The sequence below is a fragment of the Silene latifolia genome, unplaced genomic scaffold (assembly GCF_048544455.1).
Source record: "Silene latifolia isolate original U9 population unplaced genomic scaffold, ASM4854445v1 scaffold_73, whole genome shotgun sequence".
NCBI lineage: Eukaryota > Viridiplantae > Streptophyta > Magnoliopsida > Caryophyllales > Caryophyllaceae > Silene > Silene latifolia.
The window spans coordinates 3,563,907-3,635,995 of NW_027413640.1; the positions used below are offsets into that span (position 1 = coordinate 3,563,907).

Consider the following 72,089-nt stretch of genomic DNA (forward strand, 5'->3'; position numbering starts at 1 on the left):
GAAGTTGTTCAACCCACTAGTGAGTTTGTCAATCCTTTCGCAATAGAAGGAGAAGAGAACCCATTAAACAATACCACACAAAATCCACCTACAATGCATAAATTCTCGTCACACTCTATACCCACCGAGGAGGATTTACCAAATGGTACTCCTACACCACAACATCTTACCGGAAACTTTATTGCCAAGTCCGCCTTCATCCAACTAGTTGAGAGGAGCCAATTCGGGGGAATGCCTAGTGAGGACCCTCATTCTCATATGGAAACCTTTTGCGATTATTGTGAAGCTATCTCTCAAACAGGCGTGACTCAAGACCAAATAAGATGGGTCTTATTTCCTTTTTCGTTAATCGGCACCGCAAAGCAATGGTTGAAGGGCCTTGATAAGGCCACCCTTGGAATAGATTCTTGGAAGAAGCTAGCTCTAGCTTTCTACAAAACATTCTACCCACCGGAAAAGACTAACATGCTAAGAGCTCAAATTACGGGTTTTAAGCAAAGGGATGAAGAATCTTTGTATGAAGCTTGGGAGCGGTTCAAAGGTATTTGTCGCTCATGTCCTCACCATGGACTTAGCGAATGGTTTTTAGTGCAACAATTTTGGAATGGTTTATATGAAGATTCAAGGAACATTCTCAATATGGGATCAAATGGAATGTTCACCGAAGTTGATGACAATCAAACATGGAACAAGATTGAGGAAATGGCGGTCCATAATTCACAATATAGTAGACCTCGCAAGGATACTAGAGGAGGAAAGTATGAAGTGGACTCCGTTACTCAATTGGGTGCTCAACTTAGTGCTCACATTGACACAATCAACTTGAAGTTTGAACAAGCTATGGCTAGACTTGAGGAAAACTCAAAATCATCAAAGCATCATGTCAATGCCATGACGGCATCCTCATCAATCCCAAGCGGGATATGTGAGAATTGTGGAACCTTGGGTCATGACTCAAGTGAATGTAGGGGAACAACCGAACAAGTTAATGCTTTCCAAGCTTACAAAAGTGGTACCCCTTATTCAAATTTTTACAATGAAAACACCAAGTTCCATCCAAATCTCTCATACAAAAGCCAAAATGTTCAAAACCCTCAAACAACATACACTCCACCACCATGAGAAATCAAAATCAAAGACCCTTTTACAATCAAAACCAAGGTTACCAAAATCAAAATCCATACAATCACCAAAATGACCAAGGTTTTGATGTCCAAAAGCGGTCCTCCAAATGCAAAAGAATCAACAAGAATTTTTCACCCAAATGCAAAAAGATAGCCAAGCAAAAGACACCACCATCAACAACATTCTAGCTCACACCAAGATGTTGGAAACACAATTGACTCAACTAGCATCTTCAAGCTCACAAAGACAAAAGGGGCAATTACCACCTCAAAGTAATCCCCCTAGACATGAAACGGTTAGTGCCATTCACTTGAGAAGTGGTACAAGATATGAGGCACCGAAGAAGCAAGTTGAGGATGAAGTTGTGAAAGCTAGTGAAAAGGAAGAAATTGTGCAAAGCCCCAAAGAAGGGGAATCATCAAAAGAAGAAAGTTCAAAGAAAAATGAAGACAAGGCCAAAGAAAAGGAGCCCATTGTGATTAGACTTCCTTTTCCAAGTCGTCAAGCCAAGCCCAGATTTGATGATCAACTTGGAAAGTTCATGGAAATTGTGAAGAATTTAGAAGTCTCAATTCCTTTCACGGAATTAATCAATCACGTTCCGGCCTATGCAAAGTACATGAAAGATATCCTCACAAAGAAGAAGTCGATCCGGAAACTTGAGACTATCGCCTTCACTAAGGTGAGTAGTGCAATACTTCAAGGGAGTTCACCTCCAAAGTTAAAGGATCCGGGAAGCTTCTCAATACCGTGTACCATTGGCGACACAACGATCAACAAAGCCTTATGTGATCTAGGGGCTAGTGTGAGTGTCATGCCGTACTCGGTGAGTAAAAGGTTGGGAATGGGAGAGCTTAAATGCACCAATATCACTCTTCAAATGGCCGATAGATCGACGAAGAAACCATTAGGGATATGGGAAGATGTCCCCGTGCGAATTGGGAAGTTTTTCATCCCGGTAGACTTTGTCATTGTTGATATGGAGGAAGATTCCAACATTCCAATCATCTTAGGAAGACCTTTCCTACACACCGCGGGTGCGGTGATTGATGTGAAACATGGAGAGCTCACTCTAGAAGCGGGAGATGAAAGCATAACTTTTAATCTTGACAAAACCATGAGAGCTCCTCGTTTGCATGAGCCATGTTTCATGATCGATCATTATAGCCGGAAGGATGAGAGGAAGAAATCGGAACTCCAATGGAGGAAGAAAATTGAAGATGCTCCATTCAAAGAACAAGTGAATTGTGACAAGGAGAGCTTGCAAAGCTCATAAAAATCAACCAAGGAAGAAGAAGATGGCCTCATTGGCCAAGAGAAGAAATTGGGAGAGTTGTCTCCATCTAAGCAAGAGATTTTCAATGATCAACTCAATGAAGTTTGTGGTCTTTGGGACGACGAATTTGAAGGGATCTTTAATCCCTACATTGGGCATGCCATTGATCATGATCAACAACAAGGAGCACGGTCTATTGAGGACCTCTACCATAACAATGAACAAGCTTTTGATTACTTCTTCAAGGTGTTGAGCAACATCAACAACACCTTGAACATGCCCCCTTGACATCTCATCAAGAATGAGAGTTTGGTGGAGTCCTCCCTAAACCACCACTTGTAAATATTTCTAACTCCCTAACTTACATTTAATTTTTGTATTGCATTTTTGTCATTTTTGGATTTTTATTTACTTTGATCAAAATAATTGTCATGAAAAGAGAGAAGTGAGGGAGGGATTAACGATTTCAATTGATGTGTAGTGCTTTACCTTAGTGTGGGGATGGCAATTGCCTAGGCTATTCATGCCTTAGTAGTGCCCCCACAATGAAGAACACAAGATTTGAAAGAAAGAAAGAAAGAATGATAAGGGAATGCGTTTGTGCACGGATGGAATCAATCCGTGTACACAAGGACCAATCCGAGCGGATTCCCGAGAATCCGCCCGTCTGAAGAAGATCCGAGCGTCCTGCCGAGAAGACGCCCGTCTGAGTGTGCTTTGAAATTGCAAATTTCTTGATCACAAAGAATCCGAGCGGATTTACGGAAAGACGCCCGTCTCACACGAAATCCGTCCGTCTTGTGAACAAGACGCCCGTCTTGCACGGTGAAGAAAAACAAAGAAAAATCTCGGACTAGAATCCGTCCGTCACCCGCACAAAATCCGCCCATCCCATCACAGAAGAATCCGAGCGGATTCCCCAGAATCCGCCCGTCTCTAGGCGGGATTTTGAAAATTTTGAAGCTGTAGAATCCGCACGGATTGCGCCCAATCCGCACGGATTGTCCCTGCGTCTTGAAAAATCTCGACTTCTTTATAACCCACCCCACCTTCATTCATTCATTCATTCATTCATAAACACTACCCACAACATCAAAACCCTCATCCTCTCCATCTCAAAAACAAAAACCCTCAACAAAATCCACCAAAATCAAATCAAACCATCTTTCAAACAACAAATCAATCCCTCCATCTTCAATAACAATCAAAACCAAGAACAAAATCTTCACCTTTGAGTCGATTTTTGTTCTCATAAAGGCAAAGCCTTTCACCTTCAAATCGATTTGGGCATTCTACAAATTGAAGATTTTTGACTCTTTTCTTGGTTAGTTCATCAAATGGCAAGAACAAAGGGAGCAACAAAGGCAACAAAGGTACCAAAAGCAAAGGCTCTCTCTCAAAGGCAAAAAGCTCTACAAACAAAGAAAGCTTTGGCAATGGTGGTAGCAACACCAAGCTTGGAAGTACAACAACAACAACAAACTTCTATGGGAGCATCACCTTCTACTCCGTGTCGATCAACTCTTGCATTATCCGGAGGTAACTTTCATTTCCGATACCCATAGAAATACATTTGTCAAGTTTGCTATGAAACAAATTCAATCCACCAAATTCATATGTAAAGATGCTTTGGAGAAATTGGGTGTTCTTGAACAAACAAAAGCCTTTTTCAATGCCATGGGTTTGAAGAAATTGTTTGAAATGAAGGAAGTAACATACCCCTCCCTTGTTTTGGAATTCTTAAGTTCTTTAAAAGTGACAAAAGTTGAGAATAGGGAAAATATTGAGTTTCGTCTAGCTAACACTAGTAGACGCATTACCTTTCCGGAATTGGGTGAAATTTTGGGTCTTAGCGATGAAGAGAAATATTATAAGCAATATGGGAAGTATGACCCCGAGCCTCTTTGGGAGGCAATCTCCGGGAAGAAATTTGAAGATTTTCATGCTTGTCGTGCTCTTTTGGTCCATCAACCGGGCATAAGAGTATGGCACAAAGTTGTGGGAAATACCATAATTGCTAGGAAAGACACCAATCATTTCACAGGACTCGATTTTATTCTCCTTGAATCAACTTTGAATATTGGAAGAATCCATACCAAGCCTTACAATTCTTTGAGGCTATTGGTTGATAGATGGCTCCATGTAGATAGTGGGAAGAAGGGTACAACCGTTATTGTTAATGGCGGCCTTGTCACGGTCCTAGCCAAGCACTTTGATCCTAATTTCAATAAGGATAGCAAGTACAAGGCTAAGGAAGGTGGCCATCTTATTGATATGTCTATCATGATTAACAAGTTCAAGTGGGTTGCTCACAATCCCCTTGATACCAAGTATGGGTGGCTTACTAGTGAGGCTCGATCATTCACTTTACCCGCAAAGATTTGTCGTCTTAGTGTCCACCGGACCAACTATTTACTTCCCCTATCCAAGGAAGCCGAGTACATCATTCAACAACAAAAGGGTGATCATGAAACCCCCTCCTCTTCCATTGTTATACCGCCTTACCCCTTTGTGTATGAAGAGTTCAAACCGCAAGGAGTTGAAATTGGAAAAGACTATATAACTCTTCTTATGCAAGCCATGCACAAGCAAGCTTATGAAGATCGGAAGAATGCTTATTTGGCTCAATATCCTCCCCTCTTACATCTAGCTAGGCAAGGACTCCTTGATCCATCTTGTCCTTTGCCTAGTTGGGCGGATAAAGAAGCCTTGTTTCCGGGTGCATCAAGGGACGTGGTGGAAGACAATGAGGTTGTTGGAAATGATGAAGAAATTGATGATAATATTGAGGAAGAAGAAAGTGGAGATGAAGAAAGAGATGGTGAAGATGGTGAAGATAATGATGAGCAAGATAATGAAGAAAGTGATAAAGAAAGTGCCAAGGAAAGTGGCAATGTGACCACTTCTCATGAGGGAAGTGATGATGATAATAGCATGATGGAAGACTAGCCTTGGAGACTCCTACACTCCCATGGTTTGTCTATATCTCTTTGTATTTTATTTCATTTTGATCATTGTTGGTTTAGTCCTAGCAACATCAAAGGACTCATACCTCGGTACCATTGAGGTGTTCTTTATTGTTCCCATTTTTGAAAATCCAAAATGACAATCTAGTTTCATGCATAGCATAGTGTGTGCATGAACTATACCCATCCTTGACATTAGCAATAGTGTCTTATTTGGTTTGGGGAAGTTAATGCATACACAACGGGAGGTAATCTAAATTATCCTCTCCGTCATAACAAAAACCATGCATCATGTAGTATAGCTTAGTGTAGAATTGCATTTAGTATAGAAATCATGCATCATTTTTGCATAATTTCCATCATTTTGGCCATTGAGGACAATGCCCATATTAGTGTGGGGATGGGAATTCTAACACTTAACTTTTATTCAAAAACCATAAAAATTGAAAAATTTCAAAAATCATAAAAATTGAAAAATTTGAAAAACCAAAAACAAGTTCATTTCCTTTGTATATATTGTCTTGTATATATTGTGTTTGTTTATCCTTGTTCACTTTGATTGACTATGCCACATCCGAGACATGAGGATATTGAAGACCGCATGGTATGATCTTTCCAATCTCCTTTTTCCTCTTTATGTTAATGACTATGTGGCTTTATTTTGATTGATGCGGTAAAAACAATGTGAACTTAGGATTGCATTTAGTTTATTTGGCATATTAGTTGGTAGAATCATATGCATTAGGATGTTTATATGTTAGTTGCATCATGGCATGTAGTTGCATGTTAGAAAAATTTTGCGAAACCGTCTACTTGGGAAGCTTGACAAGTGTATATAGGCCCTAGTAGATGCTTTTTATTCTTAAGACTTTGCTTGTTAGAATACTTGTAAAACACCCTAGGATGTGTCATGCTAGTATCCTTTGACCCATGGTTTAAGGCCTAGTCAAGAGTACCTTGTGGTGTGATAACTCCTTGGCTACCGTTTATTCCAAGGTGACCCTTGAAACCATGCATACTTCCATCATTCATCCATGTTCTACCACACATTTTGTCATCAAAGGGAATGGGCACAAAAAGAAATCAATTTGAGTTCAATGAAATGAAAAATGAAAGAAAGTTTGCAAAAATGCATCAAATGAAAAGAGGAGCAAAAATAGAACTCCTAAAGCTTCAAATACAAGGCACCCTCGTTACTAATTGGGGTGACTTTGAAAATGTTCAAAAAGAAATGCAAAAAGTTGTCAAGTATTGAAATGCCAAAAATCAAAAAGAAATGGCAAGAAAGTGTTCTCAAATGTCAAATGCCAAATGAAATTGGGGGGAAAAACAAAAATGAAAGCAAACTCCCAAAATGAAACTCAAATATCTATTGATCCCTTTATCCATCGTATCCATTTTTGTGCATGGTAGAGAGGGGACGACCCTTCTTCTTGTCTAGGCAAGAAGGGGAATTCCGCGATCCTCCAGTGTTTCTAACACCATAGGGAGTCTACTCTTGACAAAAGCATTTAACGATTGAGGACAAAGGTACCCTAGCTTGACACCTTTTGGAGGTGATTTATTGGTATCCTTCTAGGCTTAGTAGTTTGAACAAATTGCATCTATGAAGGATTGTGTACCCTTGAATTGCTTCCCTTGTAGATAATTTCCGCCACTTAGATGAGGAAAGTGGCTATTCTTTTGTAGATGCATCCATTACTTGATTTTTTGTGCTTTAATGTTTGGATGTGTCGCCATTTTGGCAAGACCCACCTTGCCTTGCAAGAAGGCATCCTACCTCATGGTTGTCTTGTTGTGAGTTGAAGGGGCGGAGTGAGACCCGCTAATTGTCTCATATCGGCTATTATTATTAGGTTAGGTTAGTATTGGTCCTAGTCTTTGTCACCTCTTTACTCGGGACGAGCAAAGGTTCGGTTTGGGGATATTTGATGTGACCATAATTGGCGCATATTTAGCCCCCCGAATTACCATTGTTTCCATGCTTTTTAGTGCCTATTTGGGTCATTTCTTATCTTTAGTTCTTTGTTTTGCATATTCTTTGAGATTTTGATCCCTTGGTAGGAAAGGAGTAAGAATCTTGCATTTTCGTGGCAAAACGAGGCTAAATTGATTGTATTCAATGACCAAGCATCAAGGAGGGACAAGACTAGAAGGCCTTTGTACATAGCATAGTAGAAGAGCATTGTTGAGAAAGGATCCTTGAGTCCCCAAGGAAATCCCCAAGGAATTCATGAAGAAAAGGGAAGAAAAGAAGAAGAATTGACGCTGCGGACAATCCGAACGGATTGTATACAATCCGCCCGTCCGTCCAGCCCAATCCGAGCGTCCCTCAAAGGAATCCGCTCGGATTCCCCTCGCCAATCCGAGCATCTTGCCCAAGGATCCGCTCGGATTTCTCAGCCCAGATCCGGCCGTCCCGACTCCCATCCGCACGGATTTCAAAGATGCAAAGACGTTTTCATTCTTCAAAGCTACGATTAGAGAAGCCCTTCTCTCGAAAAATACCGAGTCTCCTTGCTCAACTTAAAAAGTGTAATTACTAGTTTAGCCCTTAGTTAACCCTAATGCATCCTCCCTAATTTTCACTATAAATACCCCATTAGTCTAATTAGAGGAGCATGTTCTTCTTATCAATAATTAGTGTAGTTAATATCAATCAAATCTCTCTTCAATATTGTAATCAAGTATTAATCAAGTTTTAATCCAAGTTTTAGTTCTTTAATCTCTCTCTTGTTCTTCCTTTATTTTGGGTAATTGAAGATTATTTGGGTTATTATTGGGAGATTGACAACCTCTCAATCTAGGATTCAAGTACTTCTATTATTCTTGCTTTATTATTGGAATCATTAGTAGGTATAATCTCTTAATCCCTTTTTAATTATTGCTAATTACTTTCATTTATTCATCATGTTTCATTATGTTAGTATGATTGACAACCTTTCTAGCATGTTAAATATGATAATGAGTGAGTAGTCTCTTAGCTAGGGTTTAATGGGTGATTAGGGGAAACCAACATGGGAATGATTCATGCTTAAATTAATATGCTTTCATATCTTATTTGCTTGCTTGTTTTGATCTTAATACATGCACATGTTATATTTGATGAAATGCTAAGCCTATGAATCCTTGCATTTACTATCATCTTCTATCCTTTCAACTTGACTTGTAAGACATAACCCAACTCGAGTCTTGTTAGACCATGCATGTGTTGAGTAGGAAAGATTAAGTCGACTTGTAGGTGTTGTACAATCTAATCGATTCGGCTCCGGGACCCAAACTTTCCTAGGATTGTAAGATATAACCCAACTCAATCCATCACAACAATAATTGCTTGCTTATAATTTGAGAACATGTTTGTATGATCATATCCCATGAATCCCCTATGAACCCATGACACCCTAGTGCTTTTAATCAATTGTTTACACCCCTTATTTTATTCATCTTGCTAGTTTATTTTCATTGCTATTTTAGTTTAGTAACCTTCTACATCAACCCAATTTGTGACACCCCCTAGACACTACTAGTTACAATAGAATTCTCATTTCAATACCCGTCCCTTGGGATCCGACCTTTACTTGCCTCTTTACTAATTGTAGAGTTGTTTGTGAAGTATAAATTGTGTTTTGTATCGACCATTGACCAACGACCACATATGGTTAATTGTGAACACGAAATGGCCTCGATCAATGGCCTTTGACTACACCAAGAAACCTAACACTTCACAAAACCCTTGTCGATCTCAACGTAGTAAACCTACTTACAAGGGAAATAGTCGTGAAAGACCTAGAGAAATTCCTAGACCTAGAGAAAACCCTAACCCTAGAACTCCTTCCAAGCAAAATAAACGAAGGGTTAGAAAAACGGTTATTAGACAAATCTGGATTCGAAAAGATCTAGTATATAGAGTAACTAATCATAAGGGACCCAACTTAGCTTGGGTACATAAAACCTGTATCTAATCCTTTATGCAGGAAGTAGTGAAAGAAAACAATCAATGGTATCTTGATAGTGGATGTTCAAGACACATGACCGGAGATAAGAATCTATTTCTTTCACTCAAGCCCTTCAATGGAGGAAAAGTGACGTTCGGGGACAACAAAAAGGGAAAAGTAATTGGTGTTGGCAAAATCGGAATCTCTAAGTCCCACGCGATCAGTGACGTTTATCTTGTGGATGGACTAAAACACAACTTGCTAAGCATATCTCAACTATGCGACAAAGGTAACAAAGTAATTTTTCATACTGATAGTTGTCGCATTATTATTGAAGGAACTAGCAATGTTATTCTAGAAGGCCCCAGGAAAAGAAATGTTTATATGGTAGATTTAATTGCTGTGCCTACTAACTCCTTTTCATGTATGAAAGTCACTCTTGATGATCCTTGTTTATGGCATAAACGCTTTGATCACATTAGTTCACTAACCTTGAACAAACTCAAGAAGTGGGATTTGGTTGAGGGGTTACCTAAGATCAAGTTCGACCAAGAAAAGATGTGTGTGTAACACCCCCATTTATTTAAGAGTCTTAACTAGCCTTCCCAAATAAATAAGGTTGTTACCATCTCGGTTACCCGAGGTAGTACATATCGTAAGACGACAACTGAAGTACTTTATTAAAAGAAATAACTATTTTAGTCTTATTACAAATAAAAACGTCTTTCACATGAAATAATAAATGTAAGGTACAACTGATAACTACGGGTTATTCGCAACTAAAATAAATAAAGAATCATGAGAATGACGCCTAGCCCTCCAAATGATCCGTCCGACCCCATCACGCATCCCAAGGCAATATCAACCAACCTGTAAATTAATCTGCTCCCCAATATGACAAGAAAACATCATATGGATCATCACAGGTGGTTTTAAGAGAGACAAAAGAAATAAACCACGTCAACTAATGTTGAGCAGGAAATCTTAAACAACGGTAAGACAAAATCACTTAAATAAATACAGCGGAAGCTCTCATAATATTAAATAAATTTTCATATCACGATATTAATAAATCACAGTATACGGCGCAACGGCCAGCTGACTCAGCGGTCAACTTCTATAACTCAATAGACACGGCACAACGGCCAGCTGACTCAGCGGTCAACTTCTATAACTCAATGAACACGGCACAATGTCCAATGACTCGGTGTCACCGTCGCGTTAACTCAATTTCCAATACTAACAACTCGTAAATAACTTTACATACACAGAATGCTCATTCACCACTTACGAGAATTGAATATATCCAGCCAGTATAAATATGCGTACAAGAACAACACTTAAGTAATAGTCGGTCAGGATTCCCTACCTTTTCAGCAAATATTCCGTCTCAGCACACAATGATTAAAATGACTCTTCTACGAACCTTTCACCTAATACCAAGTAATAACATATAATCAAATGATAATTCCTCCAAAAATTAATCTAGTCTAATTCAAAAATCTCATAAACTAAATGTAACCAAGATGGTTGAACGGCCATTACTAGCACTTTGAGCAAATAATTTACATTCCCTCAACAGCAGCTTAAAATTCAAAGGCAACCAATATGATTTAACAAAGTTACACGCATCACAAAATTTGTGATTATACCCTCTGACCAAGCCACCCTGACCAAGACAATTACTAGTAATTAATCTATAGTTCCTACACACAATAAGCTAACCCAATACTAAATCAGTCCGTCAACTCTCAAGGTATGGCAAGAGTGCAAAGACCCATGAATCCACCCGGTCCGAGTCATAGCCACCCTGTCAAAGTACCACACAGCCGAGTACAACACAGCAGAGTCACCCACGGTTAGAATAAGTCGGATTTTCCTTCATCACAAACATAAATAAATCTCTAATAGTAGTAAGCTAATCCTGCAACTTCCTTTTCCCAATTCGTCCTAAACAGCTATAAACGGTATAAAAGGAATTGACATGGTTTTACCCCCAACCACTACCCCAATAACAACAATTAAACTAATTATAAGGATTAGATTAAACTTACGATGAAGCGGAATGAATAAAAGTCGGTACTTGTCTCACAAAACTCGTACTTATCGTCCTTCGTCGCTCCTCTTCGCACTCGCCAAACCCTCTGTCTCTTATTTTATGTTCTTTTGAGTTTGGAAGGTATATGCGTGAAAACAAAAGTGCTTAGATTGGGGTTTAGCTTGTCATTTATATAGTACAACTTGGGCTCATCCACCCGAGTTGCCATTCGGTGGCCCAAAGTCAATTTTCCTTTTTTTTCCTTTTATATATTATATATTATTATTATTATTATTATTATTATTATTATTATTATTATTATTATTATTATTATTATTATTATTATTATTATTATTATTATTATTATTATTATTATTATTATTATTATTATTATTATTATTATTATTATTATTATTATTATTATTATTATTATTATTATTATTATTATTATTATTATTATTATTATTATTATTATTATTATTATTATTATTATTATTATTATTATTATTATTATTATTATTATTATTATTTTCTTTACCAATTAATGGTAATTCTCACTCATTTCCGACCTAGTCCTGACCTTTGACTACGTTGACTTGACCATAAATACGAAGTATTACAATCTTCCCCCCTTAAAAAGAACTTCGTCCCCGAAGTTCATGCCACTCCAAGAACAACTACTAGTTTAAGAACTCAGTATACATATATTCAACGAAGTACTCAAATAGTTCAAAAAGCTAGCATAGTGTAATGAAAAGGTCATGCTGTGACATCATACCCCCTAAAAACATGGTGACGTCCTCGTAACCAAGTTCATACCTGTTAAAATAGTTGAGGGTATCGTTCTCTTATAACTGCCTCAACCTCCCAAGTTGCTTCCTCTACATTGTGGTGAGACCAGAGTACCTTTACCAGTCTTGTTTCCCCATTCCTCGTGCTTCTTACCTTGTGATCCAAAATCTCTTTAGGAACTTCTTCATATGTCAGAGAATCATCTAATTGCACACTTTCTGGCTCAATCACGTGAGATGGGTCACTCACATACTTTCTCAGCGGAGAAACATGGAACATGTTATGGACCCTATCAAGTACCGGAGGTAGTGCTAAACGATGAGCTACTTCTCCCACCCGACTCAAAATCTCATACGGTCCAATGAATTTTGGGCTCAGCTTCCCACGCTTCCCAAATCTCATAACACCACGCATTGGAGATACTTTTAAAAGAACTTTATCTCCCACCTCAAACCCAATATCACTTCTGCGCAAATCTGCATAGCTCTTTTGTCTATCCTGCGCTGCTTTCATCTTCTTCCTGATCACTTGTATCTGCTCTATCATATCCTGAATCATCTGAGGTCCCAACACTACTGCCTCAGTCGAATCATCCCAACAAACTGGGCTTCTACACTTCCTCCCATGTAATGCTTCAAAAGGTGCCATTCCTATACTAGCATGGTAACTATTATTATAGGAAAATTCTATCAAATCTAGTCGGTCTTCCCAAGATCCCCCAAACTCCATTACACATGCTCGCAACATATCTTCTAGTGTTTAGATAGTGCGCTCTGTCTGACCATCTGTTGCCGGATGAAATGCGGTACTCATTTTTAGCTCTGTTCCTAAGGATTCTTGCAACTCTTGCCAAAACTTAGATATAAATCTTGAATCTCTGTCGGACACTATATCCTTGGGTACACCATGTAGCTTAAGAACGTGCTTTGTATAAGCCTTTGCCAAGTCAGCCTTACTCCAAGTATCTTTCCTTGGAATAAAATGTGCTGTCTTTGTCAGACGATCTACAATTACCCATATCATGTTGTTCCCCTTCTGAGTCCTTGTTAGTCCTACAATGAAGTCCATTGATATAGACTCCCACTTCCATCCAGGTACACTTAAGGATTGTACCTTCCCTTGAGGCCTCTTATGCTCACCTTTCACCTTCTGACATACCAAGCATTTGGATACAAACTCTGCCACCTCCCTCTTCATTCCTGGCCACCAAAATGTCTTCTTCAGATCCTTATACAATTTATCTCCTCCTGGGTGCATAGAATATGGAGTTGCATGTGCTTCAGTCATTATCTTTCTCTTCAAATCCTCATTTGCTGGCACACACCATCTCCCTTCAAACCTCAAACTACCATCAGAAAACACTGAAAATCTCGTTGCTTCTCCTACTTCCACGGCCTTCCTCCATTCGGCCAGTCTAAGATCTCCGACCTGGATTACTCGAATCTCTTCATATAACTCAGGTTCCATGGTTAAATCTCCCAAGCCATCTCCCTTTCTGATCACATGGATTCCCATCTTTTCTACTTCATCCCTCAGCTTCAATCGTGACAAAACAGTACACAAAGAGTGCACAGATGTCCGACTTAATGCATCTGCTACTACGTTTGCCTTTCCTTCGTGGTACACAATCTCCATATCATAGTCTCCAATCAGCTCGATCCACCTTCGTTGTCTCATATTCAGCTCCTTCTGAGTGTAGATATATTTCAGGCTCTTGTGATCTGAAAATACTTTAAAGGTTGCCCCATACAAGTAGTGCCTCCAAATTTTCAGTGCAAACACCACCGCTCCCAATTCTAAATCATGGGTTGGGTAATTCTCTTCATATGGCTTCAACTGTCTTGAGGCATATGCTATCACCTTGCCTTTCTGCATCAGTACACAACCCAGTCTATTCTTTGAAGCATCAGTATACACTTCAAATCCTTCACTTCCCTCCTCAGTAAAGCTAACACAGAGCCGCCGTGGTAAGGCGATCCTTTAAAGTTTGGAATGCTACCTCACAACTCTTATCCCACTTGAAACGATTTTCCTTCCTCATTAGGGCCGTGATAGCTCTTGCAATTTTGGAGAAGTCTTTAACAAATCTCCGATAGTAACCTGCCAGGCCCAGAAAACTTCGAATCTCTGCCACATTTTTCGGTGCCTTCCAGTTAGACACTGCCTCAATCTTGCTAGGGTCCACAGACACTCCTTCCTTTGATATCACATGACCCAAAAATGCTACTTTCTCCAACCAGAACTCACATTTGCCCAGCTTAGCATACAACTGGTTATCTCGCAATGTTTGCAGAACAAGTCTTAAATGCTCCTCATGCTCTTCTTTATTTTTAGAATATACTAGAATGTCATCAATAAAGACAACCACGAATCGATCCAAGTAGGGACTAAATACCCGGTTCATCAGGTTCATAAACACTGCCGGTGCATTAGTTAACCCAAATGGCATAACAATGAATTCATAGTATCCATATCGTGTCCTAAAAGCGGTCTTTGGTATATCTGCATCCTTTATTCTCAGTTGATGGTACCCCGATCTCAAATCTATCTTTGAAAAGACACTAGCTCCACTCAGCTGATCAAAAAGGTCATCAATACGAGGTAGAGGATATCTATTCTTGATAGTCACAGTATTTAGTTCTCTGTAATCTATACAGAGCCTAAAACTTCCATCTTTCTTCTTAACAAACAGTACGGGTGCTCCCCAAGGTGATACACTAGGACGGATATAGCCCTTATCCAACAACTCCTCTAGCTGCTTCTTCAGTTCTTCTAATTCTTTCGGTCCCATACGGTACGGAGCCTTAGAAATAGGTCCCGTTCCCGGCTTAAGCTCTACGCTAAAGTCAATTGTTCTCTTTGGCGGCAGACCTGGCAATTCTTCTAGGAATACATCTTCAAATTCACATACCACTGATATCTCTTGTGCTGCCAAACCTTCCTCTCGCACATCTCGAACATGGCACAGAATCAACTCGTCTCCCTTCCTCATACAAGACTTTAAGGTAGGAGTTGAGATGAGCTTCACCCTAGGCTTAACCACAAACCCCTTATAAGACACCCTCACTCCCTTAGGTCCCCTTAATGTCACTCTCCTTTGATAACAATCAATCTTAACCTTATATTTACTCAAGCAATCCATCCCCAAGACTATTTCAAATCCATCTAACGGGAAGTCTATAAGGTTTACAAATAATTCCACTCCCCTTATAATTATGCACACATCCCTATACAGTTTGTTACATTTGACAATCTCTCCCGATGGTATTATCACATCCTCATCTATTACATCAAATAATTTAAGCTTTAACTTCTTAGTATGGGTACTAGCTATAAATGAGTTACTAGCTCCCGAATCAAACAAGACAAAAGATGGTTTAGAGTTTACTAGAAATGTACCCGTAACCACGTGTGCATCCTTTTCTGCTGTCTTCTGGTCTATCATAAACAATTTGCCGCCGCTTTTCTTTTAAATGCCCTGATCAGATCGGCTTTGAACCCTACTGTTTTGCAGCTGAGTTCTGGTAGCTTCCATTGTTGTACCTTTGATATCCTCCTCCTCCATTGCTGTGGTTAGAGTTACCAACGCCTCATGTATTATTCCATCTTCCCCCATTACGATTACTCCCTACACTTAGTGCAGATGATCTAGAATAGCTTCCTTGACTTCCACCTCCTGGGCCTTGAGTTGAATTTTGCCAACACTCATAGGCTCGGTGTCCTGGCTTCCCACACTTGTAGCATAGTACTGTTTGGCCGTTACAGTCTTTGCCGGGATGATTTTTACCACACCCTTTACAGTGATGAGTCCTCACTCCTGACCCACGATTCGAACTAGCACCGGACCCGTAACTACCACCACCGTACCCTCCAAAAGATAGGTTCCTTGATTGCCCATAATCCCCCTTCTTATTGCTTTGACTTCCTACATCACTTTCTGCCTTTCTCTTCTCCTTCTGGTTCAGTTCCTTCTCTTTAGCCATTGCTATCAGCCTCTCAGCGTTGCCTGCTCTCTCATAAACACTCTTCACAGTTAAAGGTACTCCAGCTGGCATTTTTTGCATGATTTCTAGTGACAGTCCCTTCTCGAACCGTGCTGCCAACATCTCTTCACTCATGTTCAAGTCGGCCACATAAGTAGATAGCTCCCAGAACTTATTATGATATGCAGACTCATCACATACCGTCTGTCATAGCAAACAAATGTCAAAATTCAGCCCTTAGTTGATCGCGTACGTGTTCTGGAACATACTCGATCTTTAGCTCTCCTTTGAAATCCTCCCAGTTAAGTAACCTACCTTCAGATTCCACATAAAACTCCCTCATTTTTGTTTTGTTATTCGACCACCACACTCCAGGCTTACCCCGCAGATAGAAGGCTGCCTGATCTATCTTCATATCCTCAGGGCATCCCACAGCATCAAAAATATTCTCCATCTCTCTTATCCACTCATCCAGCAGATTTGGTGCGCCGGTTCCTTCAAACTTTACAGGACGGTGACGGGCAATTGCTGTGTTGATGGCATCTGCATCAACCACTCTTTCAGTGCCTCTACTAACAGCTCTTAGGGCCTCCCTCAATAGCTCATTCTCTTCCCTCATCTTTGCAATCTCCTCTGCGGTCATTTGAGTTTCTTCCGTAGCAACAACATTCTTCCTAGCCATTATATCTTTTCAAAATGAATAAACAAATTATAAATACGAGTTAAGAAATCCTGCAATCACAACTAACAGAGGGTCGTGTCGTGGCAGGTCGTTCCCTTTCTCTCTCGGCCAATGTCTAGTTATAATTAGATCGCTACTTCCTTGGCTTCTATCCTAGGTCCGTAGAGCACATATTCAGGGCACAAATATCTAATACAATCCAATTACCAAATAAAATTCATATATATAATCATTATGAAGTTTCTCATCCTAGTTCACATCTTATGGCATATTATACTTCATTACGGAAATTTAAATTCTTAACCATGTTCACCGAATGCTTACTATGATTCCACCTCAATATAACTACACACTTCTTTATTACTTTCACAATAAACAAAGCGATATAGCAAGCAATACACCAATACTTCTACTTACCCATACTCTTCCTCTCCCGCGGTGACCGGTTCGAAACTGAGAGGGCCTGGGTTCTGGAATGAAGGGCCCTTCTCATCCAAAACCAATTAGAAGGGCTCCTAACAGTTTCTACCCGGGTTCATTTTATTAGATTCTCCTATGTTCATTATTCATTTGTTTCATCCTCAGGTCGTCGCTCTGATACCACTTTGTAACACCCCCATTTATTTAAGAGTCTTAACTAGACCTTCCCAAATAAATAAGGTTGTTACCATCTCGGTTACCCGAGGTAGTACATATCGTAAGACGACAACTGAAGTACTTTATTAAAAGAAATAACTATTTTAGTCTTATTACAAATAAAAACGTCTTTCACATGAAATAATAAATGTAAGGTACAAGTGATAACTACGGGTTATTCGCAACTAAAATAAATAAAGAATCATGAGAATGACGCCTAGCCCTCCAAATGATCCGTCCGACCCCATCACGCATCCCAAGGCAATATCAACCAACCTGTAAATTAATCTGCTCCCCAATATGACAAGAAAACATCATATGGATCATCACAGGTGGTTTTAAGAGAGACAAAAGAAATAAACCACGTCAACTAATGTTGAGCAGGAAATCTTAAACAACGGTAAGACAAAATCACTTAAATAAATACAGCGGAAGCTCTCATAATATTAAATAAATTTTCATATCACGATATTAATAAATCACAGTATACGGCGCAACGGCCAGCTGACTCAGCGGTCAACTTCTATAACTCAATAAACACGGCACAACGGCCAACTGACTCAGCGGTCAACTTCTATAACTCAATGAACACGGCACAATGGCCAGCTGACTCAGCGGTCAGCTTCTATAACTCAATTTCCAATACTAACAACTCGTAAATAACTTTACATACACAGAATTCTCATTCACCACTTACGAGAATTGAATATATCCAGCCAGTATAAATATGCGTACAAGAACAACACTTAAGTAATAGTCGGTCAGGATTCCCTACCTTTTCAGCAAATATTCCGTCTCAGCACACAATGATTAAAATGACTCTTCTACGAACCTTTCACCTAATACCAAGTAATAACATATAATCAAATGATAATTCCTCCAAAAATTAATCTAGTCTAATTCAAAAATCTCATAAACTAAATGTAACCAAGATGGTTGAACGGCCATTACTAGCACTTTGAGCAAATAATTTACATTCCCTCAACAGCAGCTTAAAATTCAAAGGCAACCAATATGATTTAACAAAGTTACACGCATCACAAAATTTGTGATAATACCCCCTGACCAAACCACCCTGACCAAGACAATTACTAGTAATTAATCTATAGTTCCTACACACAATAAGCTAACCCAATACTAAATCAGTACGTCAACTCTCAAGGTATGGCAGTAGTGCAGCACCCATGAATCCACTCGGTCGAGTCATAGCCACCCCTGTCGAGTACCACACAGCCGAGTACAACACAGCAGAGTCACCCACGGTTAGAATAAGTCGGATTTTCTTTCATCACAAACATAAATAAATATCTAATAGTAGTAAGCTAGTCCTGCAACTTCCTTTTCCCAATTCGTCCTAAACAGCTATAAACGGTATAAAAGGAATTGACATGGTTTTACCCCCAATCACTACCCCAATAACAACAATTAAACTAATTATAAGGATTAGATTAAACTTACGATGAAGCGGAATGAATAAAAGTCGGTACTTGTCTCACAAAACTCGTACTTATCGTCCTTCGTCGCTCCTCTTCGCACTCGCCAAACCCTCTGTCTCTTATTTTATGTTCTTTTGAGTTTGGAAGGTATATGCGTGAAAACAAAAGTGCTTAGATTGGGGTTTAGCTTGTCATTTATATAGTACAACTTGGGCTCATCCACCCGAGTTGCCATTCGGTGGCCCAAAGTCAACTTTCCTTTTTTTTCTTTTATATATTATTATTATTATTATTATTATTATTATTATTATTATTATTATTATTATTATTATTATTATTATTATTATTATTATTATTATTATTATTATTATTATTATTATTATTATTATTATTATTATTATTATTATTATTATTATTATTATTATTATTATTTTCGTTATCAATTAATGGTAATTCTCACTCATTTCCGACCTAGTCTTGACCTTTGACTACGTTGACTTGACCATAAATACGAGGTATTACAGTGTGACACATGTGCAAGGTGCAAACAAGTAAGATCATCATTCAAACCAAAAAGAGTAGTAAGCACAAATCAAGCCTTGGAATTGGTACACATGGATTTATGTGGACCAATGAAGGTAAGGAGTAGAGGAGGATCCATGTACGTCTTTATTCTTGTAGACGACTACTCAAGGTATGTATGGCCTATATTCCTTCATTCAAAAGACGAAACATTTGATGAATTCGATTGTCTTATGAAACGTGTTTAAAATAAATATAAGATTAATCTAGTATCTATTCGTACGGATCATGGCACCGAATTTGACAATCAAACCTTTATAGAATATTGTAGAGTTAATGGTGTAGGGCATAATTTTTCTGCACCAAGAACTCCTCAACAAAATGGTGTTGTTGAACGTAAATTCTATTTGTTCTTCGCCGCTTTGGGCCTTTTTTAAATTTATTAGTTAAAATCTATAAGGGATGCCTAAAAAAGCCTAGCGCTGATAAAGGTTTGAAGACACATATACCAGCCTCTACTCTCGCCCTCAATTCATTCTACGCTCAAGGAAGTAGCTGACTTGGGAGAGGGTTGGCATCGCCCGCCCCGTGCATGAATAGAACTTTAGAAGATATGGCACATACAATGCTTCTGTGTAGTGGTTTACCTCGTAACTTTTGGGCTGAAGCCATTAGTACTTCTTGCTACATCTATAATCGTGCTATGATCCGACCTTTTCTTTAGAAAACCCCCTACGAACTCCTTAGAGGTCGAAAACCTAACATCTCCCATCTTCGTTGTTTTGGGAGTAAATGTTTTGTACACAATAACGGTAAAAACCGGTTAAGTAAGTTCGACCCTAGGAGTGATGAGGCGATATTCATAGGATATTCAGATCATAGCAAGGCTTACAAAGTCTTCAATAAAAGAACTCTTTGTATTGAAGAAAGTGTCCACGTTATTTTTGATGAAGATAACGTGTTTGATAAGCCTCTACAGGATGAGGAAGAAGACTTGGATGAACCCGACTTTCGTCTTTCAAGAGACGATCCCCCGGAATTGGAATTGGAGGACAATGAGATTGAGGGAACGAATGATGAACTTGATCGTTCCTCAAAAGATAAAAAGGAGAAAAACAAAGTTATAGTTGATGATACTATAACATTGACTCAAGACAAGAACTCCCAAACCAATGTTATAGATGATGTTACTATAACATTGAATCCAAATCAAGGTGTAGAGTCCGAGGTTATAGTCGGCTTTAATACAACACCCGGATTGGATTCAGGGGGAACTCCCTCAAATTCCGATCCAGATGAAGTTGGGACAAGTTCAAATAACTATGAAGAACCAAGCACCTCAACAAAATGGAAATACAAGAGCTCACACCCCATGGACAATATTCTAGGGAATATTAAGAAGGGTGTTCAGACAAGACTTTCCTTGAACAACTTCTGCTCTTTCTACTCCTTCCTATCTATGATCGAACCAAAGAATATCAATGAAGCTCTTGCTGAATCTGATTGGATTATAGCTACGCAACAAGAGCTACAACAGTTCGAAAGAAACAAGGTTTGGCATTTAGTTCCTAGACCAAAAGATCGTTCAGTCATTGGAACAAGGTGGGTCTTTAGGAACAAATTAGATGATGCCGGAGTCATTGTCAGAAACAAAGCAATATTGGTGGTCCAAGGGTATAATCAACAAGAAGGAATAGATTGTGACGAGACCTTCGCACCTGTCGCTCGTCTTGAAGCTATTAGACTTCTAATAGCCTTAGCTGCACACAAAGGGATGAAGCTCTTCCAGATGGACGTGAAGACAACATTCTTAAATGGATATTTACAAGAAGAAGTCTTCGTTGAACAACCTCCCGGTTTTAAGAATATCAAATTTGAGGATCACGTTTTCAAATTAGATAAAGCCCTATACGGATTGAAGCAAGCACCTAGGGCATGGTACGATAGATTATCTAAGTTTCTACTTGACAGTGGATTTAGTAGAGGATCTGTCGACAAAACCCTATTTCTAAAAACTGAGGGTTCTGACCTTTTGGTTGTTCAAATTTACGTCGATGATATTATATTTGGATCGACCAACCGAAGCCTATGCAAATATTTTTCTGAGTTGATGACCTCCGAGTTCGAAATGAGTATGATGGGAGAATTGAAATTCTTCCTAGGTCTGCAAATACAACAAACTGATGAAGGCATTAAAATCCATCAACAGAAATATATCAAGGAGTTGATTCGGAAATTTGGAATGGAAAATTCACACGCTATGCCTACTCTAATGGTCGAAAATAAGAAATTGACATTGGATGAAAACGGTAAACCAGTTGATGAAACAACTTACCGTGGAATGATTGGGTCATTGTTATATTTGACCGCAAGTAGGACCGATATTATGTTTAGCGTATGCGTTTGTGCGAGATATCAATCATCTCCCAAAGAATCGCATATGACGGCCGTAAAACAGATTTTACAATATTTAATTGGAACGGCCAAATTGTATTTATGGTATCCGATGAAGTGTAACTTTGATCTAGTCGGTTATTCCGATGCCGACTACGCAGGATGTTCTTTAGACAGAAAAAGCACGTCGGGTGTCGCCACCTTTGTCGGACCATGTATCATTACGTGGGGTTCGAAGAAACAAAATTCGGTTGCTCTCTCAACTGCTGAAGCCGAATATATTGCTGCAGGACTGGTATGTACTCAATTTTTATGGCTTAAGCAATAATTACGTGATTATGGTGTTGACGTAAGATGTATTCCTATCTTATGTGATAATACTAGTGCAATTATTATTTCTAAAAATCCCGCACAACATTCACGTACCAAACATATTGAAATAAGGCACCATTTTATTCGAGACCATAATGAGAAGGGAAATATAAAACTTGAATTTTGTAGTACTAAAAAACAATGGGTAGACTGTAACACCCCGGTTTATGAAGGAGCCTTTGGCAAGACATTCCCTAATAAACCGAACTGTTACCATCTCGGTTCCCCGAGGTAGTGAATAACAAATTAAACTCCAAGGCAACTTATATAAATACTTTAACTTAATTATTACAAACTTCTTTTTACAACAATTATAAGGAACTACATAAATGGAAGTGGAAGTCTTCTAAATAATGATCTAACTACTATGTCTTCTGATCCAGTGTCTCACGCCCATCAAGCTCCCGTCCTATCTCTTAAACCTGTCAAGTCTGCTCGCCAATATTTGGGTCATCACAGGTGTTCACGAATACACAGGGTCAACCACGAGGTTGAGTAGGGAATACAACGAAACAACAAAATATGATATGCATGCTCCTCCGTCACCTCCATCTCCATCTCAACTCATATCTCATAACCCGACAACCCAACCATACCGATCCCCAAGAGACTATATATATCGACCGCGATCGATCCGCTACTAACATGAGGACACCAGGGCAAGTCCTGCAGAACCAGCCTGGGCCTTATCACAACATCACATCGTATCTCATCATCGTCACCACCACACCATCCTCCAACTCCAATGCATTTGCAATGCTCAACAGTAATCAATGCAACATAATATGTATATCAATGAATGAAATCATGCCAGCTATCAAAATAATGAAATAACATAATCAACACGAGCAGTTCAGTCAACCACACTCCAGTATATGAAACATAACATAAATCACAACCACGAACAAGTCATCGATCACAGCTTGGTCACATGAAACACAACAAATCAACACAATTTAACAACACCGGTAAGTCAAGTGTATTTCCCTACCTCGAATCTGCATCAAATAGTCGGAAGCTCAGTGCTAATCCACAATAATTCGCCCTCTGAAAGATAATGAAATGATAACCAATTACTTAACTATTCCCGTTCCCAAAATAGAAGTTACTAAAAATAGAATTTCTTAAAATGGAAACTTTCCCGATATAGTAACTTTTCTCTTTTAACAAACCCGACTCAAAATCCGTCTCTAATTATTTTAAATGACTCGGGAATTTAAATTAACTACGAAATACGATAATTTAAACAATAAAGAAACGAATCAAAGCCGACTAAAACACGCCCAAACCCACGACTTCCAACCCGTTTCCCGAACTCCCACACGCCCCCTACCACCGTGATACCAGGTCGGACACCGGTCCGACTGAGCACCCACCAACACCCTCACCGGGTTCGACTCCGCCGGTGAGTCGACCGTGGCCACGAACACCCCCCTGGTTCACTCCACCTCCCACGGTTGCCACCACAGCAGCCCACAACACAACCCCACAGCCACCGCTGTTGTCAACAGCACTCACCCTATCACCACCACTCTGCTCACCGTCTAACCACGCACACAGTCGCCATGGCGCCGCCGTTTCGACCTCCCCCGAGTCCACGGTGGCGCCACCCCAAGCCTAGCATCTAAACTCGCCTGAAATCATAAATAACTCGTTTGCTACCCCCCCATGTCGATGCCGCCTAATTCTGGCACCACCACCACCTAAAGCCCACTTGACCGCCACCAATAGGGGCGACTCAGACCACCCAACACCATTACCCCGTCATCAACCACCCTTATTACCTCCCTGCGACACACCGAGACAACAACCACAACCTGACAACCAACAAAAGAGAAAAGGAATGGTGACTGCTTACCTAAACCGCCACGAAAACCACCACCAGGGCCGCCTCACCACGTCGACAACCACCCTAAGCTCTTCCCTGCTGCGCCGTCAATGCCCACGCTCTCTCTCTCTCTCTCGGCGTGAAGGCGTGAGATATGGGCCGTTGAAAAGAGGTAGGCGGTTGAGGGAGTAGGGTTTAGAATGTTAGGGTAGAATTAGGTTAAATGGTAAATGGGTCATGGGTAAACGTGATTGGGTAAGTGGGTAAATGTTATGGGTCCGCGTGGTTGGTAAAAGAATTAGTTACGTGATCTCATTCAGTTAAACCCGTCTTGACAAGCTTACGAATAACTCGATTCTACGATATCAATACGACCAGACAATTACTCGACTCGATAGGCAATATAAAATACGGGGTATTACAGTCTTCCCCCCTTAAAATGAACTTCGTCCCGAAGTTCGCTCAACTACCAAACAGATTTTCTAGTACAAGAATTCATGAACCCAAGCGGGTGAAACGGAATGTTACATTCTACCCTCCTAAAAAGAAAGTTACGTCCCAGAACTTACTTCATGCAAACCTATCACCACTCATGAACTCATGCAAACTATCAGAGCACCATAACATTAGCAGTTTAATTACACAACATAGAGAACTCATTTGTATGGGTACCACGCAACGAAACATCGGCTTGATCAAAACCACGATCTACAACTTGATCAAAACCACAATCTATAAACAAGTGCAATGTAAACATTAAGATTTTACAATCCTACCCAACTAAAAACATGGTTACGTCCTCGTAACCTCTTTTCAAATGTCATATCCCTATGCAACAAACTCACTGTCAACAACAGGAAACAGAAAAGAACACATGATAAGAGATTGCGCAGTAACATTTTAGTCGAAAACAAGGTTTTATTATGGAATTAACTGATTGTCATCAAGTAACACTTATTACTTAGCCCATGCTTGACTTAAAATACAACATCAAACTAAAGAACAACAAGAAAGGAGCCAAAGGTTTACACGGCTCCACAACAGACCGATCATGGTGTCACTAACCCTAACCTAACGGTCCTTAGGTTGCGCCTCCTCTGATTCTGGTGACTTCTATGTCATTCCCTTCCTGGTTCACCTCTTCCCCGAAGTCTGGCATGGGTGGTTCAGTCGTACTTTCGGCATCAGATACATTAGCGTAAAATTCGTATCTCAGTCGCTCGCTATGAAGTCAAAGGTATGCTCGGGTGGGTATCCGCCCCGCCAGCACTGGGGTCACGGCATAGTCTCATGCAATGGGTGGACAACGCTCTCATATAGAAGCGTTTGCTGTCCTTTAGTATGCCAGAGTCAGGGATAGTATCGATAAGGGTATACGCTCTTAACTGAGTATTAGTTAAGTACTCAGGGTGCCCATTATGGCCATACCTGTCCATGGCCGCACAAAGTTTCTCACAATGCTCATTAAAGTCAGCATCAAGTGACATGTAACAGTCTCGCGGGTGTACATTGTAGGGATCCATCCTAAAAAGTGGAAAGTTAAACAAATTAAGACACAAGGGTATTACCGTAGAAGGGTGTTATGATAAAGGATTCATTCTCGAGGTTTAAGTGTGCGAAAGTTATATAACAAGTTTTCAGGGTAACTGTTGTAATACCAGGGTTTTGGTCAACTCAAGATCATCACAGTTCGCATTATCTACCAGAGAACAACCACTTTAGAAATATCAACCGTAAGAATACACGTAAACCAGCATACAATCTAACATTGACCCCACCAAATTCCTCTCCCAAGTCGAAACTATTACCAATTCCGAGCAATTGAACCATATGTGTATTCTTTCCGCCCTACTACTAATAAGTCACCAGGAGTATTAAAACATGCGATACATAAGCACTACTTAAACACCTTGAAACCATAGAAAACATAACACGTAATCAAAACCTTTTGACTCATCAGACATACAACACGAACTAGTCAATTTGTTTGATGTAAATTCTGAAACATATTTCCCACTAAAAGTACAACATATGATCCATGACAACAACAACATTAATTCCATATCACACATGTGTTTGACATTTTAGCAACCACATCATTCAATCGTGTCCAGCAACTTAGTATAACTCCTTTTCAACAAAACCAACAGATATCGCATAATTAGCCTAAACATGTACATATACCATCATATAACTTGTAAAACATTATCTATGGCAAAAGATTAGCAAGGTGAACAAGTTCTCTGGTTTGCACGGTTTGAACAAATAGGCAACTCGCGGCTCAATTAAACGTAACTATAACGACTATCATTTGAACATACACCTAACATGTGGATCATCAAAGGGTTATCCCATTATAATTGCCAACATAGCTATCATAAACAATATTTGTTAGATTATAATTGATAGCAACGACTCGGAAATATAGGTATGTCAAATGTCGTGCTACAATTGCAAGATTCACTTTAGCGTTTTGTGACGATATAATAACGAACATATTCAATAAGGAATAACGACACGGTTTATTATCATGTTATAGGTTTTAGGTTCAACTGAAATAATTTAATGCAATGAAAGCAATAAGTATAACTATAGGCACCCAGACTCACATAAAGGACCTTAGAACTCAGATGACATCCTACATGTGGGAACATTTAGACATAATCATTACTACCATTCATGTGTAAACATTTAACATAGTTATTGTAAATATTCATGCGAGGACATTAGGACATTTAACGCCACCAAAATTTGACCCAGATATGATAACATAGTTTGATATTTATGTATACCCGACCACTATACAAATATGATGAACACATCAGTGATATTACAACATGCCACAAAATATGCAAACAACTGGACTCGTACAACATATTTCACCCTCGATTAAGAATCAAATTAAGCTATTCAATTTTACTCATACTATCATGCCAACAATGTTATCAACTAAGTTTCAATTTTATCACTTGTTAAGTTACATAACTACTGAACATGCGTGCGGTTACCTTCATATAAAAACATTATAATTTCACATTAATAAGGCTCATGAATTAATCAATCAACTGTATGAAAACTTAACATAGAACGCACATTTTACAGGTCATGATTCAGGTTGTAACTTTCAAAAATCACGAATAAATAGCCGCTCAACGAAAACTTGAGTTATATTACTTTTCATAACATACAGAGAGTTAATAATTCGTGATGAAAAGAATGAGGTCCAAAGTTCAAGAATTCAATTTTTTTAAAGGATTTTACAAATTTCATTGGTCCAAACAAGTACATGACAAAGAATTGGTCCGAAACTTGGGTCAATTTGCAAAATTTACCGTTTAATATAGAGACATCAATAATTTTCGTGGCTTATCAATTTGAAAATATAAGCGAATCTTCTAGTCGATGGAGTTAGAATTATGCAAAAATCATTTATACAAATTAAATGAGGACTTTTACAAAATCGTTGGTCAAAACATCACTGCACATGAACTTCCTGACCACAGCCCACTAAAACATTTATTACTCCTAATCCGTATATCCTATACACATGAAACCAACGCCAAATGAACACTAACTCACGAGGCTAACTCTCATAAAATTTTCATCCATAGGAAGTTAACAGAAAAGAAATGACAGCAAGATCAATTAGGGAGTAAAATCAAACAAGCGTGTTTCAGCACTATGTCATTCTTTACTATGTTATAAGCTCTTATGAATCCACTATGTACACTAACCCATCCCAACTTAAATCTCACACTTTACACTTACGTAAACGTCTATCCCATAGAATCCCTTCGCATCTCGACCTACTCCTTACATCTAAGTCACGATTGGTATGACTAGGAACAAGCAAGTCAATAGTGTTTCTAATTACTATCACAACACTATACTAGCATGGCTTCGGGATCACATAACCGCATATTACTAGACATAATAGCACTATCAACACGTCATCCACATCCATCCAGATAAATATCGTCAATTTGCAATTATTTTCACGCTCACGATTACCACAATCCAACGCTTCGTTGATTATCAATCTGAACACGAAAATTTTATTTCTCATTTCCACAACATCATATGATCACGTCATCATTCATACAAAATACTTACCGTAACGTTGTCCTGCAGAATGGTTAGAATATATGGGTCTCAAGGTATACATCAACTCGATTATATCCAAGGTTTTCCTGCTAACTACCCCATTCACTCAATTTTCTCTCGGGTTACCTGGTTCAAAACTGAGAGGGCAAAAGAGCACGTATTAAGGGCGCCTTCTTAACCGCACTGTGAGCTCCTAGCAGTTTATTCCCAGGGGTTCATTTTATTTAGACGCATCCTACGTTCTTTGGGTTCATTGGTTCAGGCCTGAGGATCGTTCGCTCTGATACCACTTTGTAACACCCCGGTTTATGAAGGAGCCTTTGGCAAGACATTCCGTAATAAACCGAACTGTTACCATCTCGGTTCCCCGAGGTAGTGAATAAAAAATTAAACTCCAAGGCAACTTATATAAATACTTTAACTTAATTATTACTAACTTCTTTTTACAACAATTATAAGGAACTACATAAATGGAAGTGGAAGTCTTCTAAATAATGATCTAACTACTATGTCTTCTGATCCAGTGTCTCACGCCCATCAAGCTCCCGTCCTATCTCTTAAACCTGTCAAGTCTGCTCGCCAATATTTGGGTCATCACAGGTGTTCACGAATACACAGGGTCAACCACGAGGTTGAGTAGGGAATACAACGAAACAACAAAATATGATATGCATGCTCCTCCGTCACCTCCATCTCCATCTCAACTCATATCTCATAACCCGGACAACCCAGCCATACCGATCCCCGGTAGACTATATATATCGACCGCAATGATCGATCGCACTCATAGCTAAGGACACCAGGGCAAGTCCTGCAGAACCAGCCTGGGCCTTATCACAACATCACATCGTATCTCATCATCGTCACCACCACACCATCCTCCAACTCCAATGCATTTGCAATGCTCAACAGTAATCAATGCAACATAATATGTATATCAATGAATGAAATCATGCCAGCTATCAAAATAATGAAATAACATAATCAACACGAGCAGTTCAGTTAACCACACTCCAAAAGATATGAAACATAACATAAATCACAACCACGAACAAGTCACCGATCACAGCTTGGTCACATGAAACACAACAAATCAACACAATTTAACAACACCGGTAAGTCAAGTGTATTTCCCTACCTCAGAACTGCAGTCAAATAGTCGGAAGCTCAGTGCTAATCCACAATAATTCGCCCTCTGAAAGATAATGAAATGATAACCAATTACTTAACTATTCCCGTTCCCAAAATAGAAGTTACTAAAAATAGAATTTCTTAAAATGGAAACTTTCCCGATATAGTAACTTTTCTCTTTTAACAAACCCGACTCAAAATCCGTCTCTAATTATTTTAAAAGACTCGGGAATTTAAATTAACTACGAAATACGATAATTTAAACAATAAAGAAACGAATCAAAGCCGACTAAAACACGCCCAAACCCACGACTTCCAACCCGTTTCCCGAACTCCCACGCGCCCCCTACCACCGTGATACCGCCGTGTCGGACACCGAGTCCGACCACGAGCACCCACCAACACCCTCACCGGGTTCGACTCCCGCCGGTGAGTCAGACCGTGGCCACGAACACCCCTCTGGTTCACTCCACCTCCCACGGTTGCCACCACAGCAGCCCACAACACAACCCCACAGCCACCGCTGTTGTCAACAACACTCCACCCTATCACCAACACTCTGCTCACCGTCTAGCCACGCACACAGTCGCCGTGGCGCCGCTGTTTCGACCTCCCCCGAGTCCACGGTGGCGCCACCCCAAGCCTAGCATCTAAACTCGCCTGAAATCATAAATAACTCGTTTGCTACCCCCCCATGTCGATGCCACCTAATTCTGCCACCACCACCACCTAAAGCCCACTTGACCGCCACCAATAGGGGCGACTCAGACCACCCAACACCATTACCCCGTCACCAACCACCCTTATTACCTCCCTGCGACACACCGAGACAACAACCACAACCTGACAACCAACAAAAGAGAAAAGGAATGGTGACTGCTTACCTAAACCGCCACGAAAACCACCACCAGGGCCGCCTCACCACGTCGACAACCACCCTAAGCTCTTCCCTCGTCATGCAATCAATGCCCACGCTCTCTCTCTCTCTCTCTCTCTCTCGAATTGCGTGAAGGCTGAGATATGGGCCGTTGAAAAGAGGTAGGCGGTTGAGGGAGTAGGGTTTAGATTGTTAGGGTAGAATTAGGTTAAATGGTAAATGGGTCATGGGTAAACGTGATTGGGTAAGTGGGTAAATGTTATGGGTCCGCGTGGTTGGTAAAAGAATTAGTTACGTGATCTCATTCAGTTAAACCCGTCTTGACAAGCTTACGAATAACTCGATTCTACGATATCAATACGACCAGACAATTATTCGACTCGATAGGCAATATAAAATACGGGGTATTACACAGACATTTTGGCAAAATCATTAGCTAGAGAACGATTTAAGACTTTACGGTTGGAAATTGGTTTAATCGGTGGTACCTAAGTTTCTGTATATGTTCAATCTTCTTATGACTGACTAGTTAAGTTAAGATTGTATGACTGTGTTCGTATATTGCGTTGCATGAATAATTTCGTTTGTAGGAATATTTTTATCATAAATTTCTATTCGTAATTTGGAATTTAATTGTTATATAAAACTTATTCCTTATCACAATAAATAAAACACACCAAATCTTTTATCTTTCCAAATCACAAAGAATCCTTCCTATATTGGTATTCATTGTACACGGCTCACACTTCCTACATACATTCAACTTTCTTAATTTTTTATCTTTTACCATATTAAATCTATCACTTAAATTCCAATACCTACCAAAACTCCTATTCCTAATTAACACTTACCATAATTGCCTTCCACTTGTTAAACCTAGACCTAGACTACACCTATATCTACCCCTCCCTTGCGTGTAACCCGTCCAAACACCCCCACTTACATACTTTTTATCCTCTCAAATTTTTACCATCATCACAAATCTCCTTCTTTATACAAACCATCACCATCACCTACTTTTTCACCTATCACCATCATCATGAATCCAACCCATGCAAAAACCACCCGATCATCAACCCGTCACCACCAAAACCGCCACTTTCATAACCAAACATCACCACTACCACCACATGATCCTAATTCCACCACTTTTCCCTCACCTCAACCAAACCCAACTACGCCCCTGTTTCGTGGTCGGGACGAGTCGATGTCCGAAGGTAAAAGGCGACGCCTTTTTAAAGGAAAAAATAAGGTAGTTTGTGATGAGAGTGATGATGTGGAGGAACCCGAGGTAATTGTTCTGAATGGTGTTGCTCATACCTTACACCGAGATGCTTCGAAAGCCGCAACCAAAGAGGGGTTAAATCGTGTTTGGCTCACTCATGACGAAAGCATCATTGTTAATCGTGTCTTGAGGTATTATATTCATGGAGGAAGGTATTATCCGAAATCTTGGTTGGTTAATGTTCCCGCTCTTGCTTTCTTTGTTAATTTTCTTGATTTTCAAGGGTGGAGTCACATTAGTCAATTTTCGGGTCCTATTTATCCGGTGGAAGTCGTTCAATTCTTTGCTATTGTGTCGGTTAAAAAGGGAGTCTTGCATGCCGTGGTTAATGGGAAAGATGTGACGGTCTCTGTTTCGGATTTTTGCTCTGCTTTTTCGGTTCCCGATGACGGAATTGATTTAAATCCGAGTCTTGAATGGTCTAATGTGGTGAGTGAAAAGGAGTTGTTAGTGAAAAAGTATTTTGAGGAGATGACGGAAGGAGGCAATATTGTGGTTCGTCCTCTATCGGCAAAAATCAAGTTCCTCTTGAACTTTTTGTGGAACACGGTTGTGCCGAGGAGAGGAGGTCGTGATAAGGTGTTGAGTTATGAAGCTATCATGGTTTATTCTTGGTTGGAGGGACAGAAAGTGAATCTGGGAAGTGTCGTGTTGCACCGTATAATCCAAACAAGTCTCACAGTAACAAAAGAGAAGTTGAGCACCACAATCGACTTACCATATGGGATGTGGGTGTCTCGGTTGTTGGAGATAAAACGAGTGGTGGGACAAGATAGTACGGTGTTAGTGCACGGGATTGTATGTGTGATAGGTTGATCAAGCTTATGGGTCCTGTTGTTGATGGACCCGAGTTACTTCTTGTTAAGGATGTTGAGAAAACCTCGGGTGATTTGGGTTTGGGAGCTTTGGAGGCGAAATTGGAAGGGTTTATGAGTGGTTTAATGGAGACGTTTGAGGAGCATTCCACGAATTTGGTTACGTTATTGTCTCGGGTTGGACCATCTCGGTCTTTAGACTCGGGTTTGGATGCTTCTCGGGTGTACTCTTGGATGGAGGAAGTGGATAAAAGGTTAGCGGATTTTGAAAGGGAATTGAAGGCAATTCATGGGGAAGTGTTCCCAGACGGTGATCGTCTTACTTTCCTTACAAGTCAAGGTGGAGCGTCGGTCATGCACGGGAAAGTTATGGCAAGTGATCAAGCGCTCACATTGGAGGCCACGAAAGCTCTCTCCCTGAAAGTGCTTAACTTTGACAGGAGTATTCAGACTCTTTCTCAGCTTGTTCGGAGCTCGTTTGATCGTCTTGATGCCTTAGAGCATCGTACTAGGCCCGACTACGTGAACCCGTATAAGACTCGCAACATTTGATTTCCTCTCGCCTTACCATATCTAGCCCTTACCTTATTTAGCTTTCTTTTTATTTTCTATTGGTGTGTTTAAACATTCTCATTCGGCCCATTTTGGCAATGCACTTGAGGTTATGGCCCTAGTGTTTCATTAGACATGTGTTCATTCGGCCCATTTTGGCTTAAACATGTTTAATTCCTAAGTTTGTATGATACTTATCTTTTAGATGCTTATGGTTTTGCGTGATATTTTTATTTCCTATGACGTTTTATCTCTTGTCTCGTCGTATATTATTCTAGTCATTTTTTGATTTGTTCTTAGCTTTTCGATGATGTCAAGAGGGGGAAAGAACGTCTATAGTAAGCATCTACCTAAGCTTGCTCCTTGTCAAGACCAATTGTCTCTTAAAGTCCTTAAAGTTTCGATTTTTGAAAAATCGTTTTGATCTTGCGTTGATCTTTATTGTTAAGATGACGGTCTTATATTAAGGGGGAACTACATACTTAGTCACAATTTTAGGAGGCTTGCCATCATCAAAAAAGGGGAATTTGTTGAATCATATAGCTTATATGTTTATGTTTTGATGATGTCAAGAGTGTTCTATATTTTATATACTTGTTGTGCGTAATCGTTTGTCCAAGTATTTTAGATTCAAATCATCTAACACAAGCAATAAAGGAAGTTGTGACGAAAGTATACTAGTCTCCATTGAAGATTAAATGATGTGAAGATTCATTCAAGACTTATATGAAGACGAAGTCCGTCTAGAAGATTAATCAAGCTTGGATGATGACGTAGCCTATACTCGAAGATCTCTCTGAAGATTAGAATAGTATAAGTGATTATCTCATAATGATAATTAAGAATGAGTTTCTTAATTTAGTAAAGTTATAGCTTTGCAGCTATAACATTACTAGTAAAAGAGCTCAATGTTATAGCTCTCATACTATAACATTGAGATGCTGAGTTTTTACACACGACTTATTTTGTTCAAAAATTGTTTTGATTATAGTTTAAAATTTATTTTAAATGTTTTAATGAAAGTGTTTATATAATAAAGCCTGGTTTAGTGAGGAGCTCGGTTTTGTATTGGGCGTTGATTAGTAGTCGTGTTGGGTCAACTTATGAGTTGGACTTTTCTACTAATTAGGGTTTCAACAAAACCTCTCTTAAAACCTAAATTCTAACCCATATGTTAAAACTAGGGTTTGCACGAGTCACGAGGCATATGAGCCGTGACATCTCGTGTTACCTAGTGTATATTTGGTAAAGATTTTATTCTATAATAATATCTTTACATATCTTATATTTCTTACTTAACATATTTGTTTATGATAAAAGATATTCTTGTTTTAGGAAATCTTATCATAATCTTAGAATTTATAGTAAAGATAATATTTGAATAGATTATATTCTATCTCTTGGAATACTCTTTATTATCTTTTAAGGCTTTTAGGAAAGAGATAATAAGAAGATATGATTTGTTTACATATCTTATTATTTTCGGCTATTAGGGTTTGTGCAAAAACCGTGTGGCCTACTCTTTCTTTCCTATAAATACTTTGCTATTTACAACATCTAAATTAGAGACCTTAAGCATAAAAATTGATTTTTATTTTACAAAGCAAACCGTGTGTTTTCAAACAGAAAAACCGATTTGTTATTTTGAAAAGGTCGTGTGTTTTTTGAAAGCTCGCATACTTGTTCTTATTTTATCGTTATAAGATAATAGTGCTTAGTTGATTTCTTACTTGTTCATTAACGTGAACCTTTGTTAGAATCATTAGTGCTTTCTTATTAGCGTAAGTTAGTTACTCGAGTATTTAACGATACTCATTGAGTTACAGCTAGAGTTAGTTGTACAAGTTGGGTTAGTAAATTTGTAATCCGTAGAAAGGTACTAAATTTATTAATCGGGAATAGTGGACGTAGGTTTCGACTTGTGAAACTGAACCACTTCAAAAACCGTGTGTCTCTTCGTTCTTTCGTTTATTTCGCATACTTTCATTAGTTGATTAGTTAAAGTTTAATCAATAAACTTTAAATAATAAATTACATTAGCATAATCGAAAAAGCTTTCAAAAGTTTTAAATCCTCAATTCACCCCCCCCCCCCTCTTGAGTATTTTGGATCAATAGACTCTTCATTGATCGTACCACGAAAGTGGTGCTTGCTTTAGACCATAAAGAGCCTTGTCGAGTTTAAAAACATATTCAGAAAATACTTTATCTTGAAAACCAGGTGGTTGTTCAACAAATACTTCTTTTAAATAGCCATTAAGAAAAGTTGTCTTAACATCCATTTGAAAGAGTTTAAAACCCTTGTGAGAAACGAAGGCAATTAATAAACGTATAGCTTCTAGCATGGCTACTGGTGTGAAGGTTTCATTAAAATCAATACCTTCTTGTTGGTTATAGCTTTGCAACACTAGCCTAGCCTTATTTCTCATAATAGCTCCCGAATCGTCAAGTTTTTTTTTTCTAAAAACCCATCTTGTTCCCATAACTTTACGATTTGGGGGTCTAGACACCAAATGCCAAACTTTGTTTCTCTCAAATTGTCCTAATTTATCTTGCATTGCAACTATCCAATCCGAATCAGTTAGTGCAACCTTGATGTTTCCAAGTTCAATCATTGAGAGGAATGACTTTAAGACACACATATTATTTCTAACAGACTTACGTGTTTGTACTCCAACATTTGGATCACTAATGATCGCGCTTTCTGGATGTGCGCTCTTATTTTCCATTTCTTAGACGTAGATAGAATGTTACTGACATTCTGCTCCGAGGAAACATTATCCTGAGTTGAGGTAACGTTACCCTCATCTGAGGTAATGGTATCCTCATCCGAGGTAACTGCATCCTTTGGAGTTCCCCCTGAATTCAAGCTAGGATTTTATGTTGATTTACCAGTAGCTTCATGTGCTAGAGAATCTTTAGGAGATTCTTTAGATTTAGAAGATATAGATGAATCAACATTAGTCCTTGCTTGATTAATGACTTCCTTTGCTTTGTGGGTGTTCTCGGCATTTGTTCCATTAATCTCTTGATTTTCATTTTCTTCTAGCTCAGGAGGAGCCTTATGAGTAAGCCAAAAATCTGGATCATTATCATCTTCAAGCTCCTCCTGTTCATATTGATCAGGTATATCAGATTCGTCAAAAATATCATGAATACTCTCTTCTACGCATAATGTTATTTTGTTATATACTCTATAAGTCTTGCTATGAGTAGAATAACATAAGAAAACTCCTTCGTCACTACGAGGATCACATTTACCTAATCTGTTTTTGCCATCATTATGTACCAAATATTTGGTGCAAAACATCTTAGGTGTGCAATATTTAGTTTTTTTTCCTCGTAATAGCTCGTATGGGGTTTTCTTTATGATTGGTCTAATCATAGCACAATTACGTATATAACATGCTGTGCATACAACTTCTGCCCAGAAGTTTCTAGGTAGACCACTACAAAGTAACATTGTGCTTGACATATCCTCAAGAGTTCTATTCATTATTTCAACGACTCCATTTTGTTGTGGAGTTCGTGGAGCTGAGAAATTATGCTTCACTCCATTTTCTATACAAAACCTAATGAAGGCTTGATTGTCAAATTGCGAGTCGTGATCTGTTCTAATAGATTTTAGATTATGACAATATTTATTTTGAGCCAATTTCATTAAACATTCAAACTCCTCAAAAGTTTGATCCTTAGAGGTTAAAAATATAGGCCACACAAATCTTGAATAATCATATACTAGAACAAACACGTATTGATGACCAGTTTTACTACTTACCTTTATAGGTCCACATTGATCGATATGAACTAATTGTAAGGGTTTAGAAGTACTTATAACCTTTTTCAGCTTGAAGGATAACCGAACATGCTTACAACGAACACATATACTACAAAGTTTGTCAGTATCAAATATTACAGAAGGAAGTCCGTCAACAAGATCCATCTTTTTCAATTTATTTAAACTATAAGAGCTTATATGACCAAAACGTTTATGCCATATAGTTGGATCATTTATAACGGCACTCATATATGTTAAAGAGGCAGATAAAATAGAATTAATATCACAAATGTAAATATTATTCTTTCTTCTACCTCTAATATGATATTGCTAGATCCTTCACGAAAGATACGACACGTATTAGAGTGAAATACAACCTTATTCCCACGATCACACATCTGTGATATACTTAAGAGATTATGTCTTAAACCTTTAACATATAGCACATTATCAATGGAATATGACTTGGAGATACATATTTTGCCACTACCAACAATCTTTCCATTCTTGTTATCTCCAAAGGTCACACTACCACCATTATAGGCCTCCAGCGAGAGAAACTTTGATTTATCCCCAATCATGTCTCTCAAACAACCACTATCGTGATACCATTGATTGCTTCTACTCGCCTTGACCTGCAATAGATTTACCTGTTTGTTGTAGGTACCCACACAAAGTTGGGTCATCTTTCGTTAATATCAGGAAGTAAATCCTTGCGAATCCACATTTGTTTAATCACATATTTCTTATTAGATTTATGAGAGGTTTTAGTACCTTGTTTGTGATTAACATAAGTCCTACTTCTAACGGGTTTATTATTATTATTATTAACCTTTTTTATTTGTGGTTTTGTTTTGTTTTTTCTATTTTGTTGGCTCTTTGTATGATTAGGTTTAACATATTTAGCATAGTTTTCATTTTTATTCATATATGCTTTTCTTTTATCACAAGAATAGAAAACATGTCCCGTCTTACCACAAAAAAAAAACATGCTAAGATTATTTTCAGTCGTTTGCCTTAATCAAAATAAACCTAAATTACTACTAACTAATAGCTAGTGGTAAGAAGGGTCAAATCCACAGGGAGGCGAGGTAATTATTCTAGTTTGCCAATATTCAAGTTTGTCTTAAATGTATCAGTTTTATGGGGTTTTGATTGATTTGATTTCTAACAACTAATAGCAAGTGTAAATAAAGACAAATTCAATAATAATAAACGAGTCTAGGGATCGGGTTCACTAGGTAGTCATCAAAGGTTAAGGTTTAATTCATTGATTGAGCAATTTATATTATTGAAAGTCATATGATCGGTCGATTCTAATATGTCTTTTTAGATCTAACTTAACATGCAATCGCTATCATTAAGTCGGTCTAATTCAATTATCGTGGCCTATACTAGTCTTAACTCGGTCGGTGAAAATTCTAGTTTATGCAAGACTAAATTAATCAATTCTGATCAGTAATTAACTAATTAGAAGTAATACGATAATTAAACAACATTCAAGAGCAAATTTAACAATCAATTCATAATAACCCCTTTTCTAACAACCTAGATCCCCTTTCACCCTAGATAATAGATTTAGCTACTCATACTAATAACAATAACAAGAATAGCAATAATAAGAAACATGATTAAAAGCATAAGAGATGAACAAGTAATTGAAATAATAATTATTGAAGAAAGATTAGAACAATACCGTAAAATAGCTTAGATCCGGAAGTAAGAACAATAATTAAACTAAACTAAGTAGTCTAAGAGAGTTTTAGAGGAGTTCTACGAAACTAACGGAAAATAAAGCATAAATAAACTAGGGTACGGTTTTAAGTATTTATAATAAAACATAACCGACTTAAGGAAAATTGCGGAAATTATAGAACTGGGTGGTTCCTCGATCGAGCCCGGCTTTACTCGATTGAGTCACCTCTTCCTCGATCGAGCTCGGATCAAGTTGATCGAGGCATCACTTGTTTTTGCACTTTTCTTCGTGTTTTCTTCTTAACTTCTCTTCCTTCATTCTTATGGATTCCCGTGCCATGCTCCGTGTATTCCTTCATGCCTACTCCGCGATACCTATTTCATTCCTTTGCTCCTCAAATGCATCATTCCTGCATTAAACATCAAATAGCGGAAGTATCGATATTCTATCATAAAAGGCATGTAAATAATATAAACTAGCACGAAAACCGTATCAAAAGCAATTAAGGGGAGGTATAAATATGTATATAATTATGACTCATCAAAACAAACAGTAAATTCAGGTAAACCTACATATTCTCTTTTGCGAAAATCATGATCAGAAGACTTATTTTTTTTCTTAACATATTCTTGACGACACTTTGTCTGATATCCTAGACCTTCATTGAAGTGTCTTTCAGATTGTTTATTAAGAAAATTTAAGACAGTTTCACTTGCCTTCCAATTCTGACTAATATTAAAGGATTCTTTCAAACGAGCATTAAAGTCTTCCTTTTCGTTAGTCAGCTTTTCATAATTATAACATGCTTCAAGTGTTTTAATAGGGACATCCTTAGTCTTATCTAGTTTTGACTGAAGTTCTATAATTTTGTTAGCAAAGGAATTCTTCATCACAACATAATCATGTTTCCGAGTTATAAGCTCATTAGTTAAATTTGAAAGTTCTTCATTTAATTCTTTTATCTTTCTTTCTAAATTTGAGGTAACAGTATCCTTAGCCGAGGTAATGATATCCTTGGTTAAGGGTACCGTATCCTTGGCTGAGGATACGCTCTCTTCTGAATGAGTACTTAATTTAGGGTTTTTATTACTTCATACTAAGTTAGGTGACGGTTCAACAATTGAGTCAAGACTAGGTCTTGAAGCTACTGGTGAACCCTCACTCTTCTTGGCAATAAGTTTTTTAACCTTTTCTTTAAGAAGACAATTCTCTTCAACAATATCGTTGATTTCCACATGTAATTCCTTTAATTCATCGTCTTGATCAACGCAAGTCTCATAAACTTATTCAAAATGATTTAAGATCTTATCTTTAGACAACTTACGAAATTTATTTTTCATTTGAGCAAAAGTTATCTTGCGTTCATCTTCAGAGCCTGAATCTGATCGTTCAGCATTGTAAGGACTGAAACACAGATTTCCTTCTTGCTCTTTTTCTGATTCTTCAGTCCCCAAATCTCCCCAACCACAGGATGCGAGCATAGCTTCCTTATAATCGTTCTTAATTCTTTCGGGTTTGTCTTTGTTTTTGATCTGCTTCCGTATAGGGCAGTCCTTAATCATATGACTTGATTCCTCACATTTAAAACATCCTTTATTTGAAAATTTTAGTTTTAGAGGAGCTTGTTTTTTATTGTTAGAAAACTTTTCTTGATTAAATCGAAAATTCATTTTAACGCGTCTAACAAATAAACCGATATTCTCATCAACCTCTTCATTGTCACTAGATTCAGCTTCTAAGCCTATACGTTTACTCTTGGACATATCGCCATGGTTTTTGTTGAGTTGTAACTCATGAGCCATCAACGAGCCAAGTAAACTTTGATAAGAAAGCAAAGATAGATCCTTAGCCTCTTCTATAGCAGTAACTTTTGGTTGCCACTTTTCAGTTAAGCTTCTCAAAACTTTTTGAACCAAATCTTCGGTCTCAAAGGATTTTCCTAGATTTACTCATTTATTATATTTGAAAATCTGGCAGACATGTCATTGATGTTTTCATCTCTTTCCACATGAAACATCTCGTACTGCTGAGTTAACAAATCTATTCGATACTTCTTGGTCAGGGACGTTCCTTCATATGCCAATTCCAGACTATCCCAGATTTATTTTGCACTAGAGCATGAGGAGATGCGACTAAACTCTTCCTTAGTAATTCCACGTTGCAAAAATGACATTGCATGTGAATTCTTTTGAGCTTTAGCAAAATCAGTCGTATCATAGTCATCTTCTTCCTTTACTTTAGTATTACCGAGTACATCGACTGTAGTTATGGTAAGAGGTCCTTTGACTATGATTCTCCAGCACTTATAATCTGTGCCTTTTATAAAATGCATCATTTTGTTGTTCCATAAACTGTATCATGTACCATTGAATATAGGATACTTTGTCTCCTTGGAATCCATGATGAAGAAATGAAAAACATTTGAAAGGATATAATAAAAATAAAAATAAAACGAGTAACTGTGGCATTGGATCAACTCTCTAGACGTTAGGCTATCAAGAGCACGAGGCTCTAGAGGGGGGGGGGGGGGTGAATAGAGTATGTACCGTTTTTCAAATTTCTCGAAGATAGTAATGTACTTCTAATTTGTGACTTATGAGTTAACTTCGAATGTATGAAGTATAGAATGATTGTGCAAACGATTTGATAGCAATGTAAAACGAACAGTACAAAAATGATAAATAACACACGATAATTTAACATGGTTCGGCCCAATTGAAAAGCCTACGTCCACCCCTTTTTATTAATTGTTTATCACGAGCTCCTAATCCGGTCTAGCGTACAATAAACAACTAACCCCCATGATTAACTCTAATCATGCTAATGAAAGATGTTAAGCCTTCGGTGTGTGACAGATGTGAAGCTCTCGATTTGTGAAGGTTGTTAAGCCTTCGTGTTTGTAGGATTTTAAGCCTATGGTGCATAAGATGTAAATCTTACAAAGTTTGATTATGACATAAAATCGAATCTAAAACAATACAATCACTTGTCTAGAAGAGGGTTGTAAAACTATGAAATTTTAAGAGATAAACTTTTGACACGAAAAGTACATAGTTTAAAGACTTCAACATTCAAAAGCAATTTTGCAAAATGAATGATTAAGAACAAAGCTTAAAGCAACGGGAATGATTTTGCAAAATATCAATTTAATTAAGAAAGTTCGTATATGTCGTGTATGTAGGTTTGAAGTTTAGATGTGCATTTATAAAGAGGCACACACGAGTAAACACCATAAACCTTTCAAATTAGGGTTTCACGTGTGTTTCTTGATGCACACTTCAAATCTAGGTTTTTCATAAAATAACAAAAGATAATCATTCTCAAAATATCTTGGCCAACGATAGATTTTAAATGAATAAAATACAAGCCATATTTTATGAAAGAATAATTAAAAAGATTAAGTAAAATCTTTAATAAAATTCGGTTAATTGTTTTAAAGAAAAATAGAATATTTTTCACAATATAGAATATCTTTTAAAAGAGTAAGAATCTTGGTTGGATAAAACTAAATCTTAATATATCTTTATGTTGAGAGATTTCATAATATCTTGTAAACAAGATATATCAAAATCTTTCTTCAAAAAATATAGAAGTCTAGATTTAATCATAGCAAAGACTCCATAAAATAAAACGAGATATTATAATTTTGAGATAACCAAAACGAGAAAAAAAGAGTTTTAGAAAATAATTAAAATTTGAACTTAGTGCGGGTCATGAGGATATAGTCTCCTCAACTGAGGATACCGTTTCCTAAAGATATAGCATAGTTCTTTAGAACTTGAGGTAACCGTTCCCTCGAATGAGGACACCGTTCCGTCAATGCCAGTTTTTTTTTTTTTGGTAAAATGTGAGATTTATATTGTATATCATAAAGAATAATAATTACAAACATATTGGACCCAAGGTTTTAGGTTCAAAACTCGCTAGGAGCAAACCTTACATATCAGTTTCCTAGACTCAAAAGCCAATTCTTCTCTGCACTGGACATGTGATCATCACGTTTATATTTGATTCTATGCTTCACATTATCCTTAATCAGTTGCACAACCCGGTTTGGATTATCAAGCATTGCATTCATCCTTGCATTATTTCTCTGTGTCTATACATGGTAATAACTAGTAGCCAACATAAGAGCACAAACATTCTGCTGCACTTTTGATCCTGCAGAACTCACACCCCCTGCTGATGGGATTTGGAATCTGCACCAGTCAGTGATCTGTCTCATAATAAGCTTGCTATACCCACACTCAAAGAACAGATGTTCCTGAGTTTCTGGTGCAGCTTCACAAACACAGCAACTATCAGAACTGCAGCAGCCAATCCTGAACAACTTCTCCCTCGTGTTTATCCCATTATTCCTTATAAGCCATGAGATCAAAGAATTTTTAGGGATATTCCAGCTGCACCATACAGTTTCATACCAGCCAGGTTTGGTTTGGTGAGGTCTCAGCCAGTCATATCCCCTACTAACAGTATATCCCCGAGCATCAGGCATCCATTTTCCATCAGAGTAAGCAGTTTTCATGATTTCCTTAACTTTGCAAATACTTTTCCAAGTCCAAGTAACATCTGCAGCTGGTTTATAGTCATGTCAGGATTGTTGTTTTATATATATCTGATTCACCCATTTGATCCACAACCTATCAGCTTTACAATAAATCCAGTCCACAAGTTTAGCAACAGTTGAAATGTTCAAGATTTCAGCATTCTTCACCCCAAGACCTCCTTCATTCTTTGGAAGTGTAATAGTGTCCCATTTAACAAGAGGCACTCTGTGGTATTCAGTACAACCATCCCAGAAGAAATTTCTACACACAGCTTCAATTCTCCTTATCACACACTTTGGGAGAATGAAAATGTTAGCCCAGTAAGTATAAAGAGTGTTAAGAACTGAATTGATCAGGGTCAACCTGCCAGCATATTAAAGTTTCCTGGCTACTAGACTCCTGACTCTATTCAGAATCTTCTCAGTGAGCACATGGCATTCTCTTTTAGAAATTCTCCCTAGCTGCATAGGAAATCCAAGGTACCTGAATGGCATTTGGCCTTCCATAAATCCAGTAACCTGCATGATATCATCTTTCAGCTCATTTGTCGTGCCATTAAAATACACCTCGGACTTATTATTATTCATACTCAGTCCAGATGTCTTTGAGAAAGTAGAGAAAGCTCTGATAAGTAGCATAATTGACTGAGCTGTCCCTTTGCAAAACATGAGCAGATCATCTGTAAACATCAGGTGGTTCAGTTTAAGCTCTTTGCATAAGGGATGATATTGGAAATCCCATTTATCTGTGGCAAATTTGATTGTTCTAGTTAAATACTCCATGCATATAGTGAATATTAAGGGGGAGATAGGGTCCCCTTATCTAAGCCCTCTCTTCCCTTTAAAGTAGCCAAAATGGTTTCCATTAAGAGCTAGGGTAAAGGAAGTAGTTTTGATGTAGGTCATAATTTGCTGGGTAAATACATCAGGAAAGGTTAAACCCAACAGCATTTGCTCCACAAAATCCTACTCCACAGAATCATAGGCCTTCTGCAAATCAATCTTGAATAAACACCTAGGTGAAGCACTCTTTCTGTTGTACATTTTAACAATATCCTGGCAAATGAGCACATTTTCAAGAATAGACCTTCCTCTGATAAAAGCTCCCTGATTCTCATGGATAATCTCAGGTAAAATAAGAGAAAGCCTGTTACAAAGTAATTTGGAGATTACTTTGTAAATCATGTTGCAACAAGTAATTAGCCTAAATTTCTTAACAGAAGTAGGTCTCTCACATTTGGGAATCAAAGTGATATTTGTAGCATTTAACTGGTTCAGTAGTTTACCAGTAATGAAAAATTCTTTGATGGCATTACAGATATTAGTCCCCACAACCTCCCAAGCATCCTTGAAAAAACCACTATTATACCCATCTGGTCCTGGTGACTTGTCAATAGGAATTGCAAAAAAGACTTGTTTAATCTCCTCATTTGTGACAGGCTTGTTCAGAGTGTTCCAATGATCTGGAGTACATAAGTCTCCTCTGTTCAAGATGTCCATTCTCACAGGCTCTGTCTCTTTAGTACTTTCTAGAAAGTCCATATAATAGTCAAGAAAAGCTGCTTGAATGCTCAGGCTATCCTGGCATAACTGTCCCTGCCGGTCTTCAATTTGGATTACCTTATTAGCCATGTATCTCTTCTTAATACCTCCATGAAACAGGGCAGTATTCCGATCTCCTTCCTCAGTCCAATGGATCTTGGCTTTTTGTTTCAGGAAACTATCCCTTGCAACTTTAAGGCTCCTAACTTCAGAAAGCAGCTCAATTTCCTGATGTACCAGCACAAAATTAGTAGGATCCTGAGCAAGACAGCTTAATGCCATTTTTACTTTGTGCATAGTTCTATGATACTGCTTTACATGATATGTCCTTAACCTATTTCTAGGATTTATAACGATCTTATAGATGTTACATTTTTATGTTGATCATCTTCATAATACGCTTCTCTTGAATCAAGCTTGAATACCTAAATAATAAATACTACAAAAGATACCAAGCTCATAAAAGCGTAAAATAAAATAGCTTAGAAATAAAACGTGAACTTGACATGCTTCAAAATCCATCAAGACCTAGGATCAACATAGGTGTCATGGGTAAGTTAGTGTGGTGGTTGTACAGCAAGCCTGATAGCTTATGGGTCAAATGGGTCCATCAGTTTTATGTCAAGCATGGTACTTGGGATAGTCATCTCCCTAAGTCCTATATGAGTGGGAATTGGAGAACTATCTGCAAAGTTAAAGAGACTCTCAAAACTGGGTATAGAAATGGTACATGGCTTGCTGATACAAAGGGGTATACTGTGACCTCGGGTTACAACTGGCTTAGGCATAAGGAACAAAAAGTTGGCTGGGCAAAACTGGTGTGGACTAAGTGGGCACTCCCTAAGCATCAATTTGTGTGCTGGTTGCTACTCAGGAATGCCCTTCATGTGAATGAGAGACTTTATAGGCATGGCATCTCTTCTGATGATTTATGTTGCATCTGCAATAATGCTCAGGAAACAAATGGTCATCTGTTTCATTCCTGCAGCTATACCAGGGAGGTGGTGCAAGGGGTCTGTGATTGGTTATGTATTCCTCATCCCTGTGGCAATGGCATAATCTGGGTCGGCAGGCGGAATTGGACTCCCCTGAAAAAGAACATCTGCTTGAGTGCTATAATGGCTACGTACTATTTGATATGGCAGCAAAGGAATCAAGTAAGATTAGAAGGACTTTTGCAGCGGCCTTATGTGGTGGTTCAGCTAGTTTAGAGTAGTTTAAGGCCAAAGTTGATAAAGTGTACTGAAATTAGTAATCCTAGTGATAAAGTGTGGATTGCCTGTCTGTAGGTATATCCTTTAATTATTTAGCTTGTAATAGTTTGATTGTGCTTAATGAGAACTAACATTCTACCAAAAAAAAACATAGGTGTCATGTGCTCCGTCTTAAGCCCGTCCAACCTTTGTCGGTGCTTCTCTAACGACGAACGATCTCCCTTAAACCTAGGAACCCGTGACCAAGCCTCCACAAGTGGTCTCCCCTCGACATAATATCCGGAGCAAGGTCGGAACTAGAGAAAGTACTCTCATATATCCAAGCCTAAAGCAGCGGTAAACAACCGCTAAGACACTGGCCTCGCGTCGCGAAGCCATCCTCAACTGTGGATACAAGTAGGCCAATATCGCGGCCCCTCAAGCATACTTGCCAATATCACCCAAATCTTCAAACAACGGCAACATACAGTCAATAACCCTAACACCAAACTTCTCCATGAACAAAGTCTGTCCTAGCAACATCGTCATGTAAGCCCCGAGAGAGTCATGCTGGTAACATGACAACACAACCTTCCTCAACCTCTTAGCCAACAATCCACCACCCTTATAAAGCGGTGGTACGATATCTCCAACAGGAACTCCGAAAAATACAGCCACCTTCCCCTCCATCCGACTTTCTCCCTCGTAGCACCCTCCTCCTCCCAAGTCATGCCCTCCACTGTAACATCCCGATTATCCGGCCAAGATAATTGGAGCGTCACCATATCGGTTTCCCGAGGTAGTGTTTCAAAACTTCAATTAAAGAACATTCATTATAAATATAATGTTAATGAATTACATAAACGTAAACAAATAAATAAATAAAATACAACTCGTGACATCTATACTCTTCTAGCCAATACTCGTCTCGTGATATCATTAAGCTCGTCCCTTCTCCCGCGTACTATCCAAACAACCTGAACATAATCTGCTCCCCATATGACCAAAGGATATCATATGGATCAACACAGGCCCAAAAGAGATAGGTGACAAACACAGACACACAAACTTTAGTAACGATAAAAGAAAGTGTGACACGACTCAAGTACGTGAGTAAACAATATGACCATGATATGAATGACACACAATTATCCAACCGTCACGCCGGTATCAGGACATGCCCAGACGCACCCACAACCACTGGTGCCAGGAACACGTCCATGACACCGAACTCACACAAGGTACTCTGAACACGTCGGTGGTACCGGGCCCAAGAGCGACTCGGATCCCCTGCCAGACGTCGTGTCTCACCCACACGCGTCCCTCCAAGACTCAAGTCATTAATGTGCACATTCCTATTGGGGTGGGAAACCCCAATAGGCGACTCAAGTGGAAGACGGTCTCCGAACCGCCTTCCGTCTCCATAGAACAACTAACCAACCAACACCGCAATATCCTCCAATATACATGACAAACACAATAAATGCAAGATGCCATATAACATGCCAATTACCGACTCATTAAATGAAATTAATGACAAACAACTCATTTAACAAATAGACACTTTATCGAAACTGAGTAGGATAAACCTACCTTTTAGCAAATCTCCATAAGCAATCCGAATAAAATAATCTTCCACAAAGACCGTCACCTAAATATAATTAATTATATATAATTAATTACTAACTAATCTAATCTAATCTAATTAAATACGAATTAATTAAATAATATAAAATCCGTCTTAACTATTTAAATCCCGCTCAAACAACCCATACCAACACGGTTCAAATCCCGACTCACTCACACCCATTATTTAATAATTAAATCCCGTCTTAAACATACTCTTCAAAACCTGCTAATACCCACTCGAACACACGGGTTGAATCGTGTTCGCGAGTCACTAAAATAACCCCGTAACAACCCACATATGGCCAACCACCACCACCACTTCCCACCACCGTGGGCCACCTTACCCCACACCTGGCCACGGTGGTCGACACGCCCTGACAACAACTACACGCGCCTCCATACGGGCAGCAACAACCCGGCCTGCACACACCCACACGACACCAACACAAGCAACAACCCGTGTACATACACGGTTCAGCCCCCACCCAAGCCAACACCATCCACCACCGTGGCCTTCCCTGACCACGGTGGGCCCAACATCACCCATGACGTTGGCCGCCACCTGCACACGCCTTGACACGACAACAACACAACACCACAACAACTAACAATAACACGACACACTCACCCCGCACCCCTCTTTGCAGCTCATTCCCGACCACTTAACACCGCCCTCACAACCACCCACGACCACCACTCCACTCCCCTCACTACCCACGACACAACCGCCTAAATCTCAGCCCTGGTAAGTCACGTTTAGGTGGTCAAAGACTCGTCCTAATACCGTCGCACAAAAAAGCTATAATCCAAAATATAAACTCGGTCAAACCCCTAAATTGGGCGGTCAACGGGGTCAATGGGTAGTCAACGGCGGTCTATGGCGGGTCAAGGTCGAGGCGGGTTAAATAAAATAATATAAAAACTAGTGAGACGGTCTTACCTTACGAAATCGGGCGGAGGGACGGAATTCTCCTTATGTTTTCTCTTCCTCTCATTTCGATTAGAAAAGGATAAGGGTTGGGATGGATAAGGTAGGGTATATATAAGGTGAGTGCGGTATACGTATATAATACACGTATAGTATATCGTATTATTATTTGTAGATACCTCATTTCTGCACCTCCCGCCAACCACCCGGTGATGATTGGGCCGCATGTTTGGTACGCGGAACGATTTGTGACAGTTCGTAAGTTTATTGTCAAGTGATCGCTCAAACATTTATGTCTACCTCTTAATCGTCATCTACGTGCCGATACGGTCGTTTTGGCAGTAATTAGAGTACATTTGGAGTCCGGGCCTAAAACCGTCTTCATTTTCTGATAACCGTTAAAATACCGAGTCGGAATGTTCTGGAATGTTCCGGATATTTCTATTCCATATTTTATAATCTTTTTATCTTTGGTAAACAATTTCCCGTAATATTCACACAAAACATTAAGGAAAACCAAATTATTCCGTTATTCCATAAACTAAACACGGAAATCTTTCTTCCGCAGGAGGAAACCACTTGGGAAAGGACGCAGCAGGTGCTGCGCCTCTTCCAAGAGACGCAGTGCTTGCTGCGCCTCTTCCCAATTCCTTTTCTGCGTATTTTTCGTTTATTTTTCATATCTTTTCGAGATTCACTTCCAAAGTTTCTCCGAAAACCCTACTTCCTCCGTGTGATTAGTATAAATAGAGACCTTCGGTCACATATTTCTCACGCGAGTGTCCGCCCTTCTCTTCTTCCTTTGCATTCTAGACCACGTATTTACTTTTTGGCGCCTACGTGCTTGAACTTTTGACCACGTAAGCTCGGATCTTTCTGAGTACCAGCCTCGTTTTGCATGACCGACCAATTTGACCAACTCCACAATAATCAACATAATCAATCTTAGTCTTTTTCCTCTTACGAGGGCACTTTCGTCTACATTCGAGTTGAGCATCACTAATCGTAAACTTAGTTCATCTCGTTTCGTCAAACATGTAAGTCTGAGGGTGTAAATCTCTCTTTTATTTATTGTTCTTTATTGTTGTAATCATATTGTAAGATTTATGTCGAAAATACAATTAAAACCGATTTCAAAAACCCTTTGTTTAAACCCTTTTTACGGATTAATAGGAGACAGACGTCGAGAAGGGACGCAGCAACTTATGCGCCTCTTGGAAAGGACGCAGCACTTGCTGCGCCTCTTCCTGAGGTTGCCACCGTTCTTGCTTCTCTTCTTCTTCCTTCGTCTTCTGTTGATTTCGTCTATTTGCTTTCCTTCGCCGTTGTTTGTTCTTATTTCATCCACATGGTATTTTAACATATTGTTCGTCATCATTAACATGTAATTTATCACGTAATCCCAACTCAAATCCCAAATAACCAATATTTGCGGGTTTTCGTCATTAAAGTCAAACCGGATTGTAGAAATTCGCTTCATTCATATTGAGTTTCTGGAATTCGACCTTTGATATATTCTCACCTGTTTATTATCATATTTATCATTAGTTCATCATTAATTCATCATATTTAACCTAATTAGTTCGTTTAGTTCCTTAATTTGCTAATTAACCCTTTTTAGTCATGTAATTAATTCGAATTAATCGGTTTCATCCATGTTTATCGCTTTCATGACCTTTAATCACATGTAAATAATTTGCTAATCACTTTCATCCGAGTCAATTATTCATAATCAAGCATTAAAATCAGCAATTAACATTAACGATTTGCAATTCCGGCTTCACAGCCAGAACTGAGCCAAGGAACAGACGCATCAACTGCTGCGCCTCTTCCAGAGGGCGCAGCTCTGCTGCGCCTATTTTTGGTTGATTTCTGTCTCTGAACTCCCGTCTTGCTTTGACCTAGTTTTAGCTTACGTATTTAATTAACTACTATTCGTATTATCACCCTTAATTCCTGTTCGTTTATTTATTTCTTTTCTCAAATTATCCGTTTTAGAAGTATTTTCGACATAAATCAATTAACCCTATGTAATTATTGTAATTCCTCTTTATTGTATTATTATTGTATTCCTTGTATTATATCACTTGTGTGCCTTCACATGTAATCGATCCTAAATCAAAACTTTGACCCAAATGCATGTTAAATTACGTGTTCACCGACCTTGCATTAATTTTCACATGTTAGGATTAATTTATTGGATGTTGCATTGCATGCATATAATCGACGATATATCAAGTGTGAATAACTTCCCTAATCATTAGTAGAGGCCGCTATCGAGGCGGGCGGGATTAGGTGTTCGATCAAAAGAGCTTCCTAATACGTACCCTCACCCCTTACTCCAGATCTCTGTGAACATCCGTGTTCATTGGCATCTGCGAGAGTCATTTTAGACATAGAATGCTAAGGTAACGAGTTCTTGGTGTTCATTTCACTACTTTGTGTCTTGACATGGCACGAGGTATTTGAACGGTTTCCAATTTTCCATAATAAATGGGTGGCGACTCCACAAATGCAAACGCTTGTTCCCAAGCGCCTCCGTGGCCCATGTCCACAGTTTGGCAACTCCGCTGGGGATAATACACTTACGTGTAGCCAAAAGGGTGAAACTTGAACAAGGTTAGGGAATAGTTTGTACAAGACAATTGTCGGTTTTCATAACTCGGTCTTCCTAGATCGTTTCATTCGGCCTTCCTAGGCCCAACCCAACCCATTCGACCAATCCTCCCGTCTAAACGGTCCTAATTCTTATTTGGGCCTAAGGATGGATAGCGATTGACGTCATCCATACCATGGTACTTACTCTTGTTTGTATTAAGGACTTTCACTACTTGAGGAAATGGACTAGGAATCGGCCTTACTCTTGTTTGGTACGAGCCTCTCCACAGACTTCGGGTTTGATTGTTCGGTATGGCAACCCACCCTTTAACCCAAAACCCTTTTAAATGCACTCAACATCCATTATAATGCTTGTATATTGTTTGTACCATATGTGATCACCATTTTCTAAACGAAACCATGACGATTTTTGTAAAAAAAAAAATCCTTCTTTAAAATACACAATTTCGAAATTGGGCCTAACATTAGCGCAAAACAAGCCGAAACTCTGTCCAAGTGTCAAGTCAAAATTCGGGCCTCAAAACCCATTTCAAAACTTCACTTCGAGTCCACTCCTACAACTACACTAAAGTTGACTAGGACCAACATTTTTCAAACTTTGTCATTTGCTCAAAACTCACTGACACAAGTGGCACACTCCCACTTCACAAGTCAAAACATTTCTTTTCAAGTAAGTGTGCTAGAGTGGTCGATCGTGTTTTGATTCGTCGTCGATCTCTTATTCAGTTTCCAAGATGCCTGAAACAAGCGACGCGAACTTCAACCAACTCCAGAATGGTAATGATCAAATCCTAGCCGCGCTAGCTCATATCCAAGTTACTCAAGACCAAGTGTATGATTGCCTTGACACCATTGAGGGCCGAATATATGCCGTGGAAACGAGGATGCCTCCTCGAGAAAGTGAAATAGCCGATGACTTCGTGAACGACTTCGGGGACGAAAACCCTCCGATGGGTATGACTGCAGCTAAGAAATGACTCCAATACTTGGAGGAACAATTGATGTATCTCAAAGGGGATGACATTTATAGGGAGAATAATCGCAAATATGAGGCTGTGAGTTCCAAGTTGCCAACCAACTTCAACATGACGGATATCCCGAAATTCAAGGGGCATGAAAACCCTTTGAACCATATCCGTGCCTTTAAGGATTACATGTCTATCAAAGGCATTAAACCCGAGATGTTCTTAAGGATCTTTCCTTCATCTCTTGACACCATTCCAAAACAATGGTTCTATTAACTAGAGCACAAGAAAATCGCTACTTGGGACGATGCCGCAATCAAGTTTGGTAAACAATATGCGGATAATGCTGAAATCCAAGTCAACATGCGCACTTTAGAGGTTATTACCCAAAATGACAAAGAAGGTACACCGATTTCCTAAGTCGGTGGAGGAAGACTAGTACTCAACTTGTTGAATGCCCGGATGAAGCCACCCTCGTGGAGAAATTCGTGGACAACCTAAAGCCCATCTATGCAAATCATTTGAGGTATCAAAACATCAAAACTTTCAAAGACTTGACCGTACTAGGGACAAGGATCGAAGATGACATTCGTAAAGGACTCTTATCCAAAACGATAGGTCGTGGATATCAAGGCTCAACAAGTCGTTCTTACGGCTCTACTAGCAAGACTGATGAAATTAACCTCCTCGAGCCATCTAAGAAGAGTACCACACCAAGGAAATTCACAAATCTAGGGGACACATATTCCAACGCTCTGAAAAGGTTGATGAAGCTGGGTAAACTTCAACCAATAGGCTCTACACCCGAACCAGAAAAGAAATCCAAATTCTGGGATGAGAATTCGTACTGCGAATACCATAGAGGTAAAGGACATGATACAGAAAAATGCTACAGGCTGAAAAATGTACTTCAAGATATGATTGAAGACGGTCGCCTACCAATACCACCTGGAGGTAAGCCTAACAACACTCAGAATCCTATTGGAGTTCTGATGATCACAAGTGACGAATGATGTGACCATAATTGGCGCATATTTAGCCCCCGAATTACCCTTGTTTCCATGCTTTTTAGTGCTTATTTGGGTCATTTCTTATCTTTAGTTCTTTGTTTTGCATATTCTTTGAGATTTTGATCCCTTGGTAGGAAAGGAGTAAGAATCTTGCATTTTCATGGCAAAACAAGACTAAATTGATCAAATTCAATGACCAAGCATCAAGGAGAGACAAGATTAGAAGGCCTTTGTACATATCATAGTAGAAGAGCAATGTTGGGAAAGGATCCTTGAGTCCCCAAGGAAATCCCCAAGGAATTTATGAAGAAAAGGGAAGAAAAAGAAGAAGTATCACGCTGACGACAATCCGAGCGGATTGTCGCAATCCGCCCGTCCCACCTAGCCACAATCCGAGGCGTCCCACTGAATCCGCTCGGATTCCCCTCAAAGAATCCGCCCGGATTCCCGAGAATCCGCTCGGATTCCATCGACCAAATCCGGCCGTCCCGACCCTAATCCGCCCGATTCCTTCACAACGCGGTTGTCTTCTTCAAGCTACGAAAAGAGAAGCCCTTCTCTCCAAAAATACCGGCTTCTCCTTGCTCTACTTAAAAAGTGTAATTACTAGTTTAGCCCTTAGTTAACCCTAATGCATCCTCCCTAATTTTCACTATAAATACCCCATTAGTCTAATTAGAGGAGCATGTTCTTCTTATCAATAATTAGTGTAGTTAATATCAATCAAATCTCCCTTCAATATTGTAATCAAGTATTAATCAAGTTTTAATCCAAGTTTTAGTTCTTTAATCTCTCTTTTGTTCATCCTTTATTTTGGGTAATTGAAGATTATTTGGGTTATTATTGGGAGATTGACAACCTCTCAATCTAGCATTCAAGTACTTCTATTATTCTTGCTTTATTATTGGAATCATTAGTAGGTATAATCTCTTAATCCCTTTTAATTATTGTTAATTACTTTCATTTATTCATCATGTTTCATATTGTTGGTATGATTGACAACCTTGCTAGCATGATCAACATGATAATGAGTGAGTAGTCTCTTAGCTAGGGTTAATGGGTGATTAGGGGAAACCAACATGGGGAATGATTCATGCTTAAATTAATATGCTTTCATATCTTATTTGCTTGCTTGTTTTGATCTCAACTCATGCACATGTTATATTTGATGAAATGCTAAGCCTATGAATCCTTGCATTTACTATCATCTCCTATCTTTTCGATGAGACTTGTAAGACATAACCCAACTCGAGTCTCATTAGACCATGCATGTTGTTGAGTAGGGAAGATTAAGTCGACTTGTAGGTGTTGTACAATCTAATCGATTCGGCTCCGGGACCCAAACTTTCCTAGGATTGTAAGATATAACCCAACTCAATCCATCACAACAATAATTGCTTGCTTATAATTTGAGAACATGTTTGTATGATCATATCCCATGATTCCCCTATGATCCCATGACACCCTAGTGCCTTTAATCAATTGTTTACACCCATTTAATTCATCTTGCTTGTTTATTTTCATTGTTATTTTAGTTTAGTAACCTTCTACATCAACCCAATTTGTGACACCCCTTAGACACCACTAGTTACAATAGAAATCTCATTTCAACTCCCGTCCCTTGGGATCCGACCTTTACTTGCCTCTTTACTAATTGTAGAGTTGCTTGTTAAGCTATAAATTGTGTTTTGATTCGACCGTGACCAACGACCACATCTATCTATTTATGAATACTAAACGGACCGATCAAAAAATGGCGCCGTTGCCGGGGACGGTGTTTGTTTGATTTAGATTTCCTTTTTGTTATTAGTTGTGTCTTTCTTCGCCTTGAGGAAGTAAAAATCCTCAAGGTTTGTTCTAATTGTTTTTGAGTTGTTTGATATTTTGCATGTCTAGAAGGTTACAAAGTGATTTGTTACCTTTTGACCGTGAAATCGAAAGAACCTTGACGAATAATAGGAGACTTGTTAGGAGGAATTTGAGAGGTGTTGGTGAAGTTGTTCAACCCACTAGTGAGTTTGTCAATCCTTTCGCAATAGAAGGAGAAGAAAACCCATTACACAATACCCTACAAAATCCACCTACAATGCCAAAATTCTCGTCACACTCCGTACCCACCGAGGAGAATCTACCAAATGGTACTCCTACACCGCAATATCTCACCGGAAATTTTATTGCCAAGTCCGCCTTCATCCAACTAGTTGAGAGGAGCCAATTCGGGGGAATGCCTAGTGAGGACCCTCATTCTCATATGGAAACCTTTTGCGATTATTGTGATGCTATCTCTCAAACGGGCGTGACTCAAGACCAAATAAGATGGGTCTTATTTCCTTTTTCCTTAATCGGCACCGCAAAGCAATGGTTGAAGGGCCTTGATAAGGCCACCCTTGGAATAGATTCTTGGAAGAAGTTGGCTCTAGCTTTCTACAAAAATTCTACCCACCGGAAAAGACCAACATGCTAAGAGCTCAAATTACGGGTTTTAAGCAAAGGGATGAAGAGTCTTTGTATGAAGCTTGGGAGCGGTTCAAAGGTATTTGTCGCTCATGTCCTCACCATGGACTTAGCGAATGGTTTTTGGTGCAACAATTTTGGAATGGTTTATATGAAGATTCTAGGAACATTCTCAATATGGGATCAAATGGAATGTTCACCGAAGTTGATGACAATCAAACATGGAACAAGATTGAGGAAATGGCGGTCCATAATTCACAATATAGTAGACCTCGCAAGGCTACTAGAGGAGGAAAGCATGAAGTGGACTCCGTTACTCAATTGGGTGCTCAACTTAGTGCTCACATTGACACAATCAACTTGAAGTTTGAACAAGCTATGGCTAGACTTGAGGAAAACTCAAAATCATCGAAGCATCATGTCAATGCCATGACGGCATCCTCATCAATCCCAAGTGGGATATGTGAGAATTGTGGAACTTTGGGTCATGACCCAAGTGAGTGTAGGGGAACAACCGAACAAGTTAATGCTTTCCAAGCTTACAAAGGTGGTACCCCTTATTCAAATTTTTACAATGAAAACACCAAGTTCCATCCAAATCACTCATACAAAAGCCAAAATGTTCAAAACCCTCAAACAACATACACTCCACCACCCATGAGAAACCAAAATCAAAGACCCTTTTACAATCATAACCAAGGTTACCAAAATCAAAATCCATACAATCACCAAAATGACCAAGGCTTTGATGTCCAAAAAGCGGTCCTCCAAATGCAAAAGAATCAACAAGAATTTTTCACCCAAATGCAAAAAGATAGCCAAGCAAAAGAAACCACCATCAACAACATTCTAGCTCACACCAAGATGTTGGAAACACAATTGACTCAACTAGCATCTTCAAGCTCACAAAGACAAAAGGGGCAATTACCACCTCAAAGTAATCCCCCCTAGACATGAAACGGTTAGTGCCATTCACATGAGAAGTGGTACAAGGTATGAAGCACCGAAGAGGCAAGTTGAGGATGAAGTTGTGGAAGCTAGTGAAAAGGAAGAAATTGTGCAAAACTCCAAAGATGGAGAATCATCAAAAGAAGAAAGTTCAAAGAAAAATGAAGACAAGGCCAAAAAGAAGGAGCCCATTGTGATTAGACTTCCTTTTCCAAGTCGTCAAGCCAAGCCCAAATTTGATGATCAACTTGGAAAGTTCATGGAAATTGTGAAGAATTTAGAAGTCTCAATTCCTTTCACGGAATTAATCAACCACGTTCCGGCCTATGCAAAGTACATGAAAGATATCCTCACAAAGAAGAAGTTGATCCGGAAACTTGAGACTATCGCCTTCACTAAGGTGAGTAGTGCAATACTTCAAGGGAGTTCACCTCCAAAGTTAAAGGATCCGGGAAGCTTCTCAATACCGTGTACCATTGGCGACACGACGATCAACAAAGCCTTATGTGATCTAGGGGCTAGTGTGAGTGTCATGCCGTACTCGGTGAGTAAAAGGTTGGGAATGGGAGAGCTTAAATGCACCAACATCACACTTCAAATGGCCGATAGATCGACGAAGACACCATTAGGGATATGGGAAGATGTCCCCGTGCGAATTGGGAAGTTTTTCATCCCGGTGGACTTTGTCATTGTTGATATGGAGGAAGATTCCAACATTCCAATCATCCTAGGAAGACCTTTCCTACACACCGCCGGTGCGGTGATTGATGTGAAACATGGAGAGCTCACTCTAGAAGTGGGAGATGAAAGCATAACTTTTAATCTTCACAAGACCATGAGAGCTCCTCGTTTGCATGAGCCATGTTTAATGATTGATCATTATAGCCGAAAAGATGAAAGGAAGAAATCGGAACTCCAATGGAGGAAGAAAATTGACGATGCTCCATTCAAAGAGCAAGTGAATTGTGACAAGGAGAGCTTGCAAAGCTCATCAAAATCAACCAAGAAAGAAGAGGATGGCCTCATTGGCCAAGAGAAGAAATTGGGAGAGTTGTCTCCATCTAAGCAAGAGATTTTCAATGATCAACTCAATGAAGTTTGTGGTCTTTGGAACGACGAGTTTGAAGGGATTTTTAATCCCTACATTGGGCATGCCATCGATCATGATCAACAACAAGGGGCACGGTCTATTGAGGACCTCTACCACAATAATGAACAAGCTTTTGATTACTTTTTCAAGGTGTTGAGCAACATCAACAACACCTTGAACATGCCCCCTTGACATCTCATCAAGAATGAGAGTTTGGTGGAGTCCTCCCTAAACCACCACTTGTAAATATTTCTAACTCCCTAACTTACATTTCAATTCTTGTATTGCATTTTTGTCATTTTTGGATTTTTATTTACTTTGATCAAAATAATTGTCATGTAAGAGAGAAGTGAGGGAGGGACTAACAACTTCAATTGATGTGTAGTGCTTTACCTTAGTGTGAGGATGGGAATTGCCTAGGCTATCCATGCCTTAGTAATGCCCCCACAACGAAGAACACAAGAAATGAAGAAGAATGGAAGAATGGTAAAGGGAATTGCATTGTACACGAATGGAATGAATCCGGGTACAAAGGACCAGAATCCGAGCGGATTCCCAAAAATCCGCCCGTCTTATGCAATCCGAGCGTCCTGCACAAAAGACGCCCGTCTTGAACTGAGCTGAAATTTGAAATTTTCCCACTGTTAAAGAATCCGAGCGGATTCCAAAAAATCCGCCCGTCTTGAAGAATCCGGCCGTCTTGTGAGAAAGACGCCCGTCTTTGCAGCAAAGGAAAACAAGCAAAAATCTCTGGACTGAAATCCGTCCGTCTTTGAAGAAATCCGCCCGTCCCGTGTTCAGACAATCCGAGCGGATTGTACCAAATCCGCCCGTCTTTAGGCGAGATTTCGTAAAGATTGAAGAAGCAGAATCCGCACGGATTGTACCTAATCCGCACGGATTGCACCTGCAGTTTCAAAAATTTCGGTCCCTTTATAACCCCTCCCACCTTCATTCATTCATTCATTCATTCATAAACACTACCCACAACATCAAAACCCTCATCCTCTCCATCATAAAAACAAAAACCCTCAACAACATTCAACAAAAACAAATCAAACCACCCTTCCAACAACAATTTAATCACTCCTTCTTCAACAAAAATCAAAACCAAGAAGAAAATCTTCAACCTTTGAGTCGATTTTTGTTTTCATAAAGGCAAAGCCTTTCACCTTCAAATCGATTTGGGCATCCTACATATTGAAGATTTTTCATTCTTTTCTTGGTTAAGCTCATCAATGGCAAGGACTAAGGGTGCAACAAAGGCAACCAAGGCACCAAAGGCTAAGGCACTCTCACAAAGGCAAAAGGCTCTTCAAACAAAGAAAGCTTTGGCTATGGTGGTGGCAACACCAAACTTGGAAGTACAACAACAACAACAACAACCTTCTATGGGACCATCAACATCCTCTACTCCGGTAATTAATCAACTTTTGCATTATCCGGAGGTAACTTTTATTTCTGATACCCATAGAAATACCTTTGTCAAGTTTGCTATGAAGTCATTACAATCCACCAAATTCATATGTAAAGATGCCTTGGAAAAATTGGGTGTTCTTGAACAAACAAAAGCCTTTTTCAAAGCCATGGGGTTGGAGAAATTGTTTGAAACAAAGGAATTGACATACCCCTCCCTTGTCTTGGAATTTTTAAGTTCTTTGAAAGTCACCAAAGTTGAGAATAGGGAAAATATCGAGTTTCGTCTAGCTAATGTTAGTAGACGCATTACCTTTAAGGAATTGGGTGAAATTTTGGGTCTTAGTGATAAAGAAAGTTATTTCAAGAGTTATGGAAAGTATGACCCCGAACCTCTTTGGGAGGCAATCTCCGGGAAGAAATTTGAGGATTTTCATGCATGTCGTGCTCTTTTGGTCCATCATCGGGGCATAAGAGTATGGCACAAGGTTGTGAGAAATACCATAATTGCTAGGAAAGACACCAATCATTTCACAAGACTCGATTTTATTCTCCTTGAATCGGCTTTGAATATCGGAAGAATTCACACCAAGCCTTACAATTCTTTGAGGCTATTGGTTGATAGATGGCTTAATGTTGATAATGGGAAGAAGGGCACGACCGTTATTGTCAATGGCGGGTTAGTCACGGTCCTAGCCAAGCACTTTGATCCTAATTTCAATAAGGATAAGAAGTACAAAGCAAAGGAAGGTGGCCATCTTATTGATATGCACATTATGATTAACAAGTTCAAGTGGGTTGCCCATAACCCTCTTGACACTAAATATGGATGGCTAACTAGTGAAGCTAGATCGTTCACCTTGCCCTCGAAGATTTGTCGCCTAAGTGTCCACCGGACCAATTATCTACTTCCCCTTTCCGAAGAAGCCGAGTATATCATTCAACAACAAAAGGGTGATCTTGAAACCCCCTCCTCTTCCATTATCATACCACCTTACCCCTTTGAGTATGAAGAGTTCAAGCCGGAAGGAATTGAAATTGGGAAATACTATGTGACTCTTCTTATGCAAGCAATGCACAAGCAAGCCCATGAAGATCGGAAAAATGCGTATTTGGCTCAATATCCACCCCTCCTACATCTAGCTAGGCAAGGACTCCTTGATCCATCTTGTCCTTTGCCTAGTTGGGCGGATAGAGAAGTCTTATTTCCGGGTGCATCTAGGGACGTGGTGGGAGATAATGAGGTTGTTAGAAATGATGAAGAAGTTGATGATAATATTGAGGGAGAAGCAATGGAAGGAGAAAGAGATGGTGAAGATGATGATGAGGAAGAAGATGAGGAAGAAAGTGACAAGGAAAGTGACAATGTGACCACTTCTCATGAGGGAAGTGGTGATGATGATAGCATGATGGAAGACTAGCAAGCCTTGGAGACTCCTACACTCCCATGGTTTGTCTATATCTCTTTGTATTTTATTTCATTTTGATCATTGTTGGTTTAGTCCTAGCAACATCAAAGGACTCACACCTCGGTACCATTGAGGTGTTTTTATTGTTCCCATTTGTAAAATCCAAAATGACAAAACTAGTTTCATGCATAGCATAGTGTGTGCATGAACTATACCCATCCTTGGACATTAGCAATAGTGTCTCACTCGGTTTGGGAAGTTAATGCATACACAACGGGAGGTAATCTAAATTATCCTCTCCGTCATAACAAAAACCATGCATCATGTAGTGTAGCTTAGTATAGAATTGCATTTAGTATAGAAATCATACATCATCTTTGCATAATTTCCATCATTTTGGCCATTGAGGACAATGCCCATATTAGTGTGGGGATGGGAATTCTAACATTTAACTCTTATTCAAAAACCCATAAAAATTGAAAAATTTCAAAAATCATAAAAATTGAAAAAATTGAAAACCCAAAAACAAGTTCATTTCCTTTGAATATATTGTCTTGTATATATTGTGTTTGTTTTATCCTTGTTCACATTGATTGACTACGCCACATCCGAGACATGAGGATATTGAAGACCGCATGGTATGATCTTTCCAATCTCCTTTTTCCTCTTTATGTTAATGACTATGTGGCTTTATTTTGATTGATGCGGTATAACAATGTGAAATTAGGATTGCATTTAGTTTATATGTCATATTAGTTGGTAGAATCATATGCATTAGGATGTTTATATGTTAGTTGCATCATGGCATGTAGTTGCATGTTAGAAAAATTTTGCGAAACCGTCTACTTGGGAAGCTTGACAAGTGTATATAGGCCCTAGTAGATGCTTTTTATTCTTAAGACTTTGCTTGTTAGAATACTTGTAAAACACCCTAGGATGTGTCATGCTAGTATCCTTTGACCCATGGATTAAGGCCTAGTCAAGAGTACCTTGTGGTGTGATAACTCCTTGGCTACCGTTTATTCCAAGGTGACCCTTGAAACCATGCAACCATCATTCATCCATGTTCTACCACACATTTTGTCAACAAAAGGGAATGGGCACAAAAAGAAATCAATTTGAGTTCAATGAAATGAAAAATGAAAGAAAGTTTGCAAAAATGCATCAAAAGAAAAGAGGAGGAAAAATAGACTCCTAAGCTTCAAATACAAGGCACCCTCGTTACTAATTGGGGTGACTTTGAAAATGTTCAAAAAGAAATGCAAAAAGTTGAAAAGTTGTCAAGTGTTGAAATGCCAAAAATCAAAAAGAAATGGCAAAGCAAGTGTTCTCAAATGCTATATGCCACAAGAAATTAGGGGGAAAACAAAAACAAAAGCAAACTCCCAAAGTGAAACTCAAATATCTATTGATCCCTTTATCCATTGTATCGATTTTTATGCATGGTAGAGAGGGGACGACCCTTCTTCTTGTCTAGGCAAGAAGGGGAATTCCGCGATCCTCCAGTGTTTCTAACACCATAGGGAGTCTACTCTTGACAAAAGCATTTAACGATTGAGGACAAAGGTACCCTAGCTTGACACAACTTGGAGGTGATTTATTGGTATCCTTCTAGGCTTAGTAGTTTGAAGAAATTGCATCTATGAAGGAGTGTGTACCTTTGAATTGCTTCCCTTGTAGATAATTTCCGCCACTTAGATGAGGGAGTGGCTATTCTTTTTGTAGATGCATCCATTATGTGTTTTTGTGTGCTTAATGCTTGGATGTGTCGCCATTTTGGCAAGACCCACCTTGCCTTGCAAGAAGGCATCCTACCTCATGGTTGTCTTGTTGTGAGTTGAAGGGGCGGAGTGAGACCCGCTAATTGTCTCATATCGGCTATATTATTAGGATAGGTTAGTATTGGTCCTTGTCTTAGTCACCTCTTTACTCGGGACGAGCGAAGGTTCGGTTTGGGGATATTTGATGTGACCATAATTGGCGCATATTTAGCCACCGAATTACCCTTGTTTCCATGCTTTTTAGTGCTTATTTGGGTCATTTCTTATCTTTAGTTCTTTGTTTTGCATATTCTTTGAGATTTTGATCCCTTGGTAGGAAAGGAGTAAGAATCTTGCATTTTCATGGCAAAACAAGACTAAATTGATCAAATTCAATGACCAAGCATCAAGGAGAGACAAGATTAGAAGGCCTTTGTACATATCATAGTAGAAGAGCAATGTTGGGAAAGGATCCTTGAGTCCCCAAGGAAATCCCCAAGGAATTTATGAAGAAAAGGGAAGAAAAAGAAGAAGTATCACGCTGACTGACAATCCGAGCGGATTGTCAGCAATCCGCCCGTCCCACCTAGCCACAATCCGAGCGTCCCAGCTGGAATCCGCTCGGATTCCCCCTCAGCAATCCGCCCGGATTCCCCAGAATCCGCTCGGATTCCATCGACCAAATCCGGCCGTCCCGACCCTAATCCTCCCGGATTCCTTCACAGTGCGGGTTGTCTTCTTCAAGCTACGAAAAGAGAAGCCCTTCTCTCCAAAAATACCGGCTTCTCCTTGCTCTACTTAAAAAGTGTAATTACTAGTTTAGCCCTTAGTTAACCCTAATGCATCCTCCCTAATTTTCACTATAAATACCCCATTAGTCTAATTAGAGGAGCATGTTCTTCTTATCAATAATTAGTGTAGTTAATATCAATCAAATCTCCCTTCAATATTGTAATCAAGTATTAATCATGTTTTAATCCAAGTTTTAGTTCTTTAATCTCTCTTTTGTTCATCCTTTATTTTGGGTAATTGAAGATTATTTGGGTTATTATTGGGAGATTGACAACCTCTCAATCTAGCATTCAAGTACTTCTATTATTCTTGCTTTATTATTGGAATCATTAGTAGGTATAATCTCTTAATCCCTTTTAATTATTGTTAATTACTTTCATTTATTCATCATGTTTCATATTGTTGGTATGATTGACAACCTTGCTAGCATGATCAACATGATAATGAGTGAGTAGTCTCTTAGCTAGGGTTAATGGGTGATTAGGGGAAACCAACATGGGGAATGATTCATGCTTAAATTAATATGCTTTCATATCTTATTTGCTTGCTTGTTTTGATCTCAACTCATGCACATGTTATATTTGATGAAATGCTAAGCCTATGAATCCTTGCATTTACTATCATCTCCTATCTTTTCGATGAGACTTGTAAGACATAACCCAACTCGAGTCTCATTAGACCATGCATGTTGTTGAGTAGGGAAGATTAAGTCGACTTGTAGGTGTTGTACAATCTAATCGATTCGGCTCCGGGACCCAAACTTTCCTAGGATTGTAAGATATAACCCAACTCAATCCATCACAACAATAATTGCTTGCTTATAATTTGAGAACATGTTTGTATGATCATATCCCATGATTCCCCTATGATCCCATGACACCCTAGTGCCTTTAATCAATTGTTTACACCCCTTTAATTCATCTTGCTTGTTTATTTTAATTGTTATTTTAGTTTAGTAACCTTCTACATCAACCCAATTTGTGACACCCCTTAGACACCACTAGTTACAATAGAAATCTCATTTCAACTCCCGTCCCTTGGGATCCGACCTTTACTTGCCTCTTTACTAATTGTAGAGTTGCTTGTTAAGCTATAAATTGTGTTTTGATTCGACCGTGACCAACGACCACATCTATCTATTTGTGAATACTAAACGGACCGATCAACGAATCTATCTTAGATTGCTCACATCTTATCTCCCCAAAAGAAGAGGCGATCAACGGGATATGGACGGATAACGAGGAGGATGTCTACCTCTAGGATCTTCCCTTAATCAAGAGCACCGAAAGCATCATAGATGAGATCATTGCCACACTGGACACAAAAATCAACACCAATCAGCAGAAAGGATGGCGAAAATCAATCAAGTGGACAAACAATCAAGGAAGACTCTTCAAGCGACTGGAGAAGGAGAGATGTTCAAAGGAGAACCAAAAGATGATGAATTCGAGTCAGAGTCAGAGTCGGAGTCAGAGGCGGAGTCTAGAGAAGTTCCTAGAGAGTCTCCTCCTTTCGTCATTCCCACTCCCCTCGTTTCTCCTAGCCTAGTGTCTAATAGCAACAGTAGTTCGGGAAATGTCCCAACCGTTGTCCCTTTACCGCCACTGACCACAGATCAGATGGCTTCTTTGTGCCAACTTTTCTCAAATCTTAATATGAATAAATCAGGTTCTGCTTACTCTTCGTGTTATCTTGAATGCAATTCTGTTTACGATGATAATTAGAATGACTCAGACCCTGACTCAATCGAAATACCTCCCTACATAGCCAAAGAAATACTACAAGAAGGGGAAGGGGGACCAGTGATAGAAAATACTGAACCCATCAACGTAGGAACTGAACTAGAACCCCAAGAAATTAGGATAGGGACAACCTTGAGCCCCACCGAAAGGGCCAGTTTCATAGACCTCCTACACGAGTTCAAAGACATTTTTGCTTGGTCCTACAAAGATATGCCAGGGATCGACAGGGACATTGCAGAGCATAGAATCCCAATCAAACCGGGTTTCAAACCCGTGAAACAGAAGCTTCGTCGAATGAGGACAGAATGGGCTCTCAAGATCAAAGAAGAAGTCGATAAACAATTCAAAGCCGGGTTCATCAAAGTTTCCGAGTACTCAGACTGGGTAGCAAACATAGTAACCGTACCCAAAAAGGATGGGAGAGTCCGTGTTTGTGTTGACTTTAGAGACTTAAACAAAGCAAGCCCTAAGGATGACTTTCCTCTACCACATATCGATATATTAGTGGATAATACGGCGGATCACGCGTTACTATCCTTCATGGACGGATACGCAGGATATAACCAGATCAAGATGGCCTTAGAGGACATGCATAAGACTGCCTTTGTTACTCAATGGGGAACCTACTGCTACACGGTTATGCCGTTTAGGTAAATCAACGCCGGAGCTACATACCAACGCACCGCAACTACGCTCTTACACGACATGATGCATAAAGAAGTTGAGGTATACGTAGATGACATGATTATCAAGTCCAAGGAAAGAGAGGGACATATTGCGAACCTTCGCAAATTCTTCTCAAGGTTACGGAAGTACAACATGAGGCTCAATCCTCAAAAATGCGCATTCGGAGTAACATCTGGCAAACTCCTGGATACGTCGTTAGCCAATGAGGTATAGAAATAGATACTTCAAAGATCAAAGCTTTAATCGAAATGGCGCAACCTCAAATAGAGAAAGAAGTTAGGGGATTCCTAGGCAAGGTACAATACATAAGTCTATTCATATCGAAACTCACCATGATCCGCGAACCCATATTTAAGAAGTTAAAGAAAACAGATCACACCATGTGGGATGATGACTGTCAGAAGGCTTTCGACCGAATCAAGGAAATACTAGCCAAACCGCCATTGCTCATGGCACCCCAACGAGATCAACCTCTTGGTTTATATCTCACAGTAACTAAAACGGCCATGGGCGCCATGCTAGCTCAAACTGTAGGAAAAGAAGAAAGAGCCATCTACTACCTTAGTAAGAAGTTCTGGGAGAACGAGTGCAAATACACGCCACTCGAGAAGACATGCCTCGCTCTTGTGTGGGCAACAAAGAAGCTACGCCACTACATGCTTAGTTACTCCGTCAAAATATTCTCCAAAATGGATCATGTCAAATACCTCTTCGAGAAACCCGTTCTCAACGGACGTCTAGCGAGATGGACTTTGATGCTCTCTGAGTTTGATCTCAAATATGTACCTTTGAAAGTCATAAAAGGGCGCGCCATTGCCGAATTCTTCGCAGAAAATCCCATCAATGATACACAAACAATAGACACCTGGTCGTTTCCGGATGAGGATATACTCCAAACGGATGTAGACTCCTGGGACCTCTATTTTGATGGGGCGTCGAACTTAAGAGGATTTGGAATAGGAGTGTTGCTCATTTCTCCTGAAGGCGAGCATACACCAATCTCTGTCAAACTCGACTTCGAGGTGACAAATAACGCTGCAGAATACGAAGCCTGTCTCATTGGATTGCAAGCGGCAGTAAGTTTAGGCATCAAGAATCTTCGAGTACATGGGGATTCATCTTTGATAATCAATCAAATTACGGGATCTTGGAAAATACGAAGCGAAAGCCTGGCACCTTATCAAGCCAGAGTAGACCAAGTCGCCCAATTCTTCGATCAAGTAACCTACTTACATCTACCTCGAGAAGAAAATCAAGTTGTGGATGCTCTTGCAAAACTCGCATCTTTAATTAATATGCCGGAAAGCATGGTAGAAATGCCTTTATGCATTGAACGACGGTCAAAACCAGCTTACGTGCACCAAATCACCGATGAAGAGGAAATTACAGAAGAGCCTTGGTTCCAGGCAATCCTAAACTTCAAACTCCATGGCACCTATCCACCAGAAATGGACAAAAGGGGACAACGCGCCATCCGTTTGCTAGCTTACCAATATGTCCTCATGCAAGGAGAGTTATACAAAAGAACAGCTCTTGGTGTAATCCTACGTTGTCTTGATCATTCACATAAACAGAAAGTGATGGAAGAAGTCCATGATTGAGAATGTGGCCCTCACATGAGTGGACCCATGATGGCAAAGAAAATCACACGTTTAGGATATTATTGGACCACGATGGAATCTGATTGCATCAAATATGTGAGACATTGCCATAATTGTCAAATCTTCAGGAACGTGCAACATGTTCCTCCTTCATTGCTTTACACCATGACATCTCCCTGGCCAATTTCTGCTTGAGGAATTGACATCATCGGTAAAATCACTCCAGCCGGAACAGGAGGTCACTGTTTCATCCTAGTAGCAATCGATTATTTTACCAAATGGGTAGAAGCGGCTTCCTACACCAGTCTTACGGCCAAGAACGTGGCAAAGTTCATACAAACCAATATCATATGTCAATATGGTTGCCCACATGAGATCATCAGTGACAACGGATCACATTTCCAAGCTGAGACTGAACAATTCATAGCCAAGTACAAAATTAAGCATCACCACTCATCGCCATATAGACCACAAACCAATGGCGCGGTAGAAGCGGCAAACAAAAATGTTGTCACAATTCTGGAGAAAATGATAGACAACTATAGAGATTGGCCAAGAAAGATACCCTTTGCTTTATGGGGATACCGTACATCCGTTAGGACGCCCATTGGGGCTACTCCTTTCTATTTTACCTACGGCATGGAAGCCGTACAACCAGTCGAGCTAGAAATACCATCCTTGTGTATTTTACTCGAAATTCAAATACCCGAAGCCGAGTGGAAGAGGGATAGATATGAAGAACTCATCCTCCTGGATGAACGAAGGTTACGTGCATTACTGTAATACTCCGTATTTATGAGTCTTTGGGTACTCTATCGAGTAGGCCTTACTCTGTCGAGTAAGGGTAAGTTGCGTTTTAGAAAAGTTACTGACCTGTTGGGTACTCGATCGAGTAACTAGGATACTCGATCGAGTAAGGGGGTACTCGATCGAGTACCTTGGGTACTCGATCGAGTAGCCTTTGAGGAGTTTTTCTCGGGTTTTGTTAATTATGCGATTAAGATATATAACCTTCGTAGTCATTATTCTAAACACTTTTGCAAAAGCTAATTTACTGTTAAAGAGAGAAAGCAAGTACGTTCTTAATCCTAATCGCATCTTTAGCAAATCCCGGAGTTTGGAAGGTCGGTTTTCATCGTTGGTTATACCGTTGAGATCCTTGCGTCGAAGGTAAGATCTATGTACCCTTTTTGTTGTCTTTCCTTTGATTTGGTTAAACCCTAATATAAGGATTTGGGGGTTTTTGAGTAGTATGTGATTTGGTAGCATTTGTATGTTGTATGATAGGAGGAGGTTTCGTAGAGGAAGCTTTTTGATACAGTAGTAGAGACCGTCTGATAGCGTGCTTTCCAGTTAGAATTTCCTACTCAGTATTAGTCCCATAATGGGATGATTGTTGATGTGTTGAGATTTATTGTTTGATATAGTAATTGTATTGTGACGGTTGTGATTGTGATTGTGATTGTTGTCTATGGTCCTCGAGGCGTGTCCTCGGCTGAGTGGGGTCACTTGCGGGAGTGGCTTCACGCCCTAGTTTCGCCTTTTGTGGAACCCGCCACAGAAGGGATGTTCACATTAATGGACAGGGTTATCGCTCATTATGAGGAGCGGGGATTTGGTGGGTACGGCTGCGGTACCCCACGGGCGGCGGTAGTCGGTCCAAAGGGACGTCGGTGATTGAGATTGTTGGAATTGGTGTGGTTGTGTGTGTGACAGTTAAGCTGTCTGTTTATCTTATTGTTGATATATATTGAGTTGTGTGATTAGTACTGACCCCGATTGTTATTTTGTAAACCTGCGGTGATCCATTCGGGGATGGTGAGCAGATATTGAGCAGGTGTGAGATGAGTACTGGGATAGCTGGGATTGCCACGATATGAGGATAGAAGTCTTCCGCTGTAGCTTAGTAGTTTCTTTACATTTCAGTTAGAATAGTAAACAGTCAGTTTGAGAACATGTATTATACTTTTGGTTTTGGTTTCGAGAATTGTAACCCTTCACTAAGTATTTCTATTTAAACATTGTTTCTTTATTGTTTATTTGATTATCATTGCCTCGGGTAACCGAGATGGTAATATCTTCATACCTGAGTGGTCCTGGTAAGGCACTTAGAGTATGGGGGTGTTACAAATGGTATCAAAGCGACGATCCTGAAACCTGTAACCAATGAACCTAATGAACATAGGAAGTCAATTAAAATGAACCCGGGGTAAAGGTTGTAGGAGCTAATGCAAAGGCTTGTGAGACGTCCTGAAGTCGCGAACTCGCCCTACAATTTTGAACCGGTCACAGGGGGGGTGTATGTCAAGGTCGTATGTGTTGTTTGGTTAACTTGTGTGTAAATGTGATGAAGTGTGTGTAACTGTTGGAGAAGTAGAAAACTGAGAATATGAAAGAAAGGTTGATGATATATGTAGACTCGTTGTTGGAATGAAAACATGTGGATGTTTACAATGTGGCGTTTAATAACATGATATAATGATTTCGTAGATCGTATGAAAAGATGCGTAGCATTATATGCTTAATTATGATATAATGTTGGTTTTATAAAGTTTTTAGCATGTTAGCATATGATATAGCATGCGGGTAGCGTTTCTGAGTTAGCATGACTCGATCGAGTGGGACTGACTTGATCGGGTGGGTTTTTGACGATTTTGAGTCCAGAATCGTGTTTTTGGGCACTCGATCGAGTACCTCGGGCACTCGATCGAGTAGGGGGTCACTCGATCGAGTATGTTAGAGATCAGAAGGTCTGTTTGGGGTCTGATGTTGGGGCACTCGATCGAGTATGTTGGGCACTCGATCGAGTAGCCTGTTACTCGATCGAGTATGTTGGGCACTCGATCGAGTAGCCTGTTACTCGATCGAGTGTGTTTGGGAACTCGATCGAGTAGGGTCTGGGCAGTTTGTTTTCGTGTTTTGAGGTTTTAGCGCGTATGTTTATATCCACCCCTTTTTCTGATATAGTTTCAAGATGCTACCTAAGAAGACTGCTTTGTATGCGAGAGCTGAGCTTATGAACATAGATGACATCGTTAAGATGTTGGAGCATCAGGATTCTATCACTGAGGCTTTAAAGACTGTGGGGAAAGATAAGGATAAGGATAAGGAGAAAGAGGTTGATCACTCTAAAATCAACCTCTATATAGCGAGGTTTAACCCGAAAGAGTACAAGGGGGTTGGGGAGCCGAACCTTCTTGATAGCTGGCTTAGAGAGATGGAGAACATATTAGATTTGGTTCACTGTCCTGATGAGATGAGAGTGGAACAAGCTGCGTTCTATCTGAGGGAGGCAGCTGGCAAGTGGTGGGATACAGTAAAAGTGAGTGCTAAGGAGATATATACAAACCAAGGTTTACCTGCTATACCTTGGGAGGAGTTTCGTAGGGCTGTGAGAAAGGAGTTCGTACCGGAGCATGTGAGGAGTAAGTTGAGAGAAGAGTTTGACAGTTTTAAGATGACCGCCGAGATGTCTCGTGGCCGAGTACTACAGCGGTTCAATGACAAGTCTAGGTATGCTTTTGAGGATATGGGTTTGAGTGAGGAGAATCTGGCGTTGAGGTTCGAGAGGGGGTTGACCCCTAAGATTATGGATAAGTTACCCGTGGGAGTCCTTACTGATGTTAAGGAAGCTTATGAGAGGGCTGGGAGAGCTGAGAGGTTGGTGGAGATGGCTCAGGAGAGGTCAGGTGGTGAGAAAAGGAAGTCTGAGAGCGAGGGTGGTGGCCAATCTAATCACAAGAAAGGCAACCACAATCAGTCTAAGGGGTTTTCTTCTGGGTCAGGGTTCAGTGATGGGGCTTCCTTTGGGCGTGGCCGTTGAAGTGTTAGTGGTAGTTGGGGAGTGACCTGCTATAGCTGTGGTGGTGTAGGCCACAAGAGACATGAGTGCACAAGTGCACCGGGAACTTTCTAGAGACCTGCACAGAGCTATGCGAGCAATAAACCGGCTGGGTCATGGCCAAACCGGGGAAGTCAGAGTTACCAGAGTGAAGGAAACCGCAACGGCGGTAATTCTTATCAGAAACCACAGACGAACAACAACAACAACCAAGGGTCGGGTGCTAAGCCGACCACATCGGCCCAAGATCTTGTCCGGGAGGTGGACAAGACCAAAGGAAAGTTATTCATGATGGAAAAGAAAGTGAGGGAGGATGCACACGTTATCACCGGTACTTTTCTTGTTAATGGTATTCATACCTTTGTTTTGTTTGATTCAAGGGCTTCTCAGTCGTTTGTATCTTCGAGTCATGTTAAACGGTTGGGTTTAAGGGTGTATGAGTCTGTCAGTGAGGAAGTTTTTATACCTTCGGGTGAGTCTGTATCTTTTGGGAGGTTATATAGGGATGTACCTATGATAGTTGGGCAAGTTGATTTCCCTGTAGACTTGCTAGAGTTTCCTTTTGACGGTTTTGAGATGATAGTTGGGATGGATTGGCTGGGAAAGTATAAAGCTAAAATAGACTGTCATCAAAAGAAAGTGTCTTTAAGAAGTCCTAAGGGCGTTAGTATGTCTTATTGTGGGTTTCTAGTCAAACCCAAAGTTAAGTTGATTGCAGCTGTTACTTTGAAGTCATATCTGAGGAAGGGATGTCCTTTGATATTGTGCCATGTGAGAGATGACCGGATAGAGGGTCCGACAGTTGATCAGATACCAGTGGTGGGAGAGTTTGAGGATGTGTTTCCAGAGCAGATTCCGGGGTTAACGTCGAGAAGAGAGATAGATTTCACAGTAGAGTTGAAACCAGGGACGAGGCCAATCTCTAAGGCACCGTACCGTATGGGTCCTAAGGAGATGGAGGAGCTTAGGAAGCAATTGGATGATTTGATAGAGAAGGGATACATTAGACCTAGTGTATCGCCGTGGGGAGCACCAGTTCTTTTTGTGAAGAAGAAAGATGGGAGTCTGAGGTTGTGTATAGACTACAGAGAGCTGAACTGAGTGACGGTGAAGAACAAGTATCCTTTGCCAAGGATAGATGACCTGTTTGATCAGTTGAGTGATGCATCAGTCTTTTCTAAGATTGATTTGAGGTCGGGGTACCATCAGGTGAAGATTAGATAGGTGGACATACCAAAGACAGCTTTCACGTCGAGGTATGGTCATTATGAGTATGTGGTGATGCCGTTTGGGTTGTCTAATGCACCGGCAGTGTTTATGGATTTGATGAATAGGATCTTTAGACAGTTTTTGGACAAGTTTGTAGTGGTGTTTATCGATGACATCTTAGTCTACTCTAAGACTAAGGAGGAGCAGGAGGAGCATCTGAGAATTGTGTTGCAAACTTTGAGGGAGCATGAGTTGTATGCTAAGCTATCCAAGTGTGAGTTTTGGTTAGAGAAAGTTGCTTTTCTGGGGCATGTGATCTCTAAAGATGGGGTAGTGGATCCTAAGAAAGATAGAAGCGTGTGACAAAGTGGGAAGCACCAAAGAATGTTGCTGAGATCAGGAGTTTTCTGGGTTTAGCTGGGTACTACAGACGGTTCGTGAACGATTTCTCCAAGATAGCTAGACCTATGACCGCGTTGATGAGGA

At 39.6% G+C, this 72,089-nt stretch overlaps 1 protein-coding gene, 2 long non-coding RNA genes and 2 other non-coding genes across 5 annotated transcripts; 1 reads left to right on the top strand and 4 right to left on the bottom strand.

Moving 5' to 3' along the window:
* Positions 1 to 465: 465 nt before the first annotated feature.
* On the bottom strand, positions 466 to 572 carry LOC141640206 (small nucleolar RNA R71). The gene has a single exon (XR_012542896.1). It is a non-coding gene; the product is annotated as a small nucleolar RNA R71 (small nucleolar RNA).
* Positions 573 to 9,969: 9,397 nt separating this feature from the next.
* On the bottom strand, positions 9,970 to 11,567 carry LOC141640127 (uncharacterized). Its single transcript, XR_012542868.1, has 3 exons — positions 11,357 to 11,567; positions 10,672 to 10,735; positions 9,970 to 10,184 (listed from the first exon to the last, which is right to left on the bottom strand). It is a non-coding gene; the product is annotated as an uncharacterized LOC141640127 (long non-coding RNA).
* A 5,946-nt stretch (positions 11,568 to 17,513) lies between these two features.
* Positions 17,514 to 19,098, bottom strand: LOC141640126 (uncharacterized). Its single transcript, XR_012542867.1, has 3 exons — positions 18,892 to 19,098; positions 18,209 to 18,272; positions 17,514 to 17,721 (listed from the first exon to the last, which is right to left on the bottom strand). It is a non-coding gene; the product is annotated as an uncharacterized LOC141640126 (long non-coding RNA).
* A 25,760-nt stretch (positions 19,099 to 44,858) lies between these two features.
* On the top strand, positions 44,859 to 45,521 carry LOC141640193 (uncharacterized). The gene has a single exon (XM_074449080.1). The coding sequence runs from the start codon at positions 44,859 to 44,861 to the stop codon at positions 45,519 to 45,521; it is 663 nt and encodes a 220-aa protein (XP_074305181.1).
* Positions 45,522 to 55,111: 9,590 nt separating this feature from the next.
* Positions 55,112 to 55,218, bottom strand: LOC141640208 (small nucleolar RNA R71). The gene has a single exon (XR_012542898.1). It is a non-coding gene; the product is annotated as a small nucleolar RNA R71 (small nucleolar RNA).
* Positions 55,219 to 72,089: the final 16,871 nt, after the last annotated feature.

Excerpts from the sequence above, each read along its gene's own strand:
- LOC141640193 (XM_074449080.1), top strand. The coding sequence starts at position 44,859 with ATGGGTAAGTTAGTGTGGTGGTTGTACAGCAAGCCTGATAGCTTATGG.